The following is a 67976-nucleotide window of genomic DNA, read 5'->3' as shown; positions in this document are numbered from 1 at the left end:
AATTGCATAGTTGTTCTTAATAAATAGGTATAGAATATATCTATTATAATAGGGCAGCTAATTGTGCTGTATGTACATTTCATATCCTAAGCCTCATTGGGACTGGATTTATTTCTCCAGGGGAAGTAGGGAGATTTTAACATTACCTGCCCTGGTCAGTGATTGTAATCCTGTCCGCAGCGCTTATGTGGGTAATTATTCACTCCCACTCCTGTAATAATTACAACAGCAGTTACCTACTTCACCTTCTGTGAACTGAATGGTTCTCTTGTAATTTACATCCCGTGCCAAGTGACGTTATTTTTACGGATCTCGGAGGGTTTTTTTTTTTTTCGTTTGGAGAGCTGCTTGTCCTTCTACTTTTTTTCTTTTTCTTTATCAGCTCAGTGTGACTGTGACTGGAGTTAATCCAAATGTTGTTGCTAATCTGACGGATGAAAATATTCTCCGTCAGGAGAGCAAGACCCCGTAAAAGGTCATCAAATGTGCTAGAAGATACTGCCATTCTCCAATGAGCTCTATTTTTTACCCTGTATCTGTTTACATTCAGGCAAATTTGCACCATTTAAATTATGCCCAATTAGCTATTAGCAATTCATTTTGCAGTGTACCCATGGGTATACAGACAACTATTCCGGGATTACTTTAAAGGGGTGGTTCAGAATTTTGGACATAGGACCTCATTTCCAACATAGCCCGTGTGCTATTTATCAGTGAAGACCGTTTTCAACACTTTTCATCCAGTCCTTCCAGTTGAAGAGTTCGCTGGTGCTAGGCTAGCGCAAGTCAACAGTATCTGCTAGCCTGCAACTAAAAACAGTCTTACCCACTCCACAGTACACCCAAGGCAAATAAATGATAACGCCAGACTATCGATGTAAATGTCTGTGTTGATAGTGTTGGGACCTAACAGTTGTGGCGACACCAGCCTGGGGAACAGAGAAACCTCAACAGGCCAAAAGCGGCCTGTAAGGGAAGCTGCAGCCTGAACCATTAACTCTTAAACAAAGGGATTCTCCTAAAATGGCGAATGTACCTTTAAACATGAGGAAGAAACGGCAGACTGGTGGAGGGTTTAAGAACTGCAAAAATGAGTTGTCACACCTGGGCCATAATCAGGATCTCTGATTGGCCGTGGCTCCCTGAACGCACCACCCGCCGCCAGCAGGCGCCGGAGAAAAGATAAAAGCCACCGTCAGTCATCGCTCAGGGTTCTTCGTGGTAATCAACTTGCCGTAGAAGACACATCGTTCAGCGCTGTTCGAGCATCAACATCGTATCATTCGCTGGTCGAGTGAGGCGTCAGTATCTTTCGTGATACAAAAGGATCCGAGGGAAATACTAAGCCAAGTATTTCACCAAATCTGCAGAAAGGGTAAATCTGCCCTGCTTCAAGGAAAAAGGACAACGCGTTTTTCTTTTCCTGCAAGTCGACTGGACCGCGTGCCCGCTCCACTGCCCTGGACAGTACGGGTCGTTAATCTCTGGCAAGAGGTTAACTCAGTTCTGTTCACCGGGGAAAATCCGCCGGATAAACTAACGGACAAAGACATTGTATCATATAGCTATCTGTGGAGGGACAGAACGCGGGGCTATCGCATCGCGGAGTCAGCTGTTTGCTCGCAGAGAAGTAGCGGATAATAAACGCTCTCTATTGTTAAACAAACCTCAGATTCTGCTGTAACGCCACGTTAAATTAGAGTCTCGAGTAAAACAAAGAGAGCGGTTATTCTCACCACCACAGAGATCAAGGTTTTAAGTGTTTTATTTTTCTTTCTATCAATCAAGTTTTCCACCCTTTTCTCTCTCTTTTCCTACATACGCACCTATATACACACAAGCACACATGCGCCCGTATTAACAGCTGGTCTCGGCCGATACCAGAGACGCGCGAGATATAACGGAGTTTCAGCCGCCATTTTGCCGCTAGACTAACACTTTGGGGCGTGTCCCCTTTGTCTGTAAAAGGTGACTGAAGTATCGCGGGGTTCCCCGCTACTTCAGCGTTGGGAGTAGCCATTTCGGGTCTTTGTAACAAACTACAAAGAGCCTACAAGCAGACGGCGCCTCCAACCGCCATCTTGAATCTCGCGTGTGTAGTCGACCACGTGGCCCGGCTACTCCTGATTCTTCCCCCCCCCCTCATTTCTCCTAACACACACACACACACACTCACACTCACACTCACACACACACACACACACACACACACGCAAGCTGGAGTGCTGTTTTGTTTGCTGGTACTGTAACAAGTAACTAGAGCGGTGACAAGTGAAAGATTATTGATGATTTTGAAGCTAATAAACTCTACTATACTTTAAATAGCATTTGTTTGTGATCATTGGTGTACTTATTGTAATAATTGCTGGTTAGACACAGGTCAGTGCTCGAACTTCACCCTTCCCCTTTGTTCCGTTAAAGAATCAGATAGATTAACCAAGTTAAGATCTGTATTTTAGAGTGAACACCATTAATGAGACTATTCCACAGTTCAATATTGGCCCCTGAAGTTTCAGGGTGGTGCCCCGTTTTGATTGTTTGTTGATTTGATAAAGTTATTAATAACAATATTCATAACTTTATTAATATTGACAAATATCTTTGATAATATGCTAATAATTGAATCTGTACACCTACGAGTACCCAACAATAGAATAATGTTAGAAATAAAACTACCCTTGCAATAGTTATACTTTGTTCCCTGTAGTTGGTAGCATAGGCTACAGCAGCGGCGGAATGATATTACCTAGGCTACTGAGAAAGCTGGTTTCCATGACAATCACACAAGTTTATTTACCTGCCGCTGCAATTTGCATGCAAACTGTCCGAGCTTACATGACTTTTCTGTCAGCAATTACCTAAAGTTAGCGGTTAGCCCAGCCAGGTATCTACCAAGAGTGTAGCTATACCGTTAGCTAACGTTGTCACTCTCCACAATGCACTGAACTATAACTAGGGATGTAAACAGTTAATCGACTATTGATTAATTGTCGATAAGAATTTACTCCATTAAATTAAATTAATTGTCGGCTAATTGAACATTGCAATCTAAGACCGTTTTCCACAGGACGTAGGCCTAATTGAATGTGATACGAGATTCTCACGGGCGGCGAGAGACCCGGCACAAACTTGAGGCGGCAAAAAAGAAACCAAGCATGAGGCGGTCAAAACGGAGTGGAGTGTGGGAGCATTTCAAATGAATTAATGATGACAAAGACGCCCAATGTAAACTCTGCGGTACTACGTTTACGTTCAGCAGCTCTACTAGTTCGCTAAGCCAGGATATAATATCCCTTCTCGAGCGACCATTACTACCCACTTGGAAGCATGCTACAAAAACAAGAAGGCTGAGCTAAAAACACAGTTAGCCGCGGCTAATATGGCTCTGACAACGGATTGTTGGACGGCACTGACTACAGAGAGCTACACAACAATCACTTGCCACTACATTGGAAATGACTGGCAGGTAAAGTCAGCAGTGCTTCTCACGGAGAGCCTGTCAGAGAGACATACAGCTGATCATTTAGCTGACAAATTCAACCAGGCTGTGGAGTCATGGGGACTCACCGGGCGTGTAATAGCCTGTGTGCACGACAACGCTCGGAACATTGTCTCAGCAAACAACCCTGCACGAGTCAGTTGGAAATCAGTTTCTTGCTTTGCACATACGTTAAATCTGGCCGTCAACGACGGATTCGCTGCTGCTGGTGTCAACCGAGTAATTGCAGCTGCTGGCAGGTTGGTCAAACACTGTAACCACAGCACACCAGCAACGAAAGCGCTAGATATTTGAAGTTTTCAGGGCTAGTAATCTTACTGTTACCTTTCTCAGACCAAGGGGGATTATAAGTGTTGCTGCTAACGTTTCCAGATAGTTTACCAGATTATTATATGTAGGCTTAATATAGTGTAGGCTAAGCCTACCCATATTGTTTAGATTTCTATTTAAAATGTATTTTATGTTGCTTAATGTTTCACATACAACAGGTGAGCCAGTGCACAATTATTTTTTATGTATTTTAATTTTCTGTGCATAATTTATTTTGTTAAACTACATAAATGCCATAATCTGTACCGTATCCCAACTGGTACAATAAAACATCAACTGAGCAATATAACATGCATTTTTATTCAGTATATAAGCAATATTTTGCTTTTTATGTTAAAGACACTATTGATACCGTGAGAAATTTACATTCTCAGGAAAAAAGCCGCTTATCAGTTAATCGTTAATCGATCGATAAAGTCAATCAACTAATGATTAATGAATTAATCGATAATTTGCATCCCTAACTGTAACGTTAACTCCACTAACATCTCAATCTGTCAGTAACAGCTAGGCTAACGTTATGAAAGGGGCTAGCTTTATTAGCTAGAGTAGCCTACCAAAAGTTATTACCTGTTGATCAGTAGCTGTTGGTGCATCTGGAAAGACGGATGGAACCGCATTCGTTGTCAGTGACTTGTGGTCCTTTAGATTGCGGGGTTTTTCAAAGTCGTCTGGTCTAAAATGATCACTACACATTTGCCACTTGAGTAGAGTCTCCGCCCTGATGTCCAAGCCAGCAGCAAGAAGCCACAGTTGGTTCCTTTCTGGATCTCCCAATGGAAATTTGTGGAAACTTTGTGGTGCCCATCTGTTTGGTTTATTTTTACAATTTCTAAATGAATCTAAACTGAATCACCATGTTACCTAGTCCTTAGTTTCCAATCCAATGCTTCAATACCAATGTAGGCTACTAGGTGTCCCGACTGTAGTGCGCTTCTTTGTTTACTTTTCGGCGCAGTACTACTAACCGGAGCAAAGTAAAATCCCGCTGCTGCTGAGAAACTAGTCCCTCAAAATGTAATGCAATCATTGAGATGCAAGGGTAGTTTTATTTCTAACATTATTCTATCAACACAGACATTTACATCGATAGTCTGGCGTTATAATTTATTTGCCTTGGGTATACTGTGTACAGTGGGTTTTTAGTGGCAGGCTAGCAGATACTGTTGACTTGCGCTAGCCTAGCACCAGCAAACTCTGCAACTGGAAGGACTGGATGAAACGTGTTGAAAACTGTCTCCACTGATAAATAACACACTGGCTAACTTGGAAATGAGGTCCTATGTCCAAAATGATGAAAATTCTGAACCACCCCTTTAACTCTGAAGAAAAGTAAAAACTGTGATGATTCTCAGGCAAGTTCTGAAGCGTCTTTATTCTATGATTTGTGAGTGGATTGTTTGTGATGGACATCCGAGATAATGCTATCCCTTAGAACTGTAAGTCACACTGAGTAATATCCATACAATTTTTGTCAACTACTGACTTTCTTTTTTGGCTTTGTCCTGCTGAATGTCCATGTCTATTACAGACATATATCTTGTAATTTCCTGATGGTTAAAATGCTGTCCGCACTTAAATTACAGAGGAGCCCAGTGAATATTTCATTTCATTCCCCACCTCCCTCTGTTAAATGAATCCCATCTGTATCAGGCTATAGGCAGTATTTTGGTCAGGAGTTTAGGATCTCCCATGGTTTGCATATTTTTGTACCAGATAATGGCCCATGCTACATTTTTTGAAACTCAAAAACTTATCGTTATTTCCTTTTGTTTTTGTAATTTTTTTTTCAGCCAGCGATACTCTCCTCAGAGCAGATCGAGATAGTTAATGCTCCAGGATGTGAATCAGATGGGGAGGGATACGTGTCAAACCACCATAATCTTTCTATATTTACATCCACGGCTCCTAACCTCTCTCGCTGTGTGTTTACCTTGGCAGCGGCTGTTCTCGGATCAGCTCTGTGTTGCCTTGGCCTCTGTCCCTTCCCTCTACTCTGCCCACTCAGGTTGCATTCCTGTTTGCAGGCCTGTACCAGTGGCAGAGAGAGATAGAGAGAGAGAGAGAGGGGTGGATGGAGAGGGAGGGCAAAGACAGCAGAAGGCAAAGAACATTGGGGGAGAAAAAGTTCTCTTCAGTATGAGGAAAACTTTTGATAAGAGCTCAAGCTATTGGCAACTACACGGAAGAAGCACAGTTTACCCAACTGCTGCCATGCCGAGTTTGGGGCAAACTTTTAAAGAGACACAAAAAAAAATAAAATAAAAAATCCCATTATCACGATGAAACCAGTATATGAGAATGTAATATTTCCTCAGACAATAACCCTCCTATCAAAATCTTATATCGTGAGATCCTGACAACAGAGATTATACAAACACACAAAAGTACTACTGTACAAATAGTGGCTTTAATAAAAACTTCAATCTTTCCCTAACTTCCCTAAGTAGTTTTAGTTGTCTAAAGGTAACAGTACATTAATACCAGGGCAGTAAATAAGAAGAAAAAAGTGATTTTGAAATACTATTCCATATCAATATCAATCCGCTGACATTATTCTTTTTTACATGAAGAAATAACATAAAACAAACATGATTGTGATATAATCGTGACCAAGATATGTTTTGAGAGGGACCCAAAAATGGATGGATGGAACAGCAACCATTAATGTTACAGCAATATCAGCAGCAAAATAACACTTTTTATATATATTTTTTTATGTCTTTGTCATTCTCTGTATTGCTGTCTGTGATGACTACAGAGCTGGAGGACAGCTCAACTCCACACACACACACACACACACGCATATACACACACACACACACACAGTGATGGCACCAAACTTGACATCAGAGACTAGGGAGCATTCTCATATTCATAAGAATGAAATATGAATGAGTGCTGCATGCATAAATCTGATGGTGCAGTTACACATTCAAATAAATTAAACATTCATATTTACGTTTGCAACAAAGTGGATAGTGCAGTCGCACCAGTGTTCAATATTGTATAAAGGGCGTTTTTGTTCAGGCACACATTGATTCTGTTTGAATATGATGGCAGCCTCGGCATTTGTAACAAAGGCCTTGAAATATTGGACATTTTAAAAATCCTTAGAATGTGACAATGAATGGGAAATTGCAACCCTGGTGTGGAGCAAACAACCTGCACCTCCACCCACACTGTCTGTCCTATATGTTCACCCATATAGTGTACATCATCGTACTCTGCTGCAATATGCTCTTCATCGTTTTTCCTTCCTGGCCTGGGGGTTTGTTTAAAACCTGTGAGATCGTCTGACTGCTCATACTGTGTGCCCTGTCAGACTGCCCTTTCAGACTGATCTCATGAAGTGGCGTATGTATGACACGCCAATTGGTATGCCGTTATTGGCATGTTATGAAGACGCACACTCGCTTTTCAGCGTGTTTATCAACGCTGTTTGTCCTCCATTGACTTACATTACCTTGCGTGTGAATTGACGCCGTAGCGAGTAGTATGAAAGGGCGAAAATCCACGTACGGAGGTTGGTGGATGGGTCAAACACAGGACTTTCACACAGGAGAGTGGGGATCGCGTCCCGCGTGTGATGTTTCCTTTTTCCTTTCCTGTTTTTCTGTGCGTGTTCCTCATCACGTCTTTCTTTTCCTAAACCCAAACCCGTTGTTCTTTTCCTAAATCCAACCGGTTTTTCTTTTCCCCCGCGTGTGACGTTAAAACCAACCGTAGCCTCGCGATAACACGTAGCCTTGCGATAACACGCCACTTGGCTTTAGAAAGTGGCGTGTATGTTTACGTTGTGATACACCAGACTGCCGTCTGCTGTATACAGCGTAGATATACACTACATACACTACTATACAGCTCAAAATGCGTACAGATAACACGCCACTTGGCTTTAGGAAAGTGGCGTGTATGTTTACGCAAAGTCATGATGTCACGTTGAACAAAATTGCCCCTTAGCAATTTTGTACATTTCCAAATCTCAGCAATGAACTAGGTAGAGTACAATGTTATTATTACTGATTAAGTGGATGGAGAAGACTACAAAAGTAAAATCACTTACTCAAATCTCAATCTGCCAAGACCTGCCTACTTTGCAACAGCTCAAACTTACTGAGCCAAATTTATCTGCAGTGTTGGAGCATCTTGAGCTTCTCTAATAAAAAAAAAAAAATTTAAAAAAGATATCCACAGTAGTTAGTAGTTTCACCATGTATTAAAACAGTGTCTGTGTGCTCCCTCTGGCTTCCAGCATCATCCTCTGAAGATAAAGTCTGACTTCAGTAATTATAGTGATATGTTTTACTTTGGTGTAACTTATCTAACTTCATTTTGTATGGAACTGCAACATTGCCCTGCTTTTGTATTCACCAGCGGCATACAGGCGTTTCCTTTCCGTGGCTCTCTTTTATCAATAATTGAATAAGCAAACATGCTTTGTGAAAAGTGATCCACGAACCAAGGGAAACCAGTCAACCTGCATCAGTGTATATACAACGGTTGAAGATTTTCTTCAATTTTTTTTTTTTCAGTTCACATTTCAGTAGCCATTTATGATAGTATGTGTTTTCAGTGGGTTTCTGTTACACGCTCAAAATGAAACGCTAGGGTCCAAACTGGTGCAACCCATTTAATTACAGGAAATACCTGCAATTATTTATAACAATTGTCAGCAACACTGTTCATCAACGTTGGCCGTTCACTCGGTATGCATCAGCTCTGCAATAGTGTACAATATAGCCTAGCTTTCCAGCCTACATGACTAATTCTCCAAAGGCTGACAAACCCTGTCTTCTAGCAATGTTCTCTACTTTTACAGACTCAAATACAGATAACACTGCAGGTTTTTTCCAACTCTTGCACTCTTGGCGCCCGTCCGAACACATCTCATACGAAATATGAGTAAGCCTCAAAGCCACTCCTTCATGAAAAAATATAGTTGTATAGGTTAAGAAGGCTTCCTCTGCACACTGGACAAAGACTGAACAATAGGCTTTTTTTCACATTTCAGCAACAATATTGCTCTGTAAAAATTACAGAGATCCCAGACCCACCTCATTCACTTTGCTCTACAATTTCACATCTATTACAAACTGAAATGTCCATCGAAGTTATGGATAGACCGATTATTGGCCATGGCCGATTATCGGGCCGCATTTTGTCAGTTTGTATTTTATCTGTAGCGGTGTTTTATTAGCCTGATAACCGATAAAGTTAATACAAAAAAAGTTAAGTTAAATAAAGTTGATATAGCTACTTTGGCTCGGCTACAGCTCTGTGTCTGTCCCTCTGCTTCGGTTTCACTCACAACTAGGGCTTTGACTTTTGCCCAAAAATCATATTCGAAGTTTGTTTGTTTATGAATATTAATTAATTATCAATTAATTATTATAATTAATATTAATAATATTTTGACCATTAAATGCCTTCAGTAAGGCTTATATTGGTATCAAACTTCGTATATGTTCTGTCCACCAGAGGGCAGTGTATCAGTCAGTAGGCGTGCAATGATGTTGTTAGAAGAAAAACACACTGCCACCACTGTTTTTTTTTTTTAAATTAAAAGTCAGACCCTGGATTAAACACAAACAATATGCTTTCAACAAGAAGGTCGGATATTTCACCGTAGCCTACGTAAGTGGTCTGATGTTCATACTTTTGCGCTGGTGTGTGCGTCGAGCCGCGTGTGTATGTGTGTGTCTGGGGAGTGTGTGTTGTGAGAGAGTGACGGTGATTACCGGTAGCTTCAGAGCGAGTAGCGACTCTATAGTCTTAGTGAGAGAAACAAAGTGTCTCCTCTGTTCTTTCTGACCACGGTGGGAAATCTGTAGCAGGAAAAGTTAACCCTCTCCTTGATTTTACGTTGTTTATGGAGAAAGAGAACCAGGAAATGAGTCGGGGGGAAATGCGCTACCAAGCCACGGCCGAGCGACGTGCGTCGCCGCGACGTGTAGTTACATTTTGAAATGCGTGAAAAAGCCTCGGAATCTGAATTGAAAACAAGGTTTACATGCCCATAACAGGTTCGAAATTCGAATAATAAAGGGCTGCCTAATATTCGTTCGAATATCAATTTTGTTTTTAATATTCGAATTATATTCGAATATCGAAGTTCGGCGTCAAAGCCCTACTCACAACTGAGTCTGACTTAATGTCCCGCCCACAATATTATCAAACTATCTTTTACTGTGTATTATGTTAAAATTTTCTAATTTGTTAAATAATTGCTTAAAGCATTTAAACAAAGTTTTGTGTTGGATTTTGTGTCTTAATTTTGACCTAAAGATATCCATTTTCCCTGTAAATGCATATCTGTTCCAAATATCGGTTATAGGTTTCAATAACTACTAATAATCTGTATCGGCCTTGAAAAACCAGTATCAGTCGATCTCTAATAGAAATACCACTTTTAATGCGAATAAAACAAAGCTTATAACAGGTTAGAGTAATGAGGCTGACCAATAATGAATTAAAAGGCCCTCTGAAGTTTTGTCTGTCGTTTACAGCTGTTCCTAGTTTATTAAATACCGTTGCTATCATACAGCGGCAGGATCAATATGAGCCTCTCCAAAGAGAGAGTAACAAAACACATTTCATTGTACCATAAGTTACTGTTGTCAGATAAACCATCCTTACATATGGACAGGATTTTCAGTTTATAAAATCATTTTAAAAAAAAAACTAATAAAAGTCAACCACACAGACAGGATATTTGGGGTGATGTATATGAATTATTTGGGATATTATTGTGTCCCAACTATACGGTGGGGAACTTTTTACCCCTCAAATACACTGCAGGTTTCTCCTCCTGGACTGTTTAAAGGATCAGTATTCTCTCAATAATCTCTAGTGGTATCTCTCCACCCAAATAGTTTGGGTGTTTTGACATTGTTTACCAGTTGCAGTAAAAAGCTACCACCAAAAAACTGCGTCCCTGTCTGCGTTAACCGATCATTTTACATGGCTTTACTCAGTTCAAATGACCATTAATGCTAGCCATTCAAACTTTTTTTTAGCCTTTGAATTGCTAATGCTCGCTACAGTTAATTGTGAACTTCCAGCACATACACAAATCCCATCTTTGCAAATAAACTCAAATTCACAGAATTATAAGCGACCCAAACAAATGCCTTTCAGAGGTTTGGAAGAGTTTACACTGTATTTTCGTCACCACAACAGCCTGATTAGAGTTATCTTATATTTGCACAAAAAAACATCTTAACAATATTCAGCAACATTGTTCATATCATCGTTTGGCGTTAACTTGGCGACAAATGAATCCGCTCTGCTGCGCTCTAGAATGTGAATGTAATGTGAGCGTAACTCTGACATGGCATAACTCACAACGCCCTCTACTGAGCTGTTTCCATAACCAGGGTTGGGAATTAATTTGTCCACCGGCCACTTTAGCTGGTGAACTCCAAAAACTACCAGCCACATCAATTTTGAAATAAAATACATTCACCGGCGCAGTCACAAAGAAAGGATTGTGACCGCTGATAACACCATGAATTGCGCATCACTTGCAACCGCTATCTACCCAGTCTCTAGGTCCATTTCACAAAATATATTGCGCTATATGTGATATTAAAGCGCAAACACGCCCAGAACGTTTTGCAGCTTTTTCTTGTGTCTGATTGCAATTATTAATGTGGCAAAGTAGAAATGTTGCCTTTGCGCCAAGAACACAGTAGACAGAAAAAAGGCAGAGAGAAAAAGCAAAATGACATTTCTGACTGAGGGCAAGGAATTTAAAAGCGACAGAGAGATTTTATATCCCAGTCTGGCTCGACACAACATGAAACTTTGCTCGAAGTATGACCAGGGGCTCTACACCTTAACAAAAGCATTGACAACACTGTTTGAGTACACAGAGTTTACTAAAAAGAAAGGTTTTGAGCAACTCACTGTAGCTGTTGTTCTTCCGGTCACCGTCTATCGAGCCAGTCAAAAATAGTCGAGGGAGGAGAGCTCCAAAAGCTTAGTTCCATATAAATGCACGGATAATTCGTTGTTTTGTCGTTAGTGAAACACAATATTGACCTTGTAGTTGAAAAAAGAGCCTCATATAAGAATGACATTTCCTCCTATGGAGTCCGTTCATTTGCATTCGGAGATCGCCTATTTTTGACTGGGAAAATGGCAGATAGCATAAACAACAACTGCTAACGTGAGTTGCTCAAAACCTTTCTTTTTAGTAAATTCTGGGTACACAAATAGTGTTGTCAGTGCTTTTGTTAAGGTGTAGAGCCCCTGGTCATACTTCGAGCAAAGTTTCATGTTGTGTTGAGCCTTCTTAGTGTTTTAAAAATAGCTATTTTGAGGCTAGCATAAAAGTGCCCCTAGGACTCCCATTCAAAAGGCCATTTGACCGAAAAAAGAAAATACAGTAAATCTTAAAAGGTGGCGATTCCGTCCTAAAAATGCTTTTAAACGAAAGTTTGACTCGGGTACATTCACAAAAAGACCCTAGGTTGCATTTTGGCAAGAATTATGCTTTAAGAACTTTTAAGTGGGGAAAAACTGCTGAAAAGTTTACACAAAGTTAAAATACGTACATGTGGCAATATGTACATACCCTGATCGAATGCAAAATGTATCAAGCTGAAGACATAATGTGAGCTGTCAGACTACAACTTTCACACTGAGTCCTGAGATTAACACCTGTCTCTGAGACGGAGGCAGTTAATATCAGCCAGGGACACAGACTGTGATTGAATCAAAAGTACACATCCATCGCAGATTGGCAGTGCATTAGCTTGCAAATGAGGCTTTCAAAATGTCTTTTTTGACACAGAAAAGTTGCGGTGAGGGTAAGCAATTCTGCCTTGACATCATCTCAATATTGTTCCTCCTCTAGTGGTTTTCTAATGGTCCTACTTAAGTAAGACCTTCTGCTGCTTTATCATGCTGAGTGTGGCAGCGCTGCCTGACAACAAAGGGCATTTCTTTTGAAGTCACTGATGTAAGCCATCACTGCTGATAGTCATGTAGAGAAGTACAGTATATATGTGCACAAAGCATGCAGACCTGGCTTGATTTTTTCACAACTATATTTTTTGACTTAGTGGACAAGCGTCATCAAAATGTGTCTGTTATTCTTATTCCTGAGCCCACTTGGGCCCTCCATTTGAATTACGAGGCTGGAGCTGTCCGCTCTGTCCCGTGTGAATCTATGCGGGCGATCTGAATCATAGACAGGATGTTATCACTTTGTTTGCAGGAAACAACATTCTGACACCTCGGAGAAGAGTGGCGGCATGCTGTTGGTCTCTGGAGAGACATTTTCCTGGCAAACGAGGATAATGTCAAAATGCATGCACGCGCACACACAGATAAACAAGATGGCAGACAATTTAAGAAAGCAGACAGGCTCGGAGACCAAACGCACCCACCCACACACACACAAAATATTTAACAGTAGGCAAGATTGTAGGGTCCAGGTAGCAATTTCACACCTCTCCATCTTCCTCATCTCTCATTTGTCCCTCTTTGGCGATGACAGGGCCCAATGGGAGAGTTGTGTGAAGGGCAGGAGAGAGGGATGCTGTTGATGTGTGTGTGTCTAGGAGTCTGGGAATTGCCCCTGTTGTGCATTTTTACAAACATAAAAATGCACAAGAGGGGCAAATCAAGAAAGTCAAACATTTTGTTTTAGGATAACTAAGTCTTATTGTTCCTCCCCACAATAAACTATCTTGTCAAGCACCACTTACATTAAATTAAGATGTTAAATCTAAAGGTTCAGATACAAGATCAAGACAATGACAAGTCTTAAACGTTGATTGCGTGATCGTCACACTCATATCTCAAACATCTCTCAAGCGTTCAAGTTCAAGACTATATCTTGGTTCTGAGCAGTTGCCAGGCAACTGGCGCAGACTCCAGGAAGTTGCTGGCCCCACCCAAGCACATAAATCTCAGTAAAATGGCAAATTGTTGTACTGTATACCTCCACCTGCCAGTCAAGTTGTAGTTTACATCCATGTCTGTCCAGACTCATATGATACATGTAGTGAAGACTTGGAAGCAATTCAATAAAAAAGGTAGTAAGTGTATTTTGGGGGGAAATATGGATACTTCACACACATCTTCAATCTGGCAGCACAGAAGATCTGTACCGCAGTTTAGTGTCACCAATTCAGTACCCGATCAAATGTCTCTCCTTCTATTCCTGAGTTATGGCGTTAAATATTGATCAGAAAAGTGGTTTTGCAGAACATTATGATGACCTTTTGGACCAAATCTAAACAGTTCATCCTTGAGTACAAGTGGACGTTTGTGCCAAATGTGAAGAAATTCCCTCTAGAGGTTCCTGAGATATCACACTCACAAGTATGGGGCAAACATACTTGACGGTCAACCCGAAAACACAACAACATGAAAAAACATGATATATCGTGTTAGCTGGTGAGCTTTAGAAGTGCTTGGTAGGTAGATTTTGTTAAATCTGCTGCAGCTCGGGGCGCCTCTAGCTCACCCAGTAAGAGCGTTTGCCCCGTGTTGGCTGAGTCCTGCAGCGGCGCGGGTTCGAATCCGACCTGCTGCCCTTTGCTGCGTGTCATCTCCCATATCTCTCCCCCTTTCATGTTTATCCACTGTCTCTACACATTAAAGGGAAAAGCCCCCAAAAATAATCTTTAAAAAATCTGCTGCAGCTTAGATATTAGAGAGGTATCAAACTTCTCATCTAACTCTCCAACAGAAAGCTTTTAAGCATAATTCCCTAAATGTCAAACTATTGCTCAACAAGTTTTGGTCAGACAAAAAAGATTTACTCACACACTCATTTTATCCACCTGTCGTCAAAGCTTGGTGATGTAGTAACTGAGGTTGGGTATCAGTTGGGTTTTTCCGATACCAATGCTAAAATTATACTTTTAAAACAAAAAAAGCAATATTTTAAAAAGAGAGATCAAAACAACAGTTGGTTTGTTTATTGCAAAGGCCATATGGTCTAATAAAGAATTTATTTAAAATGTCAATTGCTGTTTAACAACAAAAAAAAGAACCACTAAATGGCAGAAGGGTACTTTGCAACAACAGCTTGAGTTTTTTTTAGAGGTGCATCTGAATACACTATGAGTTTACGAGGTGCACTTGAATGCACCATGAAGTCCTGTCTGTGTTATTTCTCCAACATCTAGCATCATGGGTTCCCCAAACCTATAGTAACTATTTTCAAGGCTGGTTGGCGAACTACTGTAGCTAGCGAGCTAAATACTAAACACTTGAATGCCAGGAATATGCTAAATGTCGTCAGGAGCATTAGCTTTCAAAGCAAGCAAAAAAAAAAAAAATTGTTGATTTGTGTCAGATTTCTGCACTAGTATTAGGAAAAATTACACAAAATTGTTGAAACAATTAAGTGAGCCTTATTTTAAGACAGCATATGAATCAAATCAATGTATTGTTCAAAATATTAATTTAGGCAGATTATCTAAGATCCATTGCTTATATCAAGTCTTTTTACCTTGTCTATAGGTTTACTTCAAAGTCAGACAGTGTTTCATACTGGCATGATTTTTATACTAGTTTCAAGAGATCCTAACAAGTCATTTTTGTGTGTAGCTTGTGGATGTGTTTAAATTCAAGTGCACTTACACATTTGCACTGTGTGTTTGCATCTGCATGCATATTTGGCAGGTAGCAGCAGTTTAGCATTTAACACCTGTGTGCCAGCGTCAACTCAGAGCCTCTCCGCTGCTCTCTGCCTCCACAAGATGCCACTTTCTTCAACAGGCTGAAAATGGAGTTGACTCCAGCTGAGTCCCCACGAGAGTACACACCGCTGTTCTGCGGGGAGTATATTTCAACACTCCACATGAATAATAGCAGCACTTTGGATTGAGGGAAATGTTTTTCTAACCTCCCCCCTCTTTTTCTCACCTCTCCCTGGCCCTCTGGAGACATTGCCAGCTTACCGCAGGGGGGACATTTCTTTAAAGTAAAGACGTTGACCTTTACAAATAGAGGTGGACCCTGGCCAAGACTGCTGCTTACTACCTGTGTATCACCATATGGGAAAGATGCATTTATTTATGCCACAAATTGCTCGGGAGGCACACTAAAAGGGTTCACATGCTTTTTGTGTTTTTTCCTCATCTTCTATTTTCCAGCCGTTTCCCAGAGAGTGGTGGAAATTGGCAAAGAAGTTTGATGACACAGGCTCAAACTTTTCATAACGTAAACACCCGGTGATGAAAAAACGCTCGAGCAGTGCTTGAAATTTATGAAAGGCCTTCTGCAGAGTGTGAAACTAAAAAGCTTTGGTAAACATTCGCCTGATAAGCAAAGCTGCCGATTAATGGGAAAGCAACATCCTACTATATTTGTGATATTAACAGTATTACAACGACAACCAACAACCACGTTGCATCTATTTATGTTTTTTTGTTTTGTTTTTTTTGTTTCTCTTTATCAGCCTTACATTTGTATCCCTATGTTCCTGTGTGTTACCTTAAACATCTCCTCCACATAGAGTAATGTACCAAAGCTTAATCTCTGCAGGCCAACAAGTCTATGTGAGAAACATCACGCCTCTGATAGGAGAATAGTTCTTATAGTGCAAATGCACAAAATGTATAATCTGATCCTAACCCTTACTTTAGAAATACATACAAATAAACTAAATTAAATTAATTATTAATTAAATAAACTAAAGGTTAGGGTTGGGTACCATTACCATTTTCATCGGTACCGTTACCGGTATCTAAAATTTGGTTCCGGTACCTTTTTTCTGTATTTTCTCTGTAATAAAAAAATTATTTCAATTGTAAAAAATAATTCCAAACCTATTTATCATTTATTGTTATCTATTTAGAACATGTTACATTCAAAACAAAATAAACAAAAATAAAAATAAAACCACTCCCTCTCCCCTCCCAAACCCGTCTCTATATTGAATCAAATAATTATTCTTTTCTTACACTGCACTGTAACTTTTGTTCTTGTATTTGTAGGCTATATTATTCTATTTTAGGCTGTTTTGTTTTCACAACCATTTTTAATTGCTCGTGTTTTATGTAAATCACTTTGAATTGCCTTGTTGCTGAAATGTGCTGTAGAAATTAAGTTCCCTTGCCTTACAACCTCAGTCTGTCAGTCAGTCACCAGGGCATATAAACCACAGTTGTGCCTGTTTGTCTCAGAGGAAGTGTAACGTTAACAGCACCGCGACCGCTTTCGCCTCGCCATTAAAGGACGATTCCGGTGCAAAATGAACCTAGGGGTTAATAACACGTGTACCGAGTCGACCGTTCTCTGGGATGTGTTTTCATGCTAATCGAATGTGTCTATAGCTTGAAACAAGCTAGCGCGAACAGCTGATTAGTTTCTAATGCTAGTCTTCGGGGCACAGGGAAAGTAAAAATAAATCGCTATTTCTATACCACTAACCAGGCTCAAAATAGCACCACACTTCAACAGTAGCATAATGAGGGTCCCTACATGCAAACCGAAGCATTGAGAACTTTGTAAGTGTACAGACAGTTTATTAAAAAGATAGTTCATACAGACAGTAGCGTTCAATTATACAAGCAAGCGCCATCTTGGGAAAGCAGACATGACCAGTCGTGACCAGTCGAACGCTGTGCAACCAGTAACCAGTAACATAGCTCAAGCACGGCGTTTGTCGTTCGACTGGTCATGACTGCTTTCCCAAGATGGCGCCTGCTTGTATACGTGAACGCTACTGTCTGTCAGTCAGTCTGTTTTTTTGGGGTTTTTTTCGCCTCATAAAAAGGTGAAAAACAGGAATTGTTGTGTCTCTATGATCCTATCCTGTCCTATTCATGGTAGCATACTCGTGTACATTGCGTCGTCATCACGTGCTGTAGTAGGGGGGCCCGCCTTGATAATCCTGCATAGGGGCCCGGTGTTGGCTCGTTACGCCACTGCATATAAGAGAAGAGATGACTGCCAAAATCACAAAAAAGCAACCGTGTACCCTGCTTACCGATAGTTACGCGTCTGAATCACTCAATTCTTATTGGCTACCTGCCAATGTGGCAGGTAGATTGACAGTGTTACCCGCCAATTGCAGAATTCACCCGCATTTGGCGGGTGGTCGGGTGTTAACTCCATGCCCTGCGCATAACCCAAGGCTACAATGCTCCAAAACATCAAGGCACAGCAAAGCTGCAAAGTAAATATTCACAAACCCGTATTTGAAATTACAGTACAAGTATCATTTTAGAAGCACCGAAAAAATGTAATCAAACCGTCTTTCTCTAGGTACAAGTGCAGTCACCTTCAAAACTCTGACCTGAAATAATCTAAACTGAATTGGAAAGAATGACATTTCAGTTTTTTGTATATTGTTTTAGATGTAAACAAAAGTGGATTTTCTTTGTACCACAACAGGCAAAAATGGAGCTTTAAGAAATACAATATTTCAGGCCTAATGTGAGACTAAATTACTTTTGAAAATAGTTTAGCGGCATTAAGTGTGTGACCGTACGAGAAAGTTTTCTCTCCATACTCCACCTCTCACTCACACACACACACACACACACACACACACACGATTGTTCCCTGCCAACCAGCCTGCAGTCTGTGTCTTTTTTCGGTATGGTAATATCCAGACAGGGAGCAGAGGAGAGTGGAGAGGAGAAGAAGAGAAAGGAGACAAACGGCTCACATCACATCCCCACATCCCACTTCTCTTACCTTGACCTCCCTCTTATCTGCATAAGTCTGAGATTTTTCTTTATTTTTCTTCATCAACGCCACACACTCAAATTCTAAACCAATACATTCCCTTCTCTCTTTCCTGTTGTAAGCAATGAGAGAGTGCATGCACACATTCAGTGATCCCATCTCTTAGGGGATAGGGATAGGGATAGAGATAGAGATAGTGGGTGCCTCTCCAGGGTGTCCTTTGGATTAAGTTGAACCACCTGGACTCGCAGCACTTCACAGGAGACAGACAGACACACAGGCAGATATACAAAATGTGGAAAGAATAAGCCAGCTGGTGTGTGTGTGTGTGTGTGTGTGCGTGTTTATGTGTGTGAGTTATGAGATATGCAGAGCTCCTCATGCCATTCCCAGTGGGTGTCCTATCACAACACATTACACACTTTCTACCTCTCACCTCCTCCTAAATCCATTTCTCTTAGACTCTCTCATTCACAAACACACACTCTTAAATGCACACACACACACTTCACTGCAGAATACAACACACACGCACGCACGCACGCATACACACACGCACACACAGCTCTATAGCTGTCTATCATTCAGAGACAAAGTGCAATGGGAGGTTTGGATGCTGTCCCAGTGTTTACTGGGGAGAAGGCCAGTGGTGGAGTGATGCTGAGAGCCTTAGTGGACCCACTCTACCTCCCACATGACATCCTCTTAATGTTGTACCCACAGAATGGGAAAGCTCGGTGGTTATACCTTAATGCGATGAAATTCAAAAGGGGCTACTTAAGAGTTTTGAATATATAATCATTTCAGAAAACAAACGCCCTGAAGTTTATCATTGACAGGCTGCTGGGGGAATATTTCAAAATGATCTTAAATCGACCTTCATTGGAAAACTTTCACAATGACATTGTTTTGTTTCAGTTTTACAATATTTGCTTGTGCAAATGAATGATTACAAGCAAATTGTTACAACGATTTGCCAAAGTTTGTGAAGGGTTTTTGAGGATATAATGCATTACAGTGGAATACAGTTCATGGCACTGAACAAGAGCTAAAGCCATATAGTAGGTGGACTGATCAGCCGATATTAGCTTGAATTATATTGCAGATTATTGCATTGGTATATATTTTGGGCAATAAGTGACAGAACTGCTAAAATATTTTTTTTTTTTTTAAAACTTGGCCAATATTTTGTTGTCAAACTATGGCCTTATTTAGACTGCCTCACTATAACCGTTTTTTTTTTTTTTTTTTTTTTTTGATTTCAGATTGATTTTTAGAAAGTCTGGACAGCAAAAAAACCACATGAAATGGGATTTTTGCAAATCTGATCCAAACTGCTGGTTTGAAATGTGATTCCAATTGAATTTCTACAGATGTGTATTGGTCCGGATGCTCTGGCCGCTCAAATTAGATTTCAAAGTGTCTTTTGCGTAATTTGTGTAGGAGAGGGTTATGAATTGGGCATATACTTACGCAGAAAATAAAATACAAACACAGAGGCTCTGTAGTCCGAGCCAGCGTAAACCAAGACACAATTTTATTTACTTCCACATCAGCGCAGCTTTACTTTCACCAGTTTTGTCTTTCACAATAAAAGACTTATATTCACTCCGAGCATTTTGCTAAAGAGGCAACGACTCAACACAATGCTTAACGTTACTCGACGTCAAGAGTGCTGTACAGATGCTGCTCTGAGCAGGGCACTATGGAGAACAACATGGAGGAGAACAACAGTCCGTTCTGCACCGCAACTTCACAGCCCGATTGGAGGGCGAAAAAGATGGAACTCCTTGTTAGAAAGCCGTGTCATTACCAAATCAACCTACACAGATAGGTTGGTGATGTCTTGGCACACAAAATCCGATCTGACCACAGTGCGGACAATCTGTCTTGAAGATCTGATTTAAGAAACAAATTGGATGTGCCTGCAGTCTGAACGCAGCCTATTTTAACTCTCCAAAATCAATATCAGCCCCAAAAAAAAAAATCCAGCATCGGTCAGATTATACATTGAACATAAATGTTATTGTTTAGTAATTCAGCATATATTTGCTATATTATAATATATGTAAATCAATATTAGACACAACTGACGACGAGCCCCAGTACAAGATTTTTTTTATGGGTCCTTCTCACCCCGAGAAGCTATAAATAGGGCTGTCCTCGACTAAAGAAATTCTTAGTTTAAACACTTATATGATTTTGTCGATTAATCGATTAGTTGATGTAATCGACAGAGCTGTGCTCTTTGAGAGGTGGTTAAGACTAGAAAAGCACAATATAAATGTAGTTAATTAACCATCTGTAAAACTGACTTTCTCCACAATTAATCCTGCAAAAGCAGCACTTTAAATCTTGTGTTTACCAGAAATGTGCTCATAAGTTTCTTGGAAATAAGTCATTCAGCATGAATAAACATTAAAAAATGACCCATCAACTAAAGAAATCTTAGTCGACTAAGACCAAAACGACCGATTAGTCGACTAATCGAATAAGAGGTGGCAGCCCTAGCTATAAAGCAAAGTAACAAAAAAGAAACTATCCAACACACACACACACACACACACACACACACACACACGTATGTGAGACCTGTCAAAGATGACATGCAGTTCCAAAACTAACCAGAAACGTCTCCTTTCCATCACCATGTGGGTGGTTCACAATCACATCTATCACACCCTGTGTGGGTTGTGTGAGCCCTGCTAGCCACCATAGCTGTCATCCTAATATGATGGATTCTGATGAAATGCCTCCCACAAGATTAGGAAGAGGTACTGGAGCTGTCAAGGGTCTTACACTGTGGACATCCGTCTGAATTATCAGCTGCCTTCATTCTAAGTCACTCTAACTGGCTTTTAAACGGTTTAAAAAATTCTAATTTATGTTGCTGAATCTTGCAGGAACCCTCTGAAGTAGCCAAACGCTAACATTAACCATTTTCCACCCATCATCCGGTTATTATTTCAGCCGTTAATTCCAGGCATATCCAACACAAGGAGGACAGCATGGGTTTGGTTGGTGTTTGGGAGTCACCTAACCTGAGGGTAGATCTTGGGGTTAACATGAGGATGACAATTCAGCCAGGGTGTCAATACAAAGCAATTTACGGGACCCCGTGAAGAATCGACCCCCTAGATAACAGGCAATTTCTCTGCTCTGCTGGTCACCACGGCCCGCAGAAGACCATATCAGAGCACAGAGAGCTAAGCAGAGAGAGAGAGAGAGAGAGAGAGAGAGAGAGCGAGAGCGAGAGCGATTGGAAGAAAGAAGTGAGGGGTTGTGATTAGGACCATATACTATAGAGCATCAACACATGCCTACAGTGGTGGCCTGGGTATGTTTACACGTACGCTCGTACACAGGCTTAAGAACACGTACTGTACAGTACATGCACACGGAAACCAGACACATACAGGCTTGCAGATCCACACATCCCCCCCCCACACACACACACAAAAACTCTGGCTTACACACCCACAGGGAGCGCTTCCTCTAACACAGCTGATATGGATGCAGCTCAGGAGAGGGTGGATGTGAAAGCAATGTTAGGCTGGGGATAAGAGGCAGAACCAGACTGAGAGAAAGAGAGAAAATTAAACAGAGACGCAGAGCAGGGGAACTCTCACTCAAAGGAAATGGATTCTGAAAACGAATGAAGTTTGTTTTTCTTTCAAAAATAGATATTTATACTATATGGGTAAATGCTGCGGTATGGGTGTTTTTACTTTTTTAATCATAAGAGCCGTAGTATACATGCAGGTAGGGATACACTGGTTTAGTGTACTGTATAGCTATCCCCTAAAGAGGATTAACTTTACAATATGATGGATGTTGTTTACCTCGGTCTCTGGGTCGGTGTCATCCTTTGGACACTAACACTGTATGGGCGCATGTCACTGCTAAGGATGGGTATCGTAAGGATACATTAATACTGATACTTATCGATACTATTGCAAAAAAGAGGTATGAAAAGTTATTTTATAAATTAGTTAAACTTTTTCATTGTATATTGAGGGAGGAGCAGGTCTTGTGGAGTTGTAGCATTTATTAACCACCATATAAACTGTACACAGACTGCACTGCTACGTTCACAGCTGTAACGTTACTGCTAACTTCATACTCACTGAGAAACACACACTCTTTTTTCACCGCACACTCGCTAACATGTGGGCTGCAGCTGCCGCTGTGTACGCAACATGCATGGTGGGTGTGTGTGGGGCTCCATCCACACGCTTTTTTATGTAAATTAAGTGATATCGAATGAAAAATGGCTTATGGAAACAGTAAAATACGATTGACTCAAGTTTATACTTTCGGTCTCATCTGATTTTCTGTAGATCGATATCCGGCTTATGCGATAAACGCTGATGGAAACATTATTTTCCGAATAAATAATGAATTGCGATAAAGTTTTAGGTAATTTTATGGTTAAACAGACGCACCTGTACAGATTACAAGTGGTGAAGACCACGCGCCCAATGCGCACTACCGGGAGTGCCGACGCACATCCGCCTTAAGATGCAACGACGTTCTACTACAGCCTGTAGTACGATTGATGGCCTTTCTATTGACATTGCACACGGCGTAAACACACGGTGGTCTTGCTGACCCCAAATGTTTCGCCTACCACTCTGTACTCTGCGCATGTAGTTTGAAGAGCGCAACTGTAATATGCTTCTTAATTGGAACCGGAGGGCCATGGCTTATCTGGGTCAAGGGACGGGCCAATAAAATTACACAACAGGTGTCTCTAAACCACGATCTTGCAGAACAGTTTGGAGCGCTCTCGTTCCCACACCACAGGCAGCGTCCGTTGTCGCCGGGCATTTACGTGCATCTGCATCATCATAGCAATGTGTTGATAGCGTCGTCGTTTTCTTATTATAGCTTGATATGTCGCTATCAGCTGACAGATGAGCGCTATTACTACTTGTAATGATTCGTGCAATATGAATCATTTGTAGGTTGATGGCGCGATCCATTTTGTCTGGCAAAACTTTGTTTGCAAATGTCAGCTTGAATGTTGTGCGATTCAGTGCGTAAAATGTCTCAAATCAATTCAATATACCAATTTGACCGCAAAACAGCATGTGACGTCATTACGCACAGGTTTTTATCCAGTTTAAAGCCGTTGGATGGAAACGCACTTTCAACAGCTTTATTCGATTGAATTTTTTTAATAATATAATTCGATTGACAAGCGGATGGAAACTAAGCTACGGTTTGTGACACTGTGTAAGCGAACCATCATGCTTAGGCGCTGTGCCTAAGCCGTATAACGGCAGGGAAAACCCAGCATTTTTTTTTAATGCTTTATTGAGTCTGATGAGTGTGACCTCTTATTAAAGCAACTACTGTATATACACTTGTCCCTACCATGTGAACCTCCATCTGGGGAAAAAAAAAGCTTGCCTTTTCCTGTAAACCTAAAACCAGCCACAGGTCTAGATCACCCACACATTATCTGTCCCTCCAGTTGAACAGCAATTAAGAAGACGATGTCATGACCATTCGGCAAACAAATAACAATAAAAAAGGGCATATTTACAAGCACCACACAAACGACAGTCCCGCAATAGTCACAAACTGGAACTAAATGGTTGCAGTGTAGAGTCCTACAGCTACCTAGTAGCTCTTCTACAGTCCCACGCTACATAAACAATAACGGTTTCCATCAGGAACCTAAAGCCTTGGTTCTCCATTTGTCTCCCACTCTTGTTTCATGCTTTTGTCACTTTACTCCTGCTCCTTGTCCCCCATTTGCAGCCCTTTTTGGAACAGGCAGGGGAGGTGATACAGAGGCTGGATGAGTTGTGTCTTTAGTGTTGACAGGTAAGCAGGCAGAGAAGCTGAATGGCAGAGGAAAACAGACAGATGCATATATTCCCCAGTCACACACGTCTGTTAGAGGGGTGACCTTCTATTGGCTGCATTTATTCACCCGGCACTTTACCTCTGAAGTGGTAATCAGGTTTCTTGCGGGGTTTTTTTCATTTTCTCTCTGTCTCTGGTCCAAAGCACTCATTGCCGCTTTGTTTCTGCATACCAATATAATCCTTTTTTCACTCAGAGTCATTCTCTTAAATCTTTAGTCTTTACCCTGGACCCAGATCCTTTAAATGAGGATACATTAGAAGATATTTCACATGTTTTAGAGGATGCTTATAGGCTTTCAAGATCTCACACACACACACAGAGAGAGAGAGAGAGAGAGAGAGAGATAAATAGGTTGAGCTTACAACTGTGGAAATGACCACAATGAGCTATTTCTTCATCTTCTACTTCTTTGATCCTACTCTTCTTCATCTGCCTGTTTACTTTCTGGCAGTCTCTTATCTCTGTTCCAGCCTATGATCCATAAATGTATGAAAAAGAGCAGGGGCAGCCAGGTGAATACACTACAACTCGGTTTCCATGGAAACCCAGGTAGCAACTCTCAAGGTGATGCTGTATTTAGAATTCTGCTAGGCACACCCACACACTCGTACACGCACACACACACAAAATGTATTTTTGCCGCTAGTGTAGTGAAAACATGACTGACTGCTTTTTCTTACCGCTACCTGTCTGACATTTAACCTATTGAACTTCAACCTGCAAAGTAAATGTTTTACAAATGACCTCCAAAAAAAAACACATTTCAGCCTTTATTTTTCTGATGTCTCAAAGTAGTAAACTAGTCCTAACTGGCTAAACCGTCTCAGTGCTGCATTTGCAGTCCTACTTTTAGGACTGAGAGTAAAAGCATTTTATCAACTTTTAACTGAAGAGTAACTGAAGAAATGTCTGCTTATCTTCAGGAGAGCGCCAGAGGTAACCTGTTGCCAGGAAACGGCGTTCAAACAGAGACTAGCACGCAAATTCCATGGTAGGAGAGACGTTCACTGATAAACAGTGACCTTATTAAAAGATAGCTTTTTGGCAAAAGTTGAATACTTTTTGGAACTGACCTGGTGTAGGACTCAAAAGGGGAGCGCAGACTGACAGGTAACAACATCCTGCATCATCAGTGCTACATGGACCCAAGTGGAGAAATGTATCTTCCCTTGTGTCACAAAGAGCTCATTGAGAAATGACTGACTGTAAGCATGATTATTATTAACATTACACAGGATACAAGCACAACACACTGCTGTTTGAATTGCTTTTGACTGATGATTTTATTAGAGGTAAACCCTGCAGTCATGTGCTGAAGCGCGTCACAATGGTTGGCAAATGATTTACAAAAATATAAACATCACTTATACTGTACTGTTCGCTTCTTAACATTAACTTCTCTTCATCGCTTCCTGAACAGTTCCCAATCAGAAGATGGATACGTTTTTGAGATCATGTTAAAACCACATAATACACACTATATACTGTGTTTGGCCTGTTGGTTTTCAGTAGGGGTGGCACGGTTAATCAAAAAACATCCGAACCGTTCGGTTCGCTTGTCTCAGTTCGGAGCGTGTGTGCGTCGCACGTTTCGACGCATGCGCAATGTAGCCTCGTGTCCGTATGTGACCTCAGACAGTGTGTTTCCCTTTCGCGCGAAAGAAGAGGTGTGGACATAGACAGTTACCAACAAAACGTACAGCGACAGACCGTGCAAAACATTTCAGACCGTCCTGCAACCTGTATACATTTTAACATCAATGTATGCTGTAACGTTTTTTCACTCTGAAGTTGCTGAAAGCTGCTGCTGTTTCCTGTCGGCTCTCTGCAGCGGGCGGGGCTGCTCAGTTCCCCCCGCGACTGACGCACGCACGCACGCACGCACGCGCACACGCACACACACACACACACACACACACACACACACACAAACAGTGGATGCAGGTGGAAAAAACGGAGATGAGACGTACAGGATGACTTAAATTGAGGACAGCTACGCTCGTTATTATGAGTACAATGATAAGTTAAAGTCCAATAAGTAACGTTACTTTATCAAACCGTATGAATGTGTCCCAGGCCAGGATAGGAAATGAACTAACAATGTAAAGATCAACAAGCCACTGACAGATATGTTCAAATTTGATTCATTCAATAAATTATTTTTTGTCTTAAATCCACCAGCCATTTTCATATTATACCAACATTTGCAGCATCCTGAGCCTTTTTGGCAAGGTTACTAGGAAAACTCAGCCCAGAGTAATTTTATTCTCCCCAAAACAAGTTTCCTTTTTTATTTTTAAAGAACTATACAAATATACATATATATATGTATGACTTATTCAAAAGACGGAGCTTTAAGGGTTCCTCTCTTTTTCTTTTAAAGGATACAATTTTTGTAAGAGCTACACTGAAGTTGGCAGTTTGATAAATGCAAGTTACATATTTCAATTGATATTCTGTAATATTTCAATCTTTGTGTGCTAAAAATGCACATAAGTTCCTGTAGATGGCAATACACATTCTCCTTTTTTTTTTCAAATAAATAAAAAGCATGTTGAAATCATCAATGTCTTCCCTCTTGCTGTATCAAAATCTCACCTAGCTTTCCTCAGAGATGGTCCCAATAATGTGCTTAAAGTCAAGTCAAATTCAGTTTGTGCATGATTACATGATATAACTATTTTTAATACTGTATCCTACATTGTGGATAATTAAGCTATATATCATATGCTGAAGTATATTTCTGGAGTGTTAAAGATTAAAAGAAAAAATAACAACAAGAACCGTAAAGAACCGAAAACTGTGACCCTAAAACCGTGATAAGAACCGAACCGTGGGTTTTGTGAACCGTGCCACCCCTAGTTTTCAGGCCACTTGGACTGACCCTAAAGCCCAGTTCAGACCAAAGATTTGCGATGAGACGAAACTGTTTTAGAAAGTTGCAGGAGGTCCTTCTCAGCTCGACTCAAGCCAGCTGACTAAGCCTGTCAAGTCTCCACAGGTTTTAGAACGTAAGGGACATCACCGGTTTCAACAGCCAATAGCGAAGTCAGCTTGTTAAGTCGGTTACAAACTATAGAAATAAAATGTTCCATAATCCATTTTATTTCTATGTTACAAACTGTTAACTGGTCAAAATGGCAGCTAGACGGAGGCTCAACGTGCACGTACGGTCCAGCGAGCTAGAGTGACCTAGGACAAAGCTGTGAATGAGAGAAATACAAACGTGTTATCGCCGTTTCTTTACTAGAAACAAACAACAAATTATATATTCAGCTACAAAAAGCCTGGAAGTCGGAAGTTAGAATGGAAGTACAAAGAGTTGTTGCTATGGAGATGATACACGTCTCGTCGCATTGGTGGAAAGTGGCAGGTTTCAGAACGCTGCAGACCGGCGCGTTGCAAGTAGTTGCAAATTGCAACTCGTCATGTATCTTTGGTCTGAACTGGGCTTAAAATAGGCTCACTGTATTCCAGACACTTGACTTTTTCCCCGCAAATTCAATAAATAAATACTTAATTTTATGGGCAATATATACATACAGTATCAGTCATCCTTGTCTACTTCTCTTTCGACTCAGACCAACCTCCAGTTTCCAGAGCCAATAGGTTTAAAAGAGAAGACACACCAGCCCGATAATCGGCCGTCGGACCGTCTGGCGAGGTCGGTGACTCGAGTCGTTCGGTGTGTCCCGTGCCGTCGGCGCCCGGAAATGGGGAGCGGATGAGCCTCTCAAAATCTGACGAAAATCTTTTAAACTGACCTTTGTCAATCTGAAATGAAGACAGATTCAGAAACTGCACGGCCTATTTCTCGCTTAAAATGTTTTCAGAAACACGTTTCAGTGACCTATTTTAGTACAATATGAGATCGTATTCTGAACAAGCCGCCATGACAGTCTGGCTGTGAATTTCCAGAGAAAAAAGAACCATGTGACGCGTTCGTCCAATCAGCTGTCGGTTTTCATTTTCTGGGAAATAATCAGACTGTTAATGGAAACAATACAGAGCAGTGCCGCCTGCTGCTATGGAGACGTATTACGTTTCGCGCACGCGCAGAGCGTACGCTCAAGTCGGCGTCGCCTCAGTGTGTTCTGAGGCACTTTTTGGACCTCGTGGACCCGACTGATCAGTCCGACTGCCTTTTCTGCCGACGGTCGGCCCGTCTAGTTGGTGTGTCAGGGCCTTTAGAGAAATCAAAGTGAGTTTCCAAAGTGTGCCTATGAGCATTCAGAAAATGGCGAGGGGAGAGGTTTGCGGCTAGGATGACAGGCAGAAGGGAAAGACTTAAGATCGCAAAGTACTGGTTTAGAGCAATGATAACCCACCATCAAAATGACAATAACGTTCTTAAGGTCTCATAGAATATTTATGAGTTAGTTTTTGCAAATATTTTAACTTATATTCACATTTACAGAGGCATTTTGTCCAACGTAAAATTCCCCGCTGTCCGGAATACCGTGAGCCCTCACGGTAATTCCGGACACCGTGGCTACGGACAAGAGTTCTTCTAAATGATTTGCACAAAATGTGTCAATCAAACTTTAGTATGTGTAAGACCTGACCCCAGAGACAGGTAAACCAATCACACACTGTCATATTTGGGGGAGGGGCGGCATGTACAACCCACTAGCTTTCATTCACATTCAGCTTTTTTGTTCAAATTCAACTCTCACTTACAAATGTTACTTCTTAAATTCTCATGTTGTGGGCTTAAAACTAAACTTAGCACAAAAAGTAAGGACATTTGTGTTTGGTAGATTATTTCTCTGTGGTAACAATGCTTTTTGGCAATAAATCTTATACTGTTGGAAAGCCTGTTTAGTTCCCTTTCAAATGGTGCCCAATTTGTAAGGAACATGCATTTGTGGGATGAGCAGCAGCGCTGAGTATGTGGGTTGCGCCCAAGAAAAATTTGCCAAATCTTCTACTCCTCCTAGAGATTTCATCCGATGAACTTCAAATTTGGTCTGTGCCATCTTAAGACCGTAAAGATGAAAAGTTATTAAAAGAAAAACTTTTCGTCATAGGGCATGGCCATGGCAGGGCGGCCATTTTGTGCGTTTCGCCATCGAAACAGGAAGTGGGTTTAACTTGAGTGTACATTATCCAACTGGCTCGAAACCTTTCATGATTCATAAAACTCTAATTCTGAGGACATTTAGCGGACAAAATTGACTCAAAGTCATAGCGCCCCCTAGTGGCAACAGGAAGTAGGCCTAAAAGTCAAGGTGCTATACTTTAACGAACTCCTCCTAGAGATTTCATCCGATGGACTTCAAATTTGGTCTATACCACCTCAACACCTTAAAGATGAAAAGTTATTAAAAAAAAAAACTTTTCGTCAAATGGTGTGGGCGTGGCGTGGCAGCCATTTTGAGTGTTTAGCGTAGACGAGAAAGTGGCTGTAACTACATTGTCATACAGAGTCCAGGCCTGAGGACATATACATGCCAATATTGACTTTTGGTCATAGCGCCCCCCACTGGCAACAGGAAATCAGCCTTGTATGACAAACATCATCCAATTTACATGAAACTTATGTGTGGTCTACATGTGATACCGAGCCGCCCCCTATACTTTAACCACGCCCACTTACTCAGGTCATGCCCCCTTTCATAACATTTGAACCGTTTAAGGTAGAGACTTGTGTGAGGTATCACTGAACTCCGCAGTTAGTTCCTTATTCATTGGTCATGGTTTGGCCCGCCCCCCTATGCTTAAGCCACGCCCCCTTTCATAACTGGTGACCCATTTAAGGTAGAGTCTTATGTGAGGTATCAATGAACTCAGCAGACTTCCTTTTTTATTGGTAAAGGTTTGCCCCGACCCCTATGCTTTGGCCACGCCCCCTTTCACAGCTAATGAACTATAGGACGTAGATTATTGTGTGAGGTATCATTGAACTCAGCAGGGAGTTCCCTTTTCATTGGTGACAATTTGCAGTGTCTGAGTGCCGCGCAAATGCACGGTCGCAAGGAGCGGCGTCCGCCAGTAACCCCGACACACTCAGAGGCGCAAGGGCCCGTCAACGCTGCTTGCAGCTTTAATTTTCTCTTGTGTTAGAGAGACGCTGCAGTTCACGAGCAGACCATGCACTGCCCCTCCCCCACTAGCAGAGTGCTAGAAGCCTGCTCTTCAAGACAATGGTAAGTTTTAAACTTTCAAAGCATCTTTTAACTGTTTGACTTAGCTGAAATATTGTCATACACTTTGAAAGTGGAAACACGTTGCTCTATATGTGCTTGCAACTATAGCTAAGCAAGTTTGTGGGTCCAAATGAAAAATGTGAATGCCTCGTCTATAAAACTGCTTGCCATTGTATTTAGGTAGCTGAAAATACCTAAGTTGTAGGCTATCCGTATGCATACGGTAGCTAACACTGGTCATAGGATTAAGTAATGCTGACGTTGTTCCGTGGTATTTGTGGGAGTTTTATTCAGCGACCAACTGGCTGAGGTTTGGACGGCTGAGACTCTCTCCCTCCTCGGAGCTGGGCAGAGTTGCCATTGCAGCCCCCCCGCTCAAGAAGAGCTTTAATGATGAGCGATATGTTTTATACGTTGTTGAATATTAATTCATTTTAACATTTATCATGTACCAGACATAAGTGCACCATGTATGCCTTACTTGTGTTTAGAACCGTTTGCTGACGTTATCATTATCAATCCAGTTCAATGGTGGTTGAGTTTTTCAGTCAGCGTCAGCTACCAAACAGAAGTTTGTGTGTGTGTGCGTCTGTCTCACTCAGTGGGACACACGTCACGCATCACAGCAATATATGAGAGTGCTGCGCCACCTGAAGGAGAGCTTTTAAAACTTTGAGAGAAATGTTTTATACTTGGTTAAATATTTATACCTTTTAACTAGGGCTGTCAAAATAACGCGTTCATTTCGATTAATTAATCTGAGAAAAAATAACGCGTTAAAAAAAAATAACGCAGATTAATCCATTCCATATTGACGTTTGACCCAGAGCCATTCTAGCCACCATTCGACTGTAAAATGAAGGAGGGAGACGAGAATGTGCTGCCTGGATCATTAATTGGAACATTTACTTGTAAAAATCTTCTTCCTGCCAACCCTGGCTACCGAAATCTGATGCCACTGATATGTCTGCACTTCTCTCTGATGCTCTGAAACAGACACAAACACTGCTACACGTGACACTAGTTAACACTATACTCGACAGCAGCTAACGTTAGCCTACCGCTAGCTAGTAGCTGGATTAAACACGGTTAAAATGCTGACAGCTAACGCTGAACGGTGTAAAGTTTGACTGTGTTTTACTGTAGAGGATTCAACACCGGGATGTAACAATCTGCAGCTGCCGTCGGAAAAACAATACAGACAATGAAATTGGTAAACTACAGCCTCGTGGTGCATTTGAAGTTATTATAAATGTCCTTTTCCCATCTGGTGGTTGTTTTTGTCGTTCAACAGCAATTTACTAGTGAAATAAGTTATTGTTATACATTATTATTAAATCATTTAATTTTGACCATATGGCCTTAGCAATAAATAAGCTGTTCTTTAATGTCACCAACTGTTGTTTAGTACCCTTTTTTTTTTTTCTTTTTTTACTTTCTTAAAAAGTATCGGTTCAGGCACCGTTAATTATGTATGCGATTCATTTTGATTAATTAATCACAGAGTATGTAATTAATTAGATTACATTTTTTAATCGATTGACAGCCCTACTTTTAACGGTGATGCAGTTTAGAACAGAAACTTGAACAATTTGTTGCTTAATGTGCATCTGACATCACGTTATTTTCCTCTGCTGATTTATGTTCTGTGGTTGACAAATCTGGCAGCTTCTTTTACATTTTCGTTTAGACCTACTAGTGTGTTGTCTTTGCATATTAGGCGGCATATTAGCCTTAGACATGCTCATTTTATTTTATGTAGACAAATTGAAACCATGGCAGTCTTAAATTACAAATCAAGCACTTTATTTCAATGGCTACTTTTCAGGTTTATTGTTTTCTTAAATTATTTAAATGTGTTGACAAAGGACATTTTGTGATGACCTGATTATATCGGTCTTATAATATGTCAGCAAGCAATGCATCATCAAGGCTGTGTTGTAGATGTTGATGAAAGCCTTTTACCCTTGCACAGTTAACCATATGCAGTGCACCCATCCATATGATGCACATTGCACACATAATTTTGGAGATATGAATGTAAGATGATTGCAGAAGTGACACTGATCTGTGTTTTTGTTTATTATTTTTAAAGAAATTGCAGAGCAGATTCCGAAAACAAATCCAGTGTGGCAGGGTTTACATCTTTATGATTTAAATTGAGGGAGCAAAAATCAGTATCGGCTCAAGAAAATTGGCAGCCCGTATCGGTCATCGGCTAAGGCTGATGAAAAAAAAATAACCAGTCCGTTGATGCAGCGGGAGTGGCAAAATAGCTGAACCTAGCTTAACCCAGCCTGACAAAAAAAGTGGAGAGTTCACAGTGTAATATTTCAATTAGGGCTCTCAGCGTTAACGCGTTAATCGCGATGCGATTAAGGGCCGACGCAACGCGATTAATATTTTTTTAATCGCATTAATCGCATGCCGGCATTTATTCATTTATTTTACACTTCACTCGGCTTTGCGTCGTGCCTAACAGGCTATTATTTTGACCCTTTGCAGCACCGTTACTTATCATCAAGCTGCCACTTCCTCGTAACACATCCTCCTGCTGCAGGCTGCAGGCATGATGGAGAAAGACAGCAGCAATGAAATCCTGAATGGCGCTTTTTACTTTCCAAAACTCCCGGATGGCTCGTAGACAAGTCGAAAGCCATATGCACGTTGTGTAAAGCCGAATTAAAATATCACCGAAGCACGTCAAGCTTGAGCTACCACCTACGGAGCCAAGCATAGTACTACAGTTAATGTGATGCTAGACCACCGGCCCTCGGGGGGCGGGGGAGAGATGAATGTTCGGAAATAAGAGGTTGCTGTGGCCCGCCATACAGGTTAGTTTGACCAGCGGGCAGCAGCGGTGGCCGGAGCGTGCAGCAGCGGTGGCCGGAGCGTGCAGCAGCGGTGGCCGGAGCGGGCAGCAGCGGTGGCCGGAGCGGGCAGCAGCAGCTGCGGCGGCTGGAGCGAGCAGCTGCAGCGGCCGTAGCGGGCAGCGGCCGTAGCGGGCAGCGACCGGAGCGGGCAGCGACCGGAGCGGGCGATCACGGGGGGACATCCTCAGCTGTGAAACACGAACGGGGGCTGGAGTATAACCTAGCTAGGTGGAAAGCTAACGCTAGCCGGCCACCTATTCCATCAATCCTGCTTGCAAGTGTCCGCTCATTAGACAAAAACTGGACTACATCCAACTTCAACGAAACTCACAACGCGAGTTCAGAGACTGCTGTGTTTTTGTTGTTGTGGAAACAACAGTGTACCGGACTATCCAGCCTGTTTCTCTGTCGCCGGGAGTGGAGATGGGCTGTGTTAACACGGACTTGTGCAGAAATGAGCTGCTCATTAACCGGTGATCACTGGACGTCAGTGAGTAATCAACATTATTTAGGAGTTACTAAACACTATATTGACTCTAGTAAGGATAGGGTTTTTTAGTTAGGTACTTGGAGGAATTGTGCAATAATGACAGATTCACACATTTTTCTTTTGTTTACAGTAAATAAATAATTACAAATCTTAAAATCAAGTTCATAAAGTAACTTTCTTTGCATTCATTTGATTCCCAATCAAGATACACTGGTAAAAATTGCTTTTGATTGTTAATATGTACTTAAAAACTGTTCTGAAATGCAAAATAATAGAATTTTAATCATGTGATAAAATATGTGATTAATCGCGATTAACTATAGAACTTCAGCGATTAATCGCAATTTAAAAAAATATATAATCGTTTGACAGTCCTAATTTCAATATGCACTCATTAAAGTGAATTTGACTGGCCAAACAGTTAAAGTCCTTCTGACATTACACAATAATAAAAGTCATAATTTTTAAAAACTAAAAAGTTTTGGATAAATTTTTACTTCTTCCAACCATATGTTAAATTAAGAGTCAAGGGAGATTTACATATATCATAATCCTACAATGAATCATTGTGAAAACAAAACTTTCTAGATGTTGTGTTGTTACTTTGGCCAGGTCATCATCAAAAAAGCGAATTAGTACATTCATGATTTTGTCCATGTTGATATTAGCGGCTTTATTTACATTTATTAAAAACGTTGCATTGTTTAGCTTTTCATATAGCTAGACGTCTAAACTCTGGGACAAGGCAGTTATGTTTAAATACCTGCCATGCTAATTCCAAACAGGCAGCTTTGTCAAGGCTGTTTGGGCTTCAGATAGCTTTTACACAGTGGCCATTGTTAATGACAAATCATGTTCCGCTATGAACGTGCACACACGTATTGTTTGTATCACGGTCGGTCAGTGAAGGCGCAGTGGTAGTGGTAGCCGTCGTTGCCGGTAACTTACTCGTATTACAGAGTGCACGGACCGAAGCTTTGTGACTAGCATCTAATGACTAGCAAGTACTTTCTTACCGCTGCTGCCGTACAGTATCTTCCTTGAACATGCGCTGCAGAAGCAAGCACCCGGCTCCCTCAATTTGAGGCAAAGTGCTAAACAGCTTCCCGTATCCACCCTTTTCCTCTTGTCCTCTATTCATGCCCAGCGCCATTTGTTTTTAACTACTTTCTCAACTAAAGCTGTATCTTCATGCTCCAAGTCTGATAAACTTTGCCTCCATTTTTTTTAGCCGCGTTACCACGGAGACCACACTGGCACCGCACTCTCGCATTTCGGCAAAGACCCGCCCTACTTTGCATCTGATTGGCTAGAACTCATTTCATTGGTAGGTGGAAGTTCGATGATTGGTTAAATCCAGCACTCGCGCTCCCTTCTGGCACGCACACCTGTTCGCAGTTCACAGAATCTCTGGTACCTATCACCTAGAGTTTAGATTCTCGGCCCAAGCCCGAGCCCGACCCGAGCCCAACCGGACCTCGGGTCGGGCTCGGGCCGTTATTTTCCGCCACATCCTCGGGCCGGGCCGGGCCCGGGCCGGACCGCGCCTGGGCCGGACCCTTGATCAAGCAATATCCATTACCTTATTATCCTATTTGGGTGGGGAGATAGCTATGCCATAATCAGAAATATTATAAATATATATATATATATATGCTATATAAAAGTAACAAATGTGTACAAAAGTTAGGCTGCAGTTACAAAATGCAGCACGTGTCATGCGCGGAGTCTCCTCCTCTCGCACGCATCACACCGGGAGCTTGAAGATGTAAAGAAAAAAAGAAAAACAGGAGAATTAACTTTGAGCAAGTGTGGAGGAAAGTCAGAGGTATGGAAGCAGTTTAAACAAGTCGTGGGCAGTGACAACAATATGTTGTTCATCATTGTTTCTTTTTTTTTTTTTTACGTTTCTTCACTCGGATCCACTTGCGATCCGTTCCATTCTAAACAAACAGCGCAGTTTACATGCTTAGTCCTTGTTGTATTATTCTAAACAGATTTCTGCAGTTCAAACAACTCTGAATTTTAGTTGAGAACGTCAGTTATAACGGCCCACGTATTAAAAAATTGTCGGGTTTAAATCGGGGTCGGGCTCATAATTACAGTTAATGTTTCGGGCCGGGCCGGGCTCGGACACAACGTGCTCGGGTAGGTTCGGGCTTGATTTTTTTGGGCCGATCTAAGCTCTACTATCCCCCCCCCCCCCCCCCCCTTAAACATCTTCTCATCGAATCTACACGATTCACGTAGGTCACCTATTTTGGTTTCAAAACGGCGAATTTCGCCAAAAGGTGAGTGATTTTCATGTATGAAAATGGCTATACAGCTGAATCAGCATCAATCTAAAACTGAACATTATAACCTGCATTAAGGTGAAATGATTGCAGGACTGCTGCATTAAACTGCATTAGTTTCAGCTTGGTGTACCAAATAAACTGACAACTGAGTGTATAGCATACACATGAAAAAAAAGTGTTGCTATTTCCAAAATATTATGACTATATTTTTCAATTCTCAGGTTTGTTTCAGAACAGTGGCTCTAATAGTTTGTTCTCAATCCAAATCTGCAGAGTATGTCCCAATTGCGCGTCCTTCTCTGGGACTCTCCCATTTGTTTTCTCCTCCTCCACCTCCCCTTGCCACCATCCATCTCTTTCCCTTCTTTTTCCTCTCAGTCTCGTCTAATCCAGTCATGATGTATGGCTCATTAATAAGGTGAGGTAAAGATATTAGATTAAGAGCAGATTAAAGATGATTAATGCTGCATAATGAGGACTAATCTGGCGCTCTTCTGTTCCACTCTGTTTTAATATGTGTTTTGCTTTGCCCCTCCTCGCTGGCTGAGTCATCTGCCTCTAGGTACAGCTGCTGAAATATACATGAGATGTTGGTTTACTGAAACAAAGAAGATCTGTTAGAAAAGAGGATCAGGAGCTGTTTAAACAACGAGGCTTGTGTCTCTTAAATCCAGCAGGAGTAAATTATTAGCACTTGTCAGACAATCCATTACACACACACGCGCAAAATCTACAGACTCCGATAGCCGTAGTGGTAAAAGTCCTTTAACACTGTCACTACCCGATGTGAGTCGAGTGCAGATGTGAGTTGCGCATGCGTCACTTTGCGACAATGACGATTTCACGCAGATCTGTTTTGCTGTTAGCCACACAATAATGAGATAGGTACATTACATAGCAGTAATTTATTACTTAACGTAAGGCATCACATTTTTACGGCATGATCTCTGATGTCAGTTCTAGATTAGAGGCTGAAGTAGCCTACAAGAACATGCTAACGAGAGACTTCTGTAATGTCAATACAATAAAAATGGACCTACATAACGAAGTTTGTTCACTGCTGGCTACAAGTTAGCAATCAAACACAACAAAAGCTGTCACTTGAATGGGGTTTTGAGCGAAGGTTAGCAATCAAACAATCATAGATAGCTAAACGTTTGCCGGATCCGTATCCCTTGGTGTTATGCCGTCAACCGTTTAAATCTGAGCATGCGCAACTCACATCTGCACTCGACTCACATCGGGTAGTGACAACACACTACCACACCTAAACAAACAAATACACGTTGCCATGCCACACCTAAACAGACAAATGCCAGTGCTCAAAAACACACAATAAGGCTGCACGATATGAGGAAAATATGCGCTATGCGATAACGTTGTTGAATATCGCGATAATATAATTCCTTGCGATAAATAAACAGATTGGGGGTGGGCCATATGGAGAAAATCAGATATCGTGATACGATATTCTTGACCAAAGAGATCGATATCGATATTGCGACGATATTGTAGGGTTGACAATTGGTGCTTTCACAAAATATTTTTTACAATGACATTTTAGATAAATAATCATCAATAATATGGTAAACGGTTTCAAGCAAAATTATGAAGAAAAAAGAAATATTTGTTGTTCCAGCTATATACTGACTATGTTTACATGCGTGCACAAAAATAGTGTGATGTTAAAACAAATCTGCAATTCTTCAAATGATATTCCCTGCAATTGTTTCACAACAGATTTTCTGAGAAAATTGAGTATGTGCTTATTATCAATTTAGACAACGTAATTGTATATCACGATATCTCGATATATATACATTTATATACATACATACATACAATATGATTCCATTGACAGACGATAAATTATCATATTGAGTTACTGGCCAGCCCTAAAACAGATATTAAAGTGTGCTCAGCTCTGCCTTTCTGCTGCTTTCAGTATGCTGCTAAAATACAACATATTGCTTGTTGAATGAAAGGAAATAATTTACAACATTCTTTTATTGGACAAACTGAACATTGAATTGAATATAAAAGGCAACACTAAAAAAATGAATGACCGTTACATTTTAAAGTGCCGTTTTCTATGTCTTTCGCGATATGTCGCAGCCTTTCGCAACATGGTTTTTGCGTCGGTTATCACACACACACACACACACACACACACACACAATGCCCTTGAATAGTGCAAGGAGAGCAGGAAAGTCACAGACAATCATCCCATGGTCCTCTGAGGCCTCCCAGCATTCGGGACGCCACCTTTGGGAGTCCTACTCCTTTACCACTGCTCCTTTCTCCCCCTCTTTTCTGTCTCCCCCTGTCTGTCTCTCTCTGCCCTCCTCTTTCTTATGCATCCCAAAGAGAGCTTTTAAGGGCAGCTTATGCCATGAATCATGCTCTATAACTTGTATAATGACTATGAACTATTACAGCTTTAAATAATGACCGATATATGCTGTACTCCTGAAAATAAATCTTCACTAGGCAATCAAAAAGTACATGTTATTAACCGCCGTGTTCTTATCTCGGTGGGAAGTTCTTAGGTTGGTGGCGGAAATCAAACTGCTCTATTTAAAAGGAGATCTAAAAAATGGCTGGCTAAGATTCTACTATTTCTACATACAGTATTACGCCTACAAATTCCAGTTATGTTACAGTGTGCTATCCACACAGTTAGCTAACTAACAAGCAGACAAGAAACTGAAAATCAATCAGACATTTTTAGTGATGGAATGATCTGTCGTGTCCAATCAATTCTGTCAAAAACACAATCAGCTGTTGTCGAACTGCTGTTGTTCAACAGCTGAAGATTTTCGATTAGCATCTTGAGGGTCTGGCCACCCGAAAAAAACCTTGTGGCTGTTGTGAATTGAAGCATTTCCATGTGTATCATTATGCAGTTTGGAAGTTGGCAGCAATGAATGTGTTGGGCGTTTTAGAAGAAAAGTTCTTGGAAAGATAGAAAAAGCATCCCTCGTGCATATGCTGTGCTGAAGCCTGTTATTAGAGAGAAATGTGTCAGCATGTTGTGGCTACATTCTCTTTCCATTATAAAAGAAAGTGAAAGTACAGGTTTAGTGTGATGATTTTCAAGTAATGGTTTTGATCAACGGAGAGCACCTTTTTGCTGCTTTTAAGGACTGTTCTATTTGCTGGAGGCAGAGGTCCCTACCAAGAACTTCGTAAAGTGTACTTGTCTTTTCTCACATCGTTTAATTGTGAGTTTTTGCTGCACCCAAGCATTAATTCACCATTTTCATTCCTCCTCCTCAATCCTTTCTGCCCTACCATCCTCCAGCTTGTCTTTTTCTCCCTCCTCCACCTCTACTTCATACTCCCAGAGTCCCAATTCCCCATTTCCCTCCCAATCACAGACTCCCCAAGGATTTGAGGCCCTCTACAGCCATCCTCCCCCCATGAGACACACGCATATGATCCTCACACACACACACACACAGGCCCAGACAGCTTCATATGCACACACAAACACCAATCTCTCTGCCTCATCCCTTTATCCTCAATCACCATCCCTTTCCCAGATGTGCCCCATCCCATGAGAGAATCCCTTCTCGCCCCAAAATAATAAAATAAAATCCTGCCGCCTCACTCCCCGCTACCCTCCAACCCTTTCTGCAGAGGGGAAGATGAGCTGATGAATGTGGTGGGGCAGATGTGGATGAGAGGAGAGCAATTAAAATCTCCTCTGCTCTCTTTTTCTCTCCAGATCCAGAGGGAAAACGGGGAGACGGAGATTGTGTCTGGCACGAAAAGAAAGAACAAAAATCTATCTCATCTCAATCAGACAAACCTATTTTGAAGGCTGAATAAAGACAAAAGAACCACTGGCTTTTATATGGGACCACTCGCATGCAGAATCAAGGACGTTTAGGACAAAACACTGGCTCAGACAAAATTAGGGCCCGATGAAATCCGTTTTATTTTTTTTCAAATTCCGTTTTATTTTTTTTCATATTCCGTGTTTTCGGATTTATTTTTAGCCCTTTCGGATTTTTCAGATTTGCTTGTTTTCTTTTATCTTCTAAGCAGTATTGACCTTTAAACACTCAGTGACACAAACTCACAATTCAGCTTTTTTATTTAAACTGTTAATATATTCAGCAAAGCACATAAAAAATGACCTAAATAAAAAGGTAATTGGATGCTCACATATAACAATGTTGAGGACACTGCGATCTCGGTTGTCAGAGGTTTCGTCGACAACAACGAAGATTTTTTTCCACGGATCTCTTGCAGCACCTTTTGCATGTGTTGGTCAAAGACCCGCTGCAGGTTGCAGGCTGCCTGAGGCTGCTGGCGTTTTCTGGGAGTGCGCCTCCCTGCTTGCATTGTTTAACAAGAAACGGACGTATCCTCTTCATTTTCTCTAGCGGTATGTCAGCTTCAGCACACATTTCAACAAAACTCATGCCTTGCATCTATTGATTTTGTTGTTGCCTCAATGGTAACCTGGAGAGATTTGCCTGCTGTGGATTTAGCTTTGTTCTTGAGATGAACTTTTGATTTCACATGGTCGTTAGATGTGTCTTTGCGGGTCCAGTCAACAGTATGTTGACAAAACAGTTGTTGTCCAGACTCATAGTAGTCGTTGGGGTATTGTTCAGCCCGGTATTTAGCAGTCAATTGAGAGTTTCTTAATTTTTTCGCCACCGTTGGCTTATCAGGAGCCAACGGTGGATGTGAGGACGTATGGTTACTAGGCAACATGTTTAACAATGCCTGTAACTGTCTGAGGGACAGTGTTACTGAGTTTTCATGTTTATATTTTGCTAATTTCATTAGTGTTTGAATTCATACAGTAATTAAAAACATTAAAAATGTAATAAAGAGTTTAAAAAGGGATGTTGGATTTAAAATTGTACTAAAATATTTTACCTTAAAATATTTTTTGTTTAAATTTGTTGCTTTATTACAAATGTCATTTTTTGATGTTGAGGTCAAATGACCAGAGTTTAGTGAAGGCCTCACCTGTTGCATTGTGGGTTAGAGGAATACAGAGAGAGAGCCAACGTGGCTGCAGAGAAAAAATGTACGGCCTCAAACAAAGATTTTACACGGTCCAAGAGGCGCACACGGTAATTGTGCTTTTTGTATTTCAGCCTTGTCATATTTGTGTTTAATATTTGTTGTAATTTCTTTGCATTTAATGCTCTTTCTGTACTGTTGTGACGTTAACATTGTGGGGCCCGTCTACTTAAGGAAATGTGCTTAAGAGACTGTAAAATGACTGAAAGAAGTATATTTGACTAATTGTATTTTATGTGTTTATTTTTCTTGTAGTTTTCACGGTGTCTTACGACGAAAAGGTGGAAATAAATGATCAAAGGACATCTGTATGATGCGTGGCCTTATTTAATTGGACCAGTGTATTTACAGTGAAAACGTAACGCCAGCATGGCCAAGAGTCTAAAGTGAGAGTCTTACTAAAGAGCAGCGTGTGTCCGTGAAGAAGAGAGAGAAGCTTCGCTGAGGCAGCGTGTGACCGGACAAGAAGCGAGAGAAGTGGCGTGCTGATCCACGGGAGAAGGAAGGATAGTCATTTCGACACAGGTTGGAGAGTGCCGCGACTTTGTCAACAGAGGGCAGCAACAACGAGGACTACAGCTCCGCAAATATCCCCTACAGGCCACAGAGTGCAGTATCCGTTTCGTCCATTGCGGTCAACACAAAACGGGCGGCTCCACAGACAGCGCCAGGTTTGATTGTGCTACTCTGTGCTTCTTTATGGACCTTTGTACAGTTTGAAAGAAAGGACTTGATAAAACAAACTACTGGTTCATTAAGAGACCGTCATTCATTAATCCTTGTAAGCAAAAGACAAAAAAATCTTAAAAGAAACTTGTTAAAAATACTGGTTTAGTAATGAGAGTAATTTTATTTGTCTTTATAGCCCAATTGCTGTTCCTGATTTATCAGTGTAATTTTTATTAATGTTTTAATGTTATTGTTAATAGTTTTCATCTGAGAGTTTAAATACTCAAACGAGTTAGAAATAGCAGTTGATTGCTCTGATGATTACATAGTTGTAAAGGGTTCATCTGCACAATTAGCAATAATTTGACAGTGCCTTTTCTAAAATCTGTGAAATGTCAGTTCATGAAGAAAAATCACCAAATGCCGAATTAAGTGATAAGATAGAGTATCTTCAAAAGGAGTTAAGTAGTTTGAGAGTACAGTTGAAGGCACAAACGGATCAAGCTGAAAAAGAGAGATTAGAAATACTTATAGGTGAAATTCTTGCTAAAATAGAGATAGTAAAGGTATCAACGGTTGAGCCTATCTCTACCACCTACCAGACAGACAACCTCAGGAGATCTTCACGAGAGAGAAAATTAACCCCAAAAATGCTGGAGCTGAAGAAACAAGAGATCTCTTAAAATGAGAATAAATTCATAACATTGTATGAAAAATGGAAAGAGCAGGTTAAAGCTGCACGCACCAATCTTAAAGATGAGTGCTCTGATGAAGACTTGGGTGAAATGATGGATGCTGTGGAAGGGCTAGAGAAACAAGTGAAAGATGCATATGTAAATGAACGATCTCAATCAACACCTTCTACTGAGATTAGAAGGAAGGTGGATTCCTGCACAGCGGTATCAAGAGACTTGGCAGAAAGCGCAAGACTTCATTTGATACTGGACAGAGAGTATGCCCAGTCAATATTTGGGTCTTCAAAGACCAAATCTACTGTTCGTAGCCACCACTCAAACCGTTCTTCACAGTCATCAGAACAGCAAAGCATAACAGCCAAAAAGGCAGAGTGTGCAGCGCAGCTGGCCGCAAAGAAGGTTGAAATAAACATGGAGGAGGCAATTGCTGCACAAAAGCAAGAACTTAAAAGACTGGAAAATCAGAGAGATCTTGATGTGATAGCTGCTAAGCTTAGGGCATACTCTGAAGATGACTCAAATGAGATTTGCAGCGAAAACCAAGCAACACCTCCAGTACCACGTAAAGAAATGAAAAAAGAACAAACGTATAAGAATGGTGATGAACAAACAACCAATACTAACAATGAAGCATCATTAGTGCAAGCCCTGCATGATGCCATGTTTCTTACAAGACTTCCTACACCTGAACCCTCAGTCTTTTTAGGAGACCCACTTAAGTTCTTAGAGTGGAGAACAAGTTTCAAAGCACTGATAGAATGTTGATGTATAAATCCAGTGGACAGGTTGTTTTACCTGCAGAAATACATCAGTGGTGAGGCAAGATCTGTAGTAGAAGGAACCTTCTACAGAAAGGATGATGAAGCTTACAATCAAGCATGGGAAGCATTGAATGCTCGATACGGACATCCCTTTGTGATCCAGTGTGCATATAGAGAAAAATTGAGCAACTGGTCGAAGATTGGCCATAGAGAGTCAGTGAAATTAAGACAATTTAGCGATTTTCTGACAGCATGCAGCAATGCCATGCCTCACATCAAGGGACTCCAGGTGTTGAATGACTGTGAGGAAAACCGAAAGATGCTCCAGAAACTCCCAGATGGTTAACCTCTCGCTGGAATCGCCATGTCACAAAGCAGCTGCGACAAACAGAGGAATACCCCAATTTCAAGGAGTTTGCTGACTTTGTAGCAAAGGAAGCAGATATAACATGCAATCCTGTGACATCCTTTCAAGCCTTAAAGTCTCCTGAAGAAAGGCCACTAAGAGATGTAAAACACCCAAAGGCTAGTGCATTCAGTACAAATGTGAAAGCAGATAAATCTGATAAATCAATGTCAATTATGAAAACATGCAGTGCTGTAGAGAACAGCTCAAAAGATTCAAATGGATCAAGGAAAGTGAGCATATCAGCATTATCTTCAAATCCGGTAACATGCCTATGCTGTGGAGAGAGTCACTCCATCCACAAATGGCAGAAGCTCTCCAGTAAGCCTGCAGAGGAAAAGAAAAGGTTTGTATTAGACAATAATCTGTGCTTTGGTTGTCTTAGGAGGGGACACATTTCAAAAGACTGCAAGAATAAAGCAGCTTGTGGGATATGTAAGAAACCTCATCCAACACCACTTCACGAGGACCGTTCTGCTGCATCTTCTTCTCATGCTATGCAAGCAGAAGAAAATATATCCTCCCTTTCCTGCTGCGTCGATAGAGGTGAAGGTGGGAGCACATCCATGATAGTGCCTGTTTGGATTTCTTCAATCAACACCCCTGAAACAGAGACCTTAGTGTATGCCCTACTAGATACACAAAGTAGCAACACTTTCGTAGACCAAGGGGTAAGTGAGAAGATGGGGGTGGGTTCAGAGCCAGTCAAGTTGAAGCTTACCACTATGATGGGAAAAGATTCCATTGTTCAGAGTGAAAGAGTCAGTGGGCTTAGAGTTAGAGGGTATACCTCAAAAAGCTTTGTCAACTTGCCACCTGCTTACACCAGAGACTTCATTCCACTTGAACGTTCTCACATTCCTACCCCTGAAACTGCCAAAAAGTGGAAACATTTGACCCAGATAGCACAGGAAATACCAGAGCTGATGGAGTGTGAGGTTGGACTCCTCATATGTCATCAGAGCCCTTGAAGCTGACTTCAAAGATACTAACCCGGGGGAAAAGAGCATATCACAAGATGACATTCAGTTCATGCATTTACTGAATGAAAGCATACATCAGAATGCAGATGGACACCTCGAGATGCCTCTTCCTTTTAAGACACGCCCACAACTGTCAGAAAATAAGCGACTGGCTCTGGTGCGGCTGAAGCAGCTGAAGGGAAAATTTGAGAGAAATCCCAGATTCAAGGATGACTACATTAAGTTCATGGACAGTGTGTTTAAAGATGGGGATGCAGAGAGAGCTGAGAACCAACCCAGGGCAGGATACGTCTGGTATATTCCTCACCAGGGAGTATATCACCCTAGAAAACCAGAAAAAAATCAGGGTTGTGTTTGATTGCTCCGCCAAGTATGAGGGTACAGCTCTGAATGATCACTTGTTAGCCGGACCCGACCTCACAAACGGATTGACAGGAGTACTCTGCAGGTTCCGCAAACACTCAATTGCACTGATCTGTGACGTTGAAAAAATGTTCCACAGGTTCCATGTAAGCCCAGAGGACAGAGACTACTTGCGATTCCTGTGGTGGGAAAACGGTGATACAAAGGCAGAGCCAAAAGAATATCGAATGCGGGTCCATCTGTTTGGAACAGCATCTTCTCCAGGCTGCGCAAATTATGGAATGAAGTACCTTGCAAGCCAAAACGAGAAGGATTATCCCGCAGCAGCCAACTTCATAAGGAAGAATTTTTATGTTGATGACGGGTTGATCAGTGTAGACTCTGTGGACACAGCCATCAAACTAGTCAGAGAAGCGCAAAATGTATGTGCCAAAGGGACATTACACCTCCACAAGTTCATCTCAAACAACAGAGAAGTCTTGGAGTCTATTCCTGACAGTGAACTAACTAGTGGAGTACAGGATGTGGCTCTCAATCATGAGGAACTCCCAGTCCAGACTGTGTTGGGAGTGAAGTGGAGTGCGAACAGTGACACATTCTCCAGCGTCACGGCGGGGAATTCTCTCCACAGTCGCCTCTGTATTTGACCCGCTAGGCTTCCTGGGTCCTTTCCTTCTACTGGGAAAGAAAATACTGCAGGAAATGTGCCAAAAGGGCATTGGATGGGACGAACAATTGCCTGCAGAATTAAAGCCTCGATGGGATAATTGGCTGAACGATCTAGAGAATCTGCAGAAACTTCAGATTCCAAGATGCTTTGTTCCTGAAAATATAGGGAAGGTACAGAGGATTGAACTGCATCACTTCTCGGATGCGAGTAGCTATGGGTACGGTCAGTGTTCATATATCCGAGTGGTGACAGAAGACAAAGTGCATTGCTCCTTAGTCATAGGTAAAGCCAGGGTTGCACCCACCAAAGTTGTAACCATACCTAGACTGGAGTTAACAGCTGCAGTGGTCTCTTCAGCAGTTGGCAGTATGTTAAAGGAGGAGCTGGAGCTCAAGATCGACCAAGAATACTTTTGGACAGACTCACAGGTAGTCTTAGGCTACATTAACAACGAGGCACGCAGGTTTCATGTTTTCGTTGCCAATCGAGTCCAACGAATCAGAGAAACAACAGACCCGGCCCAGTGGTACTACATTGACACTGACCAAAACCCGGCAGACCATGCTTCCAGAGGGCTCAAGGTGGCAGAGTTGATGAATTCATCGTGGCTCACTGGACCAAAATTCCTGTGGGAAAGAGAAATTGTCACCCAAAGGTCAACTCCACAGCTTATGGTGGGAGATCCAGAAGTCAAAGTGACACAAGCACTACAGACAAAAGTAGTTGAAGAGGACAATTTTCTGGAAAGACTGGGGCGTTTCTCAAAATGGCATACAACATTGAATGTTGTTGCTCGAATCCAGAAACTGGCAAAGAGAGCGAAAACAGCAGAGCCCATAAGTGTAGAAGACAGAAGGAAAGCCAGGCTTGTACTTGTGAAGTTAGCTCAAAAGAATGCCTTCAAAGAGGAAATACAAATGTTGAATCATGGTAAACTGCCACAAAACCATCAGTTGTTCCAGCTTGATCCAGTAATGCAAGACGGTGTTCTCAGAGTGGGAGGACGATTAAAGAAGGCCTGCTTACCTCATGACTTGAAGCATCCGGTAATCTTACCAAGAGATGGGGTGATTACACCTCTGATCATAGGTTACTGCCATGAAAAAAGTCAGCATCAAGGCAGAGGACAGACTCTCAATGAGCTCAGAGCACATGGTTACTGGGTAGTGGGTGGCAGCAAAATTGTGGCAAGTTACATCAAACAATGTGTCACATGCAGGAGAGCTCGAAGACCAACAGAAACACAAAAGATGGCAGATTTACCTGCTAACCGTGTTGATCCCTCACCACCATTCTCCTTCTGTGGGATGGATTGTTTTGGGCCCTTTCTCACTAAGCAGGGTCGTAAAGAGCATAAGAGGTACGGTCTGATATTCACCTGTATATCCTTAAGGGCAATTCACATTGAAATATTGGAAGATCTAACAACTGATGCATTCATAAACGCACTGCGGTGTTTTATAGCTATTCGTGGAGCTGTAAGACAAATCAGGTCAGATCGAGGCACAGATTTTGTGGGGGCAAAAAATTAACTCACAAAGGCTTTAAAAGAAGTTGATAAAGACAGACTGATGTCTTACCTGGCCGAAAAACATTGTGACTTTATCATGAACGTACCTGATGCCAGTCACATGGGAGGGGTTTGGGAACGGCAGATAAGGACAGTTAGGAGCGTCCTCAGCTGTGTCCTTTCCAAGAGTGCTGGAAGATTAGATGATGCGTCTTTAAGGACATTTTCTATGAAGCGATGTCAGTAGTAAACAGTCGCCCCCTCACTACTGACAGCATCAATGATCCCAAAAGTCTAGAACAGGGGTGGCGAACCTGTGGCTCTTGAGCCGTATGCGGCTCTTTGCCTGCTCCTGTGAGGCTCTTACTGTGTGGCTGGGGGCTGTGTCATTGGTTGATTGTTGTTTTTAACTTTTCTGAAACATACATTATTTCAGATAAGTAAAAAAAAACACATTTGAATGCATCTGCCAATACATTTGCCAATTATTTTAAAATGGAAAATAATGCAGCAAAGTTTTGAGGACAGATTCTGCAACCTGAGGAAAAACAGCGGCCACAGATCACCTTCCTCGTTAACCCTTTCACTGCTGAATCCGATTGTTTGAAAGCCCCTTTAGTGACAAATGAGTGAGAGAGTTGCTTCAAGTGGCCACAACAGAGTTCAAGCAAGACCTGAAAAGGATTGTGGATAACAAAGACTGTCAGGTTTCCCACTGAGTCAATCTAAGTGAGAAAAAAAACCTATGAAAACTGCTATGTAGTTGTCATTAGATCTGGAAGACACTGTTGCTGTTGTAGTGTGGACGTGCATGTGTTGTGTGGCTTTTTGCTATGGTGCGGTTTTTTTTGTGGCTCTTTATACCTAACTGGTTGGCCACCCCTGGTCTAGAACCACTTACTCCAAACCATTTGCTGACCATGAAAAGTTCTGTTCCGCTTCCTCCTCCAGGAAAATTTGTGGCAGAAGATGTGTATGCCAAGAAAAGGTGGCGCAGGGTACAGTACCTGACAGAACAATTCTGGAGTAGATGAAAGAAAGAGTATCTGGCAAACACAGACAACGCTGGCACTCTGCAAGGCGTAATGTGAAGGTTGGAGATATCGTCATTGTCAAAGAAGACGAGGTGCCCCGTAATGAGTGGAGAATTGGCAGGGTACTAGATGTTTGTAAAGACAAAGATGGGTTGGTGCGGAAAGTTACTGTACAAATGGGAAACAGAAAGCTCAGGAAAGAGGGTCAAAGACTTACTAGTTCATCCATTCTTGAACGACCTATTCATAAGTTAGTTGTACTTGTAGAAAACAACTAAAATGTGTTGTAATGGAACTAATCTCTAAGAACCTACAAGTAAGGAGAGTTTAAAGTGGCAGTGTTGACCTGAGAGGTATAAAATGCCAGTTTATTTTTGGAAATTACTAATTTATTTAAATGTTTCCATAAATGTGTCATAAATCATAGTAATTTGATGGGAGTGTAACTGTCTGAGGGACAGTGTTACTGAGTTTTCATGTTTATATTTTGCTAATTTCATTAGTGTTTGAATTCATACAGTAATTAAAAACATTAAAAATGTAATAGAGAGTTTAAAAAGGGATGTTGGATTTAAAATTGTACTAAAATATTTTACCTTAAAATATTTTTTGTTTAAATTTGTTGCTTTATTACAAATGTCATTTTTTGATGTTGAGGTCAAATGACCAGAGTTTAGTGAAGGCCTCACCTGTTGCATTGTGGGTTAGAGGAATACAGAGAGAGAGCCAACGTGGCTGCAGAGAAAAAATGTACGGCCTCAAACAAAGATTTTACACAGTCCAAGAGGGGCACACGGTAATTGTGCTTTTTGTATTTCAGCCTTGTCATATTTGTGTTTAATATTTGTTGTAATTTCTTTGCATTTAATGCTCTTTCTGTACTGTTGTGACGTTAACATTGTGGGGCCCGTCTACTTAAGGAAATATGCTTAAGAGACTGTAAAATGACTGAAAGAAGTATATTTGACTAATTGTATTTTATGTGTTTATTTTTCTTGTAGTTTTCACGGTGTCTTACGACGAAAAGGTGGAAATAAATGATCAAAGGACATCTGTATGATGCGTGGCCTTATTTAATTGGACCAGTGTATTTACAATGCCATTTGGACACGGTTTATGTAGAGACCTTTCTACGCTTGTTGTAAAAATAAATTGTTTATTTTAAATGTTAACAAAATATATGCAAATTCCGTGCGATTACGAGAGAATTGTGTTTTCATGTGTAGATTCCGTGATTCCGTCCGCGTTTTCCGCATCACAGAAATCATAGGGCCCTACAAAATGGAGCACATATGGAAAATCTGATCTGAATTTTCGGGCACTATGGTGCACTTGTTATAGGGAAGAAGATTCTTAAATAATGCGTTATGGGGATACATTATGTTGTATGAATCTACTCATGTAGATCTACAGATAAATAAAGGTAACAGTATAAATGTTGAAACATTTAAATTTCAGTGAAAAATGAGATGAATTTACAACATAAGCAATATTCCCACCCATGTAGAGAGCAGACCCATACTGTGCTTTATTCTGTGCAAGACAACGCATGAGGCTATTCAATCCAGGGTATGCATTGATGTTTTTCTCATGAAACCACTGCTCTCACCCCTGCCGAGTGGCCCAATAAATCCACAATGGCTGCTATGAATGGAGCTGCAATCAAGAGAGGAAAACAAACTAATGCCACAAAAGAAAAGGCCACAGGATCAACAAGGATCCACACAACATACTGCATTTCTGGTTTCTAGAAGTGGAGTTTCTTGTGTCTCTCTCTCTCTCTCTCTCACACACACACACACACACACACACAGTTTATAAACACCTGATCAGAAAACATGAGGTTTTCAAAGTATACTAGAAAATGCATTTCCTGCAGAAAATGTGTGTGAATGCTGAATAGCTAAATTGCTACTGGATTAATAGCTTAAATCCGTAAGAAGAAGTTGAAGTAGTGAGAATAGCTGGAAAAGTGGGAATGGTTTTAATATGTATGAATTTCATTTACAAGTTGAATAACACCACTAATGTAAAAATGATGTGGAATAATTAGTTTTTTTTTAGGTTTTTTTAATGCTAAAGCTTAACTGGATTTGTGTAAGAAAAAGGTGAAGTTGTAAGAAATGTGGAAAGTGATAATTGTTCTAATAATATTATATCTTTAAAAGTTTATTAATAGCCATATTGTATGAAAGTTGTAGGTGTTACAACAGTGGCAAGCAGTTCAACCGCAGTTCAGTGCAGCGTAGCGCAAATCTTATTCTTTTTTCTCTCTATTTTAAAATGAGTCGTGAAGACAACAGCAAAGCCCATCTTTACTCTAAATGAAATCAAACAAAGAAATGTTCTCCCCTCGTCTTAAAATTGTCAAAAATCAATACTAGAGTAACCTAGTCCTCTCTCTCTCTCTCTCTCTCTCTCTCTCTCTCTCTCTCTCTCTCTCAATTTCAAGTAGCTACAGAACAGTTCTGCTGGTATACAGCTGGACAGGAGTATGTGATGTTAGCTGTTCCCTGAATATAACGTGTAAAGCCCTGCCCATTTCTAGAACTTATGGTAATTGCAGAGCCATAGAGAGAGAAGAGTTGAGACACTCGATGTCACTAGCGGGGTGGTCACGTGATTCACGTAAGCCTGTATAGTTCCAAACAAGAACACAACACGAACAACCTTGAGGCGGATGGGCTACACCAGCAGAAGACTTCACCGGGTACCACTCATCTCCACTAAAAATAGGAAAATGAGGCTACAATTTATACAAGCTCACCAAAATTTGACCTTTCAAGACTGGAAAAATGTTGCCTGGTCTGATGAGTCTCGATTTCTGCTGAGACATTCAGATGGTAGAGTCAGAATTTGGCGTAAACAGAATGAGAACATGGATCCGTCATGCCTTGTTACCACTGGGCAGGCTGGTGGTGGTGTAATGGTGTGGGGGATGTTTTCTTGGCACACTTTAGGCCCCTTAGTACCAATTGGGCATTGTTTAAATGCTCAAATCATTTCAAATTGGTTTCTTGAACATGACAATGAGTTCACCGTACTAAAATGGCCCCAACAGTCACCAGATATCAACCCAATAGAACATCTTTGGGATGTGGTGGAACGGGAGCTTCGTGCCCTGGATGTGCATCCCACAAGTCTCCATCAATTGCAAGATGCTATCCTATCGATATGGGCCAACATTTCTAAAGAATGCTTCCAGCACCTTGTTGAATCAATGCCACGAAGAATTAAGGCAGTTCTGAAGGCGAAAGGGGGTCAAACACGGTATTAGTAGGGTGTTCCTAATAATCTTCAAGATGAGCGTATGTAGTATAATACTGGTCTGTAATACAAAAATTGTTTTCTTAAGGCATAATCTGTCATTAATGTTAGAGATGTTGATACATGATGATGATACATGATGATGATACCGATACTGGTATCGGCTCCGATACTGCCTAAAGCGCTGGTATCGGTATCGGGAAGTACTGGAGTTCATGCACCGATCCGATACCACGTTTTATGACCGTGGTCATATTGTTTCTTTGGTCTGCTGTGTGTGCTGTGTGTGCCCTGTGGTTTTTTTTCTGTTGTGTTTAATTTCACATGCAAATAGGTGTGTGCCATAGCCGTAAGAGGATTGGTGGAGAGGTTTCAGGCCCGACCCTGTGATTGGCTGCAGCTGGGGAAGCCACCCAGTTATAAGGAGCCAAGATGGCAGCCGTCGGTGGGCAGCAGGCATTCCTCGTCCTCCTCATCTCCCAACCGGCCACGCTTTTGCTTTGTGTAACTTTGCTTTAGATTAGATATTGTTTTTGGTTTGTTTAGTAAGGGTGGACCTCCAGGCGTGTTAATCTTGTTTTCTCCTGTTTTTGTTAGTTAGGGAGGTAAGTCTTTTGTAATTTGTTTTGCCCTTTTGTTTGTTAGGTTAGTCTTATCTCCCAGTCAGAATTGTTTTGTTTGTTATTTTGGTGGTAGGCCACCCTGAAGCCTTAAACGAATATATGTTATGTATATATTTTTTCGTTTTCTGTAAAATAAATAAGTTTATTGATACCTAACCACCTAAGTGTTTGTGGCTACTTGGGAGACGCGGAAGATGGGGCCTTTTCATGTTGCATCCTAGGCACCCCTAGACTGGGGCGTAACACCACGTAAGAAAGCCCTAAAGAAAATCTACATTAAAGTAGTTTATTTATGGTTTTTCCGTTATAACTGACAAACTGAAGAGAGACAGAAAGTTCTGGGGCGTTCATCGTTTGTGTTTGTTCATGTTTCACAAATAGTTTAACCTGAGCCAGACTGACAACAAAGATACAGAAAACATATCACATCCATATAGGGATAGTAGTATACAGTTGTTAAAACATAATAAAATATATGACACACTGTTATTGGATCGGTATTCAGTATCGGCCGATACACAAGTTCAGGTATCAGAATCGGTATCAGGAACAATCACCCAACAACAAGTTTAAAACACAAGAATAAAAACCTTCTTTTACTTCCAGAATGATTGTCAGGTCTTTTAAAAACAGATGTAGCAGCAGGGATGGGATTCATCCCAATACACGCGGAAGCCAGATGCTACGTGGAAATTTGCACCACGCCCTGCATACCCAGACCTCTGATTGACTGTTTACATCCCGTAAACACTCCCACAAGCACACTGACCAGACACACTCTCCCAAAGTCAATAATCAGAGATACAGCGCTACACGCCCCTCTGTGCTCCCTTCAGAGCAATCACCCATTCATAATCCCATAACCACCGTGTCTGTCCCCCGACTGAGACCGTTTAAACCAAACGCTAACAAAAGAGGTGCTATACTAAACAACCTAATTGGAATTAAAACAACCACTGCAACGATAGAACAGAATAGGAAAATCAAATGTGGACTATTAAATATTAGATCTCTGTCATCGAAAGCATTATTGGTAAACGAATTGATATCAGATAACCACATTGATTTATTCTGCCTCACCGAAACCTGGCTGGACGAATATGTTAGTTTAAACGAAGCCACTCCTCCCAGTCATAATAATATCCAAATTCCACGAGGCTCAGGCCGAGGAGGGGGAGTTGCAGCCATATTTGACTCGAGCCTGTTAATTAATCCTAAACCTAAACTAAATTATAACTCGTTTGAAAGCCTTGTTCTTAATCTTCAACACCCAACATGGAAAACAGTACAGCCTATTATATTTGTTGTTGTTTACCGAGCACCAGGTCCATATTCTGAGTTTTTATCTGAATTCTCAGAGTTTTTATCATGCGTAGTCCTTCAATCAGACAAAGTACTTATTGTAGGTGATTTTAATATCCATGTGGACGTTGACAGCAATAGCCTTAGTACTGCTTTCAATTCACTGCTAGATTCTATTGGTTTCAGTCAGAGGGTGCATAAGGCCACGCACTGTTTTAACCACACCCTCGACCTTGTGCTAGAATATGGCATCAAAATTGACGATTTAATAGTATTTCCGCAGAATCCTTTATTATCAGATCATTTTTTAATAACTTTCGAATTCCTACTACCAGACTATACGAAATTAAATAAAAGTTTCTACACTAGATGCTTATCTGACAGCGCTATAGCTAAATTTAAGGAAGATATTCCAACAGCACTTAACTCAATGTCATGCCTTAATATAACAGAGGACTGTTATGTTAACTCTAGTCCCTCCCAACTTGATAACTTTGTAGACACTGCTACGGCCTGCCTACGGACTACTTTAGACTTGGTTGCTCCTATCAAAAAGAAGATGATGAAGGAAAGGAAACTAGCACCTTGGTATAACTCCCAAACTCGCAAATTAAAACAAATCTCACGAAAACTTGAAAGTAAATGGCGTTCCACCAAACTGGAAGAATCTCGTGTGGATTGGTAAGATAGTCTAAAAAATTATAGGAGGGCCCTCAGAAAGGCCAGATCAGACTATTACTCAATACTAATAGAAGAAAATAAGAACAACCCAAGGTTTCTTTTCAGCACTGTAGCCAAGCTGACAAAGAGTCATAGCTCTGTTGAGCCATCTATTCCTATAGCTCTGAGCAGTGATGACTTCATGACCTTTTTTAATGATAAAATTATAACAATTAGAGAAAAAATTCATCACCTTCTGCCCACAGCTTCTAACGGCTCACCATTGGGCGCAGGAGGGCTAGAGAGAACGATAAGACCTGATACTTATTTAGACGGCTTTTATCCTTTAGACCTCCAACAATTAATGTTAAGGGTCTCTTCAGCTAAGCCAACTACCTGTCTCTTAGACCCCATTCCAACGAGGCTACTTAAAGAAGCACTACCCGTGGTCAATACCACATTACTAGATACGATCAATATGTCCTTATTAACGGGTCACGTACCGCAGTCTTTTAAAGTAGCTGTGATAAAACCTATTCTGAAAAAACCCACCCTCGACCCTGAGGTCTTAGCCAACTATAGACCTATATCTAACCTCCCGTTTCTCTCCAAAATCCTTGAGAAGGTAGTCGCTAATCAATTGTGTGACTTTCTGCATAGAAATAGTCTATTTGAAGACTTTCACTCAGGATTTAGAAAGCATCATAGCACAGAGACGGCACTGGTGAAAATCACTAACGACCTTCTAACTGCTGCTGACAAAGGACTTGTCTCCGTACTTGTCTTATTAGATCTTAGTGCTGCATTCGACACTATTGACCATACCATCCTCTTACAGAGACTGGAACATTTAGTTGGCATTAAAGGAATCGCACTAAGCTGGTTTAAGTCCTATTTTTCTGAGCGATCCCAATTTGTTAATATTAACGATAAACCATCCAAATACGCTAAAGTTAGCCATGGCGTTCCTCAAGGCTCAGTGCTTGGACCAATTCTATTCTCTTTATATATGCTTCCTCTAGGCAATATTATTAGGAAACACTCAATTAACTTTCACTGTTACGCAGACGACACCCAATTATATCTGTCAATCAAGCCAGACGAAAGCGGTCAGTTAGCTAAACTTCAAGCGTGCATTAAAGATATAAAATCCTGGATGACCCACAATTTTCTGATGTTAAACTCAAACAAAACGGAAGTTATTGTGCTGGGACCCAAGCACCACCGAACTTCATTATCTAAATATATAGCTACCCTAGATGGTATTGCCCTGGCCTCCAGCACTACTGTCAGAAATCTAGGAGTCATTTTTGACCAGGATCTATCCTTTAACGCCCACTTAAAACAAACCTCAAGAACAGCCTTTTTCCATCTTCGTAACATTGCCAAAATCAGGAACATCCTGTCTCAAAACGATGCTGAAAAACTAGTCCATGCATTCGTAACTTCCCGGCTGGACTACTGTAATTCTTTACTATCAGGCTGCTCAAATAAGTCCCTCAAGACCCTCCAGCTGATCCAGAATGCTGCAGCACGTGTTCTGACAAGAACTAACAAAAGAGATCACATTTCTCCTGTATTAGCTTCCCTGCATTGGCTTCCTGTAAAATCCAGGATTGAATTTAAAATCCTTCTCCTGACCTACAAAGCACTAAATGGTCAAGCACCATCATACATAGAAGAGCTCTTAGTACCTTATTGTCCCACTAGAGCACTGCGCTCCCAGAACTCAGAGCTACTTGTGGTTCCTAGAGTCTCTAAAAGTAGAATGGGAGCCAGAGCCTTCAGCTACCAGGCTCCTCTCCTGTGGAACCAGCTCCCAACTTGGGTTCGGGGGGCTGACACCGTCGCCACATTTAAGAATAAACTGAAAACCATCATCTTTGATAAAGCTTATAGTTAGGGAGTGAGGAGTTGCAGCATAGTAGAGTAGAGTAGAGGGAGGCAGGAAGTACAAGCCCGTTCCGGCAGGGGAGAGTACGAGCCCGGTCCAGGGCCCCTCTCTTTAGCCTGCCTCTCTTAGTTATGCTATTATAACTCTAGACTGCTGTGGGAAGCTCCTTCCAAGGACACAATGAGCCGCTCCCTCTTCTCGCTTTCACTTGTCTCCTTTTGTGTGCATCTTAGTCCCAGAAATGCCTGTTACTAACCTAGCTCTGGGGAGTTTTCTCCCCGGAGTCCCTTTGCTTCTTCTTCACCCAGAACATCGCCTTGGAATTGGGTGGCACCTACACCGGGGTCCTGGGTGCAGCTGACGCTATGGACTTACTACACCCTGCTACGCTCTGCGTTTTCCCGCAGTGTCCGACTGCGTCCTGCCGCGTCCAACCGCGTCCACCCAGGCTGCTGTGCCACACTACACCCCGTAACGCCCTGCTGTGCCCTACTATGACATGAACTACTATGACTACCATTGTGATCACTGTTTCACTATCTTTATTATGACTATTATTGCAACCATTCACCACTCCCCCAACTGGTGCCGTCAGACACTGCCTACCAAGAGTCTGGGTCTGTCCGAAGTTTCTTCCTAACAAAAAAGGGAGTTTTTCCTTGCCACTGTCGCAATAGCTACTGCTAATGCTTGCTCTTGAGGCAACCACTGTAATAGTTGGGGCTTCGTAAAGTACAGAGTTTGGTCTAGACCTACTCTATCTGTAAAGTGTCTCGAGATAACTCTTGTTATGATTTGATACTATAAATAAAATTGAATTGAATTGAATGTACACTAGAACAGATAGCTAAAGTCAAAACAGGGCTTCATCTTCAAATGTGAGCAAATAAAAAAACACAAGCTGCTTATTTTCCATCTTAAGTCAAACTATAAATATTATATACAGTTAATAAATGGACCAGTTTATATTATTATTATTATTGCACTACAATATTAAAAGTAGCCTAACTATTGTTTATCAAAGTGTCACAGAACATTCATTTGCTACTCTGCTTTCTCAATCGCAAAGTAGCAACAGTCCATTCAGCATTTAGTGTCCAGTCCATTTCTTCTTATGAGGCATGAGTTGACCACACAACCATGGTAATTTAAGACTAAGCCATACACAAAATATCAAATATATTAAAGAATAACAACTCATTACGCTTGGATGAATGAATGAAATAGTATTATTTTTTAAACAATGAGTGAGACAACAAGAAGTGTGTGTGTGTGTGTGTGTGTGTCTCTACTTGGAAAAACAAGAACAAAGTGATGGAACAGGAATGAATATTGTGTGTATATATAAGTGTTAGAGAGAAATACGGTGGGGGAAAGGAGACAAAAAAGAATTAATTTGGCGCTAAGAAAGAGGAACAATTTAGTTAACCAGAAGTTCACACAGAAATGTTTAACAGAGACCAAATTAGTCTTTAAATTTAATTGGGGAAGAAATTAGTCACACTACTGTCTGTGTAATAAACATTTTAAAGCTCATTATGGCTTATGATATTTTTTTGTGTGGAATAATTTGTATTCATACATGTAATCCAACAGCCCTTTCAAGATGACCTTGAACTAAACAATAATAGTTAGCATTAAATGACTCCTGTATTGCTCCTCATTTTCCCAGAGGCTTGCAGTACACCGCGGGACCCCGGTCTATCCCAGCAGAGCTGTCCGCCGTTAGGTGCACAGCAGTCGGAGCAACGTCTTCCGCTATGTGCAGCCCGAATCCCCTGATGATCCAACATAAAACAAGCAGAACACAAGGATACAATCGTGGCAGATGATAAAGATCAGTATATGCATCATAAAGGGCCTCTGATATAGTATAGAGAGTTGACAATTCAAAAGAGGTAGCTATTTAATAAATTTACCTCTGGAGATACCTTCACAGCTGGCGAAGTCGAGCTAACAAACTAGCAGGCAATCGGTCGTCTACCAAGAAACAAATATATATATAGGCTAATTACGTTGTGCACATACAAATAAAGATCAGTATATGCATCATAAAAGGGCCTCTGATAAAATATAGACAGTTGACAATTCAAAAGAGGTAGCTATTTAATCAACTTACCTCAGAAGTTACTCGACAGCCAGCAATGGAAATGAATGATGTCCAACGCCGCAGAATGGATTTTTGGAACTATTTGAGACTGCATACCCCGGAAGTAGGCGGCAAAATGCGTACAACGGAGTCCAATGGGAGTGTCGCCACTCTGTCTTTCTCTAGCACTCTGGGTAATCCCCCCAGCTCCCAGGTTAACCCAGGTGATCTCTGAATTGTCATACCAGGGATATATCCATGTTGACTGTAAACTTAAAATGTAATAACTTATAACAACTTTTTTCACCAGTCGTTTAGTGTTTAACGACAAATAGAAGAAACACTTGATGGCTGAAAGAGTATTTTACAACAACATTGAATGCAACACAAACGTACTGAGCCGGACCCAAACGCAAAACTAAGTCCCGTCACTGTTGCCGTTTATCCGACAGCGGCAGTGTCCATGCTGTCTTAAAGGCCAGCTAGTCTCCTCTGTGTCTTTAGCTGTAAACATATGTCCCTGTGTTGTCCTTTCCAGTGAAATAGTCACACTTTACATCGTTTAGCTGTCAGCATTTTACCGCGTTTAAGACAGCTATCGTTACTACCTAACGGGAGCCTTAAGGCAGTTGGGCTGATCAGTCTCCCCCAGTTGGTCAAAAAAGTGCCTCGGAACACACCAAAGCGACGAGACGTAATACGTCTCCATAACAGCAGGCGGCGCTAATCTGTATTGTCGCCCAAAAATGAAAACCGGCAGCTGATTGGACGAACGCGTCACGTGGGTCTGGTTTCTCCGGAAATTCAAAGACAGACTGTCATTGCGGCTTGTTCAGAATACAATCTGATATTGTACTAAAATAATTCACCAAAACGTGTTTCTGAAAACATTTTAAGCGAGAAATAGGCCACGCAGTTGCTGAATCTGTCTTCATTTCAGATCAACAAAGGTCAGTTTAAAAGATTTTCTAGTCACGCTCATTCCGCTCCCAGTTTCCGGGTTAGCACTCTACCAATCAGATGGGTCATTTGAGACCGACTGCTGGTAGTGCCCGCCCTGCCGATTATATGTGTCAAATCGGCCAAAATGAAGGACGACGGCCCCTCGGACGGACGACGGCACGGAACACACCGAATAGACTCGAGTCACTGACCTCGCCAGACTGTCCAACGGCCGATTATCGGCTCTGTGTGTCCACACCTTAACGTTACCTGCTGTATGTTAGCTAGTGTCATGCCCTAGGCTGTTTAAAAATTGCATTACATTTATTAAATTTGAAGAATTTGGCATGTTCTTGCCTCGGTATATGTTTTGCAAGACAAAGCCATACACTGGGCCACTTAGTCAAGATAAGGCTTATCGAGGAGACAAAATTCACATATATCTAAACTGTGACATGCATGTATCTGTCTGTCAGAGAAAATTAGCTACTTTTTGTTTTGGGGACTCTTTCACTAGGTATCACTGCATCCTAAAGTGTTATGTGTGAGTTTCTGAAGAGATCACAGACTGGAAGGTGAGATAAGCAGATTTGATTTTCTGGTACAGTAAATAAGAGACAAAGTATATTAATTAAAATGTGCCATTTGGCTTTGCCATTCAAAAAGCTCATCAAGGTATACAATCACTCGGTGTGCCATTTTTTAAGTGAAATAGCTAATATCCAAATGCTGAAATCATATGAACTAAACAAAGTACTTGTGCTGGGATTTACATAAGAACCTACTTTCTTTTTTTCAAACTGGCAGGGTCAGCCCTTTCTTGTAGAATGCGTATGTGGCCTCGTCCTCCTATGATTCCATCGTCTTCAAACTCTCCAATCAGTGCAATCAGTCAAGACCAGTGCAATCACCGTGCCCAACAAATAGAGCTAAAATGATTGTCAGTGTCCTACAAAGAATGCTACATCTCCAAAAAACTACTTCTCAGCCACTGAGCATTGCTTGATTTTTTTTCCCAACTCACGGTGACAGAGGCAGATTTCTCAAGGAAAAGTCATATGTTTAAGATGCATTATGCTTTCTGTTTCAAAGATACTCTGTTTTTTCTTTTGGGGATTCTGGTTGTTTGTTCTTGTCCACTTACATTAAAATTCCCCAATCAATGCAGTCAAGCCAGGCATGGATCACGGTATAACGGTGGCTGAGTGGACAGACTACTTTCACACCATTACCAATTAGTCTCCCAGACCTTGTTATATATAAACACATATGTCAGGATCCGAAACTGAATACAATGGTAATAACTTGAAATTAGATGAATAGACCTAAACTTTGTTGCTGAGTCCAGTGGGGATTCAGTGACTTCAGCTGTGAAGTTGTTCCAGATGAACAGCTTTGGGTGACAATGAATAGACCACGTACTGTATCCAAGACACAAGGCAGAGGAAAATCACTTGCTCTGTATGATCAGCAAAAATGTTTGAGGACAATTAAGAAGAAAAAAAAAATGTTTTACACAGTTCTGTATAAAAATGAGCCCAACAGTTGTTACATTTGTCCATTTATAAACCATGAATGTTTAAAGTTTTGTTCCAATCTGTCAGGTAAATGTTCTGACATTTCACTGGATATGTAAAACATGGACTGCTGGTGGCACTACACGAAAAGTCAGGGATTCACTTAAGAATTGATCCTCTGGGGGCCATGAATGGCTGTACCAACCAATAGTTGCTGAGATATTTCAGTCTGGACGTGGAACAACAGACAGACAGACAGAAAGACAGACAGACAGACAGACAGACATTGCTGTTAGCATTGCTAAAAATTATGGTTTTATGAGGAGTTACGTGCTACAACTTTATCTTGATGAACAGCGGGTGAGTGCAGTGACTTCCAGAAGTCATGTTGCAACTGTGAGATTGCCAGGAAACCAGTGGATGTTACAGCAAGTGCTGGAGGAGATTTATCTTAAAATATGGACAATCCCCAGGAACACGTTTGAATTTTTTAATAAAACGGATTAAATTAAAACCTCAATGAGAGATTTCACAAAGTGTTGAAAGCTGTTGGAACAGTGGTTGGCCCATATATGACATTGGGACTTGGGCTCTTTATACCAGTGGTTCTCAAAGTGGGGTCCGGGGACGCCCAGGGGTCCTTGAAGGGGTTCCAGGGAGTCCCCAACAAAAAGGGGAATACTTTATTTTCACTATAATTTCATCCATAAGTAACACAATGAGAGATTGTATGACTATTTTGCTCATGGGTTGCATTCACTTTCTGTAATAAAACATCTAAATGCAAAAATTCTATTAGGTAGGGGACCCCGGGACAAAGTCTTATCAGATGGGGGTCCGTGGTCTAATTTTTGTCAGTTTAGGGGTCCTTGATGTGAATAAGTTTGAGAACCACTGCTCTATACCATCCATTGAATTAGCTTGTGCAGCTTTTTGTCCATGTAAATCACTCATGACTCAGTTTGTCACTCTGTTTTTTTTCCCCATAAAGAGTTTCACCTAGCAGCACTACTGTTGAAGGAAGGTCTCATTGTTCTGGAGGTGTAAAGGACGACCTGTCCTACGCTATGTAGCTTAGCGCACTCGTCTCCCCTCTGTCTCCCCTTCTCACTCTCTCTCCTCCACAAAACTACCCCACCTCGCTCCCAGTGGGGGACTGGTGCCATGTGGTGATGAATAGTCAGATCAGAGGCAGGAGGACGCACAATGTAGGTCGAGCTCCAGGGGTTGTCGTCTACTGGCGCGCGTGCGCGCGCGCGCACGTGTGTGTGTGTGTGTGTGTGTGTGTGTGTGTGTGTGTGTGTGTAAGCGTCAAGGCACTTGGGGTGAGGGGGGGTACATGCTGCTCTCCAGTGAGTAGTGGTGTTGTGGGGGGGTGAGGTGGGGGTGATGGAGAGTGTGCATACCTGCTACAGCATGATGTATGGGGTGTTCATACCCCCCTATACACCTGTTCCCGTTGCCTATTCAGTCTTTGCCGCGCGCACACACACACACACACACACACACACACACACACACACGGTGTAGATAATCAGCTCATTTGTTATGTTGCAGTTAGATTAGCGTATGAACATATGCATGATGATGAACTGCACTGCACCAGAGCGACAACCTTGTTCTGTAGGACCACAAAGTCACATGGAGAAAGATGGGCTAATAAACGACAGTGAACTGAACTTCAATTACTTTGGGGTCAGAGGAAGCTGGGGTACAGTGGTGAATGGGAGGTACAGGATGGGTGCTCGGCATAGGCAGATAACTTGAGTTAAGGCACATATCAGTATGGGGACAGAAAACATTGGACCGGTGTGTCCTTACTTGGAAGTGGAATGGGGTGGATGGTCAGTAGGGGTGGGGGGTGGGGCTGGGAATCGTAGGTATTGCTAGGTATTAAAATGTATTATTTCCCCTAGAATAGATATTTTTTATTTATTTATTTTCCCAATTATTCACTTAAATATTTTCCGTTTATACGGTACCTCCTACGACTACTACATTAATTCCGTTTCCAGCAAAACAGACTGAAAGTAGAAAATGCAGAAAATACATGTTATGTACTTCTTTACAAATTAAATAAATGTCAGACTGACTGACTTGTGATGTTTATAATTTAGTTTAGTTATGTTAGAACACAATTAGCCTAGTTTTCAGAAATGTCTCATGATATTATTATTCAACTTTGGTTTTTGCAGAAGGAGGAAAAGAAAATCGCAACACTCAATGCAATCGAATCGCAATAAATGAAGATCGCAAGACAAATCGAATCAGCACACATGTAAGGTGAAAGAATCGAATCGGGACCAAAGCATATCGTCCCAGCCCTAATGGTTAGTACTTGGGAATAGGTTTTTCATTAGCTCCAAGAGATTATCTGTTAAAAAAAAAAAAACATTACTTCCTGAAATATTGAAAAGCCAGTAAGAGGTGAATCAGAGAGGTAGCAAAAAAACACTGTGTGCTCAGTTTGTGAACAAATCACAATTTAAATATTCTGCAGATTGTAATGTCAGTTTTCTCAACAATGCCATTACAGAATGTAAGCTGGTAAATACTTCTTGCAGGGATACACCTTGTGAGTCGTAGTTAACTTTGCCCCCAAGTTTTTAAGTACATAGTCTTGTACCTTTAACTTTTCATCAAAGAACTTTTTAATCAAGATATTTTTTTACCGCAGTTGTTCATCTTTTGCATTGTTGATTCAACCAGGAGAGTTCCCTGCCGAGCCAAGCTGTACAAAGTGCTCCAACTGTGAGTCACGCAACACGGTGAACATGACTTTACACTGCTAGCTTAGCAGGCTATCCTTTAGCATGTAGCAGCCACAATCATTCGTCAGTTGTTGAGTGGAGGAAGAGTTCCTGTGGAGCACAGCGTCACTCTGAAGAACTACATTCACATACAAAGCAGAGCCAGATCTTCACATAGACCTGGATGTTCCCGTGGAATAGTGTACTAGACTTGTACTTGGGGTATTATGCTGGGACACAAGTACTTTTTGTTATTCCTTCTCTTATTTCAATCAGACAAATATAACCACCTTCTGCACATTTACTCTGATTTGTCTTGTTCTTTCACTTTTTCATGTTTCATTATTCTCGTCAAACCAGCACTTTCTGGTCCGAAACATTTTACAGCAGTCCGTCTTACTTTTGAGCCCCCCCACTCCTCTCTTCTTAGTGCAACACTGTACTAAAACAGCAAGGAGGCACACCCCCAAAGCCTTTTCATCTTCACTCCGTTTCTCTCTCTCATCTGCCTTCTCTCGTGTACCGACCTCAATCTGTCTGTCTCTGTTAGCTACCGTCTGCGACAATAACTCCGTAATACACTCAAGTGGGGAAAACCTCGAAGTGGCGTCTTCCCTCTTCTCTCACAGTCATTCCACTGACTTCATTGGCCGGACTGTTTACCAGAAACAATATCACCGAAGCAGAATTCAAAACAAGCAACGGGAGCGTGTTTAACAGAGTACAGATACATGCTATGTTGTACATTTTAGCACTGACACCTATGTGAGCAAATGTATGTGTGTGTGTGTGTGTGTGTGTGTTCACTACTGTATCTGTGCCGGTCTCATAGAACAAAACAAAACAGAGCAGAGCAGATTTGCGCTATCATCCCCAGGCAGGCCGCTGCTCTCGGTCTCTGCTCAGTTACCTGTTGGTCCTCATATAATTACCACAGCCACACTCATCCATCACAGCATTGTTGCGGTGTACACCGGGCCCATTCTTTCTCTGGCTCAGCAGTGTTACATAAAGAAACAATAACAAAGTCTAAACAAGCACCATCCACCAGAACTGGGGGGAGGAGGCAAAGGGGGAAGGACATAGGCAGGCAAATCACGCACACGCACACACACACACACACAAAATAGTATAGTATAGTGCAGGTTGTCTCTTTTTTGTCCTTGTTGGACGTATGTAATGACAACTGATACGCTGCGAGCTGGAGACTGAAATATTAGAAACACCTGGTCTTTCTCTGCAATAGATGGAGCAGGGCGAGGTTTGATCCATGACAGAATTCGATTTAAATCACTATTACCTGTGAAGGGCAGAAGGCTAAAGAGGGATTTTTAACTCCTGCAGATATGTGCAACATGGTGGAACAGTGGTTCATATCTCAGTAAAAATATCTAACTCGGAACTGGAAGAAAGCAGGGCAAAAAATGTATATGGAAATTCATTTCAAGCTTGGGGAAACCATTTCAATCAATTTTTTTTTTTTTTTTCACAAAATGCAGCAAGGATTGAAACAGCTTGAAAACAGTTGAGCAAACACTATCAAAGGACCTGAGTGGTGCTTTCATATTTCAAAATGTGGGTCATCACATATGCTTTACCTAAACAAAAGCACTGGCATCTACTTTTAGTAATCAGTTTCAACACAGATAGATCAGAAATGTCTGAACACTAATTCATCTGCTCCTGCTGTTTTTCTGTTTCTTGGCAGGGACAGACAAAATCCACACACTAGTTTAGTTGACTCCCCTTGCTTCACCTAGTAGCAAGTAGGGTTGGGTATCGTTTGGGTTTTTTTCTGATACCGGTGCTAAAGTGATACTTTTAAAACGGTGCCGGTGCCTAAACGGTGCCTGAACTGGAGCCTGAACTGGTACTTTTAAAATAATTTTTCCAAAAAAATTTTAAAAAAGAAGAGCGCAAAAACGACAGTCGGCAACATTATAAAACGGCTTGTTTAAATGCTAAGGCCATGTGGTCAAAATTAAATGATTTATTAATAATGTGATAACAATTTTTAACAATGACAATGACTGACTGCACCAGTAAATTGCTGTTAAATGGCAAAAACAACCACCAGATGGGAAAAGGGTATTTTACAATGAATGCACCACGAGGCTTAGGCTACCAGTTTCAAGTGAACTCACCGTCTGTGTTGTTTTTCCGACAAAGGCAGCGGCAGACTGTTGTACGACCCGCTGTTGGAATCCTCTACAGTGAAATACAGTGACACTTTACACCGTTTACAGTTTGCTGTCAACCGTGTTTGATCCAGCTACTAGCTAACGGTAGGCTAACGTTACCTGCTGTCAAGTGTAGTGTTAACTAGCGTCACGTGAAGCGATGTTTCCGTTGCCTGTAACGTCTGTTTCGGAGCATCAGAGAGAAGCGCAGGTGTTTCAATGGCATCGAAATGAGGCACCAAAATCCGCGTTGTTATTTGTTCCGGTAGATACTGGTTGTTTAGGCACCGGTGCCATCTTAGTACCGGGTTTCGGTACCGAACCCTAGTAGCAAGAGATGATACCTCATCAACAAACACAGACCCAGATCACTTCAGTGTGTTTTTTCTTAATTTGGTATGCTCATCCCTAAAAGAATGTAATGATCAATGCAAACAGCTGTTTCTTACAGATCTATAATTTAAATAGGAAAAAACGAGAAAGAAACACATGTAAATATATACTCTATAAGATAATCTATGAAGTTAAAGCTATAGCCTACTAGTTCTTGTTTCATATAACATGCGTATCGCTTTATATATGTGTGTTCAACTAGGCTATATTTCTTTCATTAATGCAATGACCAATAATTATTTCCAACAGCTTACTTACTATTTTAAATGTCATTATCATGTATAAATTTAACACGACAGCCAACAAAAGAAAACCACAAAAAAATCCATTTGGGCAAGGCAAAACAGCCTAGCACTCATCTACCGCTCCATGGATGATATCTCGAGTATTATAATTATACAACAACATGTAGAAACTTTAAGAGTCAATCATCTCTAAAACTAAAAGAAACATCAGATAACACAAAAAGGTCAAACAAAACGTAAAATCAACACTGTATAAACTAGGGGTGTGACGATACATTGCTCTGGATCAATATATCGAATCAGTGATCCACGATCCAATATTATCAATCCAAAACAGAAAATATCTGTACATATCGTCTGTAAGATGCCCTGTTATTTTTAAAATCCCGCTTTATATTTATTCTTTGTATTAAAAATAATAGTTGGATGGAAATGTCTGGAAGAGCTCAGTAATAAAATTGTCAAATCATATTTCAGTTGGTTTTTTGAGTTGATATAAATGGAACGGAGTCAAATGGGCTTATATATCTCATGTGACTCATATCAGTCACAGGCCCCTGAATTGAATTTAAATCGTACAGTGACAGCCTTTAAGATATCAACAAATATTGTATCATTGTCCAAAGAATCAATATATTATCGTATCGTGATACAACTTGTGATTTACACCCCTAGTATAAACAGGAGCTCTGGGTGGACTGTAATTCATACAGCTGTACATTATTGTGTCACTTCACAAGCTCAAACTGACTAGTTGCCTGGCTTCTACTGTACATTAATTAAAAAAAACACACATGAGAAATGTTTGTGCCCTGGGATCTACCCCACTTCAGACCAGACATTAATAACATCCTTTTTTTCTTCTGTCAACACAGATGCTGTAATTAAAAGCAGGCGATGTACTCTGACTGAGTCGAGGATGGCCATTACAATACAGATGAAAAATGGGACAGACGAGTGGGAGGAGGAGGAAAAGAGACAAAGAGAGAGAGATATTGAATCAAACGCCTCCTTTTGACTTGTCATAGCAATACTTTGACTGATAATTCAATGTTTTGTTTATGTTTTCCAAATATTTTAATCCAACATTAACCTAATGTGCTTTTTAAATGATATTTTTTAGTTAATGTTTTTTTGTTTTTTTTTTTAGGTGTGATACGCATGAGTCATTGAAAGAAGCTGCATGTTTTAGTTTTAGTTTCCAAGTCCGGGGTAGAAATGTGAGCTCTACAGTGGGACTCTACAGTGTCAACCAGTATAATGCCTGTATAGCAGTGTTCGAATTACGTGGGAGCCAGAGGGAGCCAAGCTCCCATAGAGTGAGGACTGGCTCCCATGAAAGCAACAAAGTAAAAAATCTGAGGGGGTCTCTCATATCTGAAGGTGTCTGCCATATGTGGCATTGTAATTTAATCTTAAACAACGCTCATTATCCATCCCTGTGCGGTCTCTTACCATTAAAAGACGTTAAATTAAAATATAAAATATAGGCTACTACGGGACGTAGACCTGAGCCTACCCTACGGTCATGAACGCAGCATGACTGCACTTCACCACCACACCCCTAGGCTATGTGTGCAAACCGCATAGGCTACGATCAATTTGACAGCACTCACAAGTCCGAAGAAGTCACCTTGCTTTTAGCTTCATGTGCTTTTGAGGTAAATGCCACCAATACATCTTAAATAAATAAATCTGTAGCTATCCTCTGCCATTCAGAGCTCCGGAAAAATTCCCAGATGTTTTGAAACACCTGTCAGCAATACAATGCAATCTCTGATGGTAGAATATT

At 41.2% G+C, this 67976-nt stretch overlaps 1 protein-coding gene and 1 long non-coding RNA gene across 2 annotated transcripts; one reads left to right on the top strand and one right to left on the bottom strand.

Annotated features, from left to right (window-relative positions):
- The first annotated feature begins 44845 nt into the window (after positions 1 to 44845).
- Positions 44846 to 47535, top strand: LOC118496432. The gene is made up of 4 exons (XM_036008079.1): positions 44846 to 45039; positions 45248 to 45696; positions 45740 to 47138; positions 47448 to 47535. The coding sequence occupies exons 1-4, from the start codon at positions 44846 to 44848 to the stop codon at positions 47533 to 47535; spliced, it is 2130 nt and encodes a 709-aa protein (XP_035863972.1).
- Positions 47536 to 61214: 13679 nt separating this feature from the next.
- Positions 61215 to 64034, bottom strand: LOC116041057. The gene is made up of 3 exons (XR_004102830.2): positions 64023 to 64034; positions 63894 to 63899; positions 61215 to 61308 (listed from the first exon to the last, which is right to left on the bottom strand). It is a non-coding gene; the product is annotated as an uncharacterized LOC116041057 (long non-coding RNA).
- Between the last annotated feature and the right edge of the window lie 3942 nt (positions 64035 to 67976).

This window comes from Sander lucioperca, chromosome 12, assembly GCF_008315115.2.
Source record: "Sander lucioperca isolate FBNREF2018 chromosome 12, SLUC_FBN_1.2, whole genome shotgun sequence".
Lineage (NCBI taxonomy): Eukaryota > Metazoa > Chordata > Actinopteri > Perciformes > Percidae > Sander > Sander lucioperca.
Note: the sequence above shows the minus strand (reverse complement) of the source record. Positions and strands in the feature narration are given on the sequence as shown.

Coding starts and splice junctions, on each gene's coding strand:
- LOC118496432 (XM_036008079.1), top strand. CDS start 44,846: ATGCCTCTTCCTTTTAAGACACGCCCACAACTGTCAGAAAATAAGCGA. Junction 45,040..45,247: donor CCCAGGGCAGGATACGTCTG/GTATATTCCTCA, acceptor AATGTTCCACAG/GTTCCATGTAAGCCCAGAGG. Junction 45,697..45,739: donor AGTGAAGTGGAGTGCGAACA/GTGACACATTCT, acceptor TTCTCTCCACAG/TCGCCTCTGTATTTGACCCG.